General features: G+C 36.0%; 1 non-coding gene across 1 annotated transcript; it reads right to left on the reverse strand.

Moving 5' to 3' along the window:
• Positions 1-31,884: 31,884 nt before the first annotated feature.
• On the reverse strand, positions 31,885-43,939 carry LOC111018136 (uncharacterized). The gene is made up of 9 exons (XR_015789960.1): positions 43,717-43,939; positions 43,456-43,613; positions 39,497-39,587; positions 38,135-38,236; positions 37,995-38,045; positions 37,753-37,804; positions 36,042-36,100; positions 32,501-32,546; positions 31,885-32,224 (listed from the first exon to the last, which is right to left on the reverse strand). It is a non-coding gene; the product is annotated as an uncharacterized LOC111018136 (transcript).
• Between the last annotated feature and the right edge of the window lie 12,207 nt (positions 43,940-56,146).

Raw genomic sequence — 56,146 nt, forward strand, 5'->3', positions numbered from 1 at the left:
GTTTGTATTGTGTGGTGTGGCCAACGCCCCCAGTTCCGAGTTCGTTTTTTACTCGATTGAAGATCTCTTCTGTAACCCGATCTAGATCTTCTCGGATGAGCCCGGTTCGAGACCTGCGGGGCCTACTTGACGTTTCAGTACTTGTCTCCTAATCCAAGTGAGGGATCGTTGGACCACGTCGGGAGCAGCCTCTGGTGAGCTTATCCTGGAGGTCTTTCGATCCTTCAGGAATCCCTAAGGTGAAGGGATGTGAATCCCGGAGCGGAAACAGATTTTCGTTGCTGATTTTCGGGATACAAAACCGAATTTTAAAGAAGAAAAATACAGAGAAAACTTTACCTTTGAAGAACGTTTCTTCAACTAGTTTTCCTCGAACACCACCACTTTCTTCCTCGCTATCCTCTTGGGTCTCAGGATCGTGTTGGTGGGAGCAATCCTTTGGAACGAGAGGGAGAGATTAAGCTTCTTGAGAGAGATCTGGGGATTCTCCTTTTTTTTTCACTGTTGTGTTCTGTTTTCTTCAACCATTGAAGAAGAATAACAATGACGTGGGGTAACTCCCCACGTCACAGCAACCCCCCCACTCCCCTGCAATTTTGCAGGGGAGTTAATATTAATAATAATAATAATAATAATAATAAAAATATAATATTATATATTATAATATATAATAATAATTAAAATATATATAAATAATTAATATAATATATAATTAATTAATATAATTAATTATTAATCCAATTAATAATTAATAAATATATATATACATAAATAATTAACACTTAATTATTTATTATAAAATTAGAATCATATTCTAAAACATTACTCTAGTATAAGCTATAGTTTTAATGTACATCTTATGCACATTATTTTTAACTTATAGTTTTAATATGAATCTTATTCATATTAATTTTATTTGAATCTCATTCAAATAATATCTCTCATAATATATAGTTTTAATTCACAATTAACTATATATTATAATGTATCAATATACATATAGTCCCTTAAGTAATTTGAACAATTCAAATTCTCCCAAAAACTTGATCCTCGTTTTACCCGTTATGAGCTAGCAAGGGGACCTAATGGACCTACAGATCCGAAGCTCCAGCGATGCAAGATTAATCGGTCAAACTCATTGACCGAGTTAATCTAGATTCGTTTACTACGGGTCATTCCACTAAAGACCCGCAGTTGCACTCTTCTCACTGCAGAATGTTTTCTTGTCCATGGATATATGACCATTAATGACGAGTCAATCCTTCACGAGTGTTTGTAACTCAAGTTGGGCCAAATTACCGTTTTACCCCTGAGTTACATCTTACTCCTTAAACACCACTGCTCCTCTAATGAACAACCCGGTTATGGTCCAACCAATAACCGGAAGTCCCTCTCAGCCAATGAGAGGGTGGAGCCCCTTGTTCAAGTCTCGGAGTCAGCATTTAAGGGAACACTCATCTACTCCCCTAAAGTCGGGGAGAAGTGAATTCCATCTTGTGAAGTTATGTTCCCAGCTCCCCACTCGGTCTCATCCCCAAAATGATAGGAATGTTGAGTCGGCGACTTGGGCCATTCTCACCCATACAGATCAAAGGACGAGCCCTCACGAGCAGGAGTCCATAACTCACTCAGGATTGAGAATGAGTTGTCTGGTCATCCTAAGAAATAGCAATCTATTAGTGAACGATGTTACACCTAAAGATTGCTTATTTCGCGGTCCGGTCTTATACAAACTCATTGTACGGGATACCCCCACTCGCATGTCTCCACACGAACGACCTGGATCGAGTCGTCTGTAACCTTTACAGAGTGGGTCGTATCCATAGTGTTGCCAGGATAAGGTACCTAGCCTTATCCATATACTATAGACCCTTTAGGTTATTCACGGGATATTATCCAGTCATATATCAGGGGTATATCAAATATATATCCCGTATATCAACTATATACCCAGTATATATATTTGTCCCGATTACATCATAAATAACCTTGGATGTTTAGTTTATTGGATTTTTGACAATGCAAAGCTATGATTCAACAACAAATTTATTGAATAAAACTTTATTAAATAGACATTTGTTTTTACAAAATACAAACTACGAGTTTAGGGCAACACACCCAACATAAGGATGCTAGGGGGTTGCCGTCTCTAACCTTCCCCTTCGGTCGCGCTCCCATTCAGGAGGGCAAAGGTATCTCCAGTTCTGTCGCTCAGGATGATCTCGATCAGCTGCCCCACGTCGGCGGTCATCTGTGCATGGGTCGCTCTCATTTCACTGCGGAAGCCAAAGCTTTTCCGGTGGGCATGCCTCACCTTCTTTTGTCCCAAGTGTCCCATCGGGCGGAGTGAGCTGACTATGTCCCATATCATTTTCGCCTTCTGAGGAGTTGGGGGAGTTGGGATGGGCCTATCGGTGGCTTTTGTTATTTCGACGTTCTCCGACGATGGGGTCCTCGTAGGACGACTCTTTGTCGGAAGTCATCTCGATAGTGTCTTAGTGCGGATAACTAGTTTTCGTTCGAGGCTTGAAAACGTCGTCCCCACAGACGGCACCAACTGTTGACGGTAAATTTTGCCTAAGGGCCACGTGGTCTCCTAACAAGCAGTTCAGAGATGAATCCACCAGACTTGAAACCAAAGAACTCAACGTTGGTGTGGTGTTCCACTTAATATACTCTAACGCTCAAGTTAGTAATCTAAGTAAAGATAGGAATAAGACACCAGAGAGTTCAGTGACAGGTTTTTCACTTACTCAGTGTGGAGGATCGTCCTTCTTTTTATAGCCTAGGAGGGCCGACCGAGAAGAACGACGGTAAGAAGTGGCAGAGACGTCGCGCGCTATACGGTAGGATAGAGAGGGGCACATCCCCGATAGTGCAAAGTAACCCCGCTGCCAGCGTCCTCTAAGCATGTCGCCCTGGGCCGTTGGATGCGCCCATCGTTTGGGTATGTATGGGGCATAACCGTTTGTGGTGTTCGTCCCGTCGTGAACGGACACGCCCTCTACTCGGCGCATCTCCACTAGGAATCGATTCTCAGTCGGCCCGCGCCCGCGCAAGGGCTATCACGTGTCCTATTCGGAAACTACCCATAACAAGATACATCATTTTCATAAACATACAAAATATCAAAATCAATAGACAACAAGAATGTTTTCATACGATGTCTCCAAATATCATACTTTCTACCATCAAACAATGGAGGTTTATCAATACAATAATATTCAAGAAAATCTAAAGTTGTCATAACTCTAGCAATTAGGCTTTTCAAATAATTTTTCAAAAATTAACAAGATACTTAGTAGCAAGGTAAATTTTGAAAAATAATTTAAGTAAAAGAGCGAAACCGAACTTTGATACCACTTGTTAGATTGGTATGACAACCCTAGAGGGGGTGAATAGGGTTTAATGAAACCTTTTAAACTTTTTACTACTGTGTACCCAATTTAAATGAATAAGAAAGCTTTTTATGAACAAATGATTTTAACACAAAATTAAACAACAAATTAGAAATACAAACAACCTAATTAGTTTCACCACCCAAATAATTCAAATATAAATATTGACCATAAGCATGAATAACAAATTCGAACAATTAATTTCATGCAATTTGTAATAGAGAAAAATTAATTTCAAAAATTAAATAGAGAAGGGTTAGAGAAAATGACACCGAAAATAGTGGCTCGGCAACAATCGGCTTACTGCACTTCCCAAGCTCCTCTTAGGTGTTAAATTGAAGAACTTCACTCTTTCCATGGCTTAAAGTCCAACCGGTACAAAGTTATTTTTACGGGAGCAAGAACGAACCTGATCCTTTCCACGGTTGAAGATCAAACCGTTACAATGCTCTTTTTCGGTCTCAAGAACAACTCGTACAAGGATTTGGAATTTGAATGCACAAGCTTACAAACTCTCTCAAATAGTGAGATACAAATTTTTTGCTCATAAATTTGTAAGAAAAATTCTTACAAATAAGACCCTCAAATGGCTAAGAGAAACTAAAATTTCAAGCTCAAAACCTCTCAAAATGAAGAAACATTGAAGCTTTTGGAGATATGAACAATTGATGAATTAGAGAAAAAATTAGGAGAAAATGTTATTAATTTTGGAAGAGAATAGTTGTTTAAAAATGAGGGAAAATAGGTTTGAAATCCAATTTTATTTAGACGATTGAATTTTGGTAAAAATAAATCAAAGGTTGGGATTTGATTTGAAAATAAATAATTATAAAATTATTCATATATTGATGTCAACCGCTAGTGTCGTATATGTAGGTATATATATAATTTTTTTTCTTCAAAAAATCAAATCAGCATTTAATGTGATGTGACATATATATATTTTACTTTTTTTTTCTTCCCTTAAGTTACACTTTGCTTTCCTTTCTTTTTGTTTTTTTCCTTTTGTTTCTTCTTCTTCATCTCTTTTCTATTTTCTTCCTCTTTCTCTTTTCTTTTCATTTATTTTCTTTCTTTCTCATTTCTTTTATAAACTAAAAATCATGCCCTCTTCTATTCGTCCACCTAGGATTTAGCCGCCACGTGTATTTTTCATTTCAACTTTTTTCGATGATAATTTCTCTGTTTAAGCTCTGATTTGAGTAATTCAAAATTCGTTGGAATCGTCGTAACAAGTTATACTTGTGGACATAAGTTTGTTATCATCAAAACATTAATAATTTGAGATCAAGGGCAAAAAAGCCAACAACAAGAAGGGAAAGCAAACGTTGTCACCTCAAAACGGTTTCATCAAGGTTCGACCTCAAGAACCAAGTGTGTACCTTCTCCTTTTGGAAATACGTTTTAATATGATTCAAATATTTGTTATTAATTAATTATTAGTTTATTAAATGGTTAATTATATTAATTATTTTATTAAATTAATTATTAATTATATTATTTAATTAAATTAATTATCCCATTCTCATGTATTTTTGCAAGAGAGGGGGAGAGTGATGAGGTGGGTAACTGCCTCCCACCTCATGTATAGGTTGCAGAACAGAATTTTCCTTCTCAAGGTTTGCTGAAGCTCTCTCTCTCAATTTCTCCTAAAAATAAAATTCCTATCTTCAAATACGGTACCCACAAATTGAGTTTAACCATGAGAAAATAGCAGGATAATCTTGTGGTGGTGTCTATTGATTTAAAGAATAGGTTCTTCAAAGGTAACATACGTTTTTCTTTGTTTTCTTTCTTCTCTATGTAATTTAATTCAAATGGTAAATTCGAGTAATGCGTTCACGCACCTCCGCTGAAGATTCAATCCCTTCACAAAAATGATATGCAATTCTGTGTTGAAGTATCTGAAACATATGACAAACTGACATGAGTTATGTGATGCGATATAAAGGTGAATCGAGCGGGAATCATTCGAATGCTCTCACTCACGTTTAGCTATGCTCTAGCAAACTTAAAATGTCGAATGCCCAAACAGACATGGCTCTTTCCCGAGATAGCCAAACATGCTTCTTCCCCACTCTCGCCGTAAAAATAAGCAAGCGAAACGTGCAATTTATAGGCACGAAAGGGTGAGCCTCATCCCTGAGTACTCACCATCCTACTATAAAGAGAGAAGTCTAACCCAAATAGCTAGAGACAAAGATGCATCAAAAGAACTTTTCCAAGTCTCAAATGAGCTAGCTAACCGACAATGTAGGCCACACAAAATCAGTAAGATGAAAGAATTAAAACACCTCTATTAAAATTCACAAAAACTTACTAACTCAAAAAAAATCAAGTTTCTGAAATTAAATTTTATTAATGTATAAAACCCACGGTTAAATAACCCTGCAAAAACATGCAAATTTAGAACAACTCTAGTATCATTTTTTAAAAATCCTATCAATTATTTTCATACAAAAAAATATGTATTTTCTATTTATTTGATACGTGAAATTATTTTTTACAAAAACTTTCCAAATGAAAATATATCGAATGGTAAATTTTGTGACACATTTTAAAGTTTAAGGTGAAAATTACAACATTATCCAATTGTAAGCTACAAATTAAATTGATACATATTGCCCGATTCTAGTTTTAAAAATAATATCTTTCCATTATATTTATATGGATTTGTCCTCCTCCTGATATAGAATCTTGGATCTGCCACTTATTGTAATTATAATTTTACCTAAGAAACTTAAAAGAGTGATGGGTGACATATGATTTAGTCCATTATTTGAATAATTTACTTTTTATTAGGGTTTAGGTGGTATGCTCCCAGAAGTGCAACTAATCCCGCAGCGAAATACTTTGATTTCTAAATAATTTAGAAATCAATTATTTCATCAGGATTACTTTTTATATATAATGAAACAAAAATTATAATAATATACTTGGTGTAGAAATCTTCGTTGATGCTAATTATAATAACAAAAATTATAATAAATAATAATTTTTTTTTCTATGATTCTAACCATGGATCTAGGTTGGTGAGAACCTTCGAGGAATCTCGTCTTGCAAATATTGTAGAGAGAATTTCTTGGGAGATTGTGAGTGTTTTTTACTTACCTTAACGGGTCGTTTCGTTTAAGGTTTCAAAAAAGTAGTCTGGAATTAAGATGCATGGGATTAAGATTCCTGAGAAAGAAAAATAACTGTGTTTGATTGTGTATATGTCTGGGATTAAAATGTCTAAGATTAAATTGTCTAAAAATAAATTATATATATGTTTATTTTGTGTGATTTACTCTAGAAATATGCATTTTATGTCATGGTAAATATTGATTAATAACAAATTAAATTTAATTGAAAAAATAAATAATAGTAAATTATTTTAAGTTATAAATTATTTTATATTAGCATTCTAAATTTTAAATTGACAATTTAGCACAATGATCAATTTAACGATTAATAGTAAATGCTATTTAACTAAAAATCAATATATACATATTTAGAAAAATGATATATTTGTATAAAGCTTTAAAATCAATCAAAATTAACTTCCAATAATTAATTTACATTAAGTTAAAATATTAAAATTATTTTAAGCAATTATGTTTTATTTAAGTTTCACTCATTGATAAATATATTATAAAAAATATATTTAAAATTTATGTCGTTGATTTTATTTAGAAATCAATCTTAATAATTATCATTTCATGTATTTAACAAAATTAATCCTTTTCCGTTTATTAATTGCATCAATTAATTATATTTTTCATAAAAAAAATTTAAGCATACACTTTAATAAATTAATTTATTACAATAGAATAATTAAGTTATTACATTATTGGTAAAATTTTAATGTTGTTTTATTAATTATAAATTTAATTTAATGTTTTAACTAATTAAGATAAAATAAAATAAAGTAAATAATTACATTAACAAAAAATTTATTGAGAAGAAGAGAGATAAGAGTATGCATCTAAAGAGGGGCTTAGCGAAAAATATTTAGCCAAAATAAAATATTTTATCTTTTTATATTTCATATACTAAAAATCATTTAAAATTTTTTAATCTCATTAAACTAAATATTTTATCAGTATATATAGATACAATAAAATATAGTTTTTTTTAATGTATCAACTACATTAATTCATTTTTCCCTTTATTAATTATTTAACGTATCCAATACGTCGAGGGTAATTGTAGTGGGTAGCAAAAAATATATATATATAATTCATGTATTTCAAAAAATGTCACCAACTTTTCAAAATTTCAAATATAGCAAAATATTTGAATTTTTACTTTCAGACTTTTTATTATTCCGATTTTACTTTAATGATATCTGATATACATCCAGTGTATACCTGTATCTGATATAAATCCAATGTATATCTGTATGTGATATATATCTGATGTACCCCTGATATACATTATCAGATGTATCATGATATACATTATCAGATGTATATATTATATCTCAAAAATATATATATATATATATATACCTCTAATTTACGATATATTACATATATTTGCAACGGATATAAAAATATAAGGTATATCAAATGTTTAATTTTTTAGTGGTATATGAGCGGTTTAAATTCTAGTTTACCATTCCAATTTGTTGATTGCTAAAATTATCAATAATATTGATTACTATATCACTACTATTTATTCTATATTAATATTAATTAGATACTAAATATAAGAGATATCAACTGTTTAAAATTTATAAAGTATATCAGATTTCTAATTTTTTTTGTTTGACGTGCATGATCTAGATAAACCTTTTATACAATAGCTTTATATTTCAATTTTTTTTTCCACCATTGTTTTCCTATGAAAAAATAGTAGATATAATAGTATTATATCAACACACATGTATCATAATTATATCAGTAGATATTATGGTTATATCATAGGTATATCGTGGTAAATTAGAAGCATATTAAGTATATATCAAATGTATATTAGTATTATATTAGTGGTTAATGATATAATAAGAAATTATATCAGTAGATATCATAGTTACATCAGTGGTATATCATTTGTATATAAATGGTAAATTAGAGACATATCAAGTATATATCATAGATATATAAATGTTGTATTGGCATAGTAAATCAATGGTTATCATACGTATATCAGTGGTAAGTCATGTTAAGAGTTCAGTAGATATCATAATTATATCAAAAATAAATCAATTGTCTACCATTATTTTATCAGTGGTATATCTAAGGTATATATCAGCAGTCAAATGTATTGGAGATATATTACACGTATATCAGATTTTATCAGTATATATTACATATGTATATCAGTAGATAAAATTGAACCTTCGTTTTTTTGTTGATAAAAATGTTATATTTGAAAAAACTAAATGTGGTTGCTATTTTACTTATTTTACTAAATATTTTTGTCATATTTACTCCCTACCTTAAATATAAATTTGAACATTTCAAAATCAATTTAAAATTAATTCAGTGACTGCATGAGCATTGATTTTTATATATAATGAAACAAACATTATAATAATATAGTTCTCTCCAATTCTGTCATGTGAGTACTTTTATATTTTGTCAAATATATAGAATTTTCGATTTTGGCGACATTATCTTTGGTGACGAAACAAAAATCGTTGCTAGAAGTCCTCTATGGCGACGAAAATCAAGGTTCGTCGCCAAAAGTAATCAATGGCGACGAAATAATGTTTAGATTTTCATCGTCATAGATCTTTCGCAAAGGGGCTATAGCGACGACATTTTTTGGTACCCAAAGTCTTGTGATGACGAAATTCGAACCTTTAGCGACAATTTCTTTCGTCGTTAAAAATCTAAATTCTTGTACTGTTTGTCAAAGCTAGGCGGAGAAGAGATCAATGTACTATTTCTATTAAGTTTTATCTCTGGAGAATATTTATGAAAAAGAAAATATTGTTGTGTCGTGGACGAAGTTACTGTCTTGAAATCAATTTCGGTACGACTACAGTGCTATATCGGATGCTCGTCGGCTGCTCTCCAAGGTTAACATAACTTCGAACTCAGATGTGCATTTGTCGGAGCCAAATGGAATCAAAGAACACGTTAAAAAATTCTGTCAAAAGTTTTGGATCTTCTATATTCAGAAGAAAACTATATTTAGTTTAAAAATGGAAAAAAGAAATGTTTTAACTTAATTCGTTTTACGAAATAAAATTAATTAATTAATTGAAACGTTTAATAATTAATTAAAATAGAAATAAAACGTTTTTTTTTATTAAAAGTTGTAAAAATAAGCAATAATAAAAATATTACTTATTTTTTGTTTTGTAAACACACATTTTTATTTTGACATTCCCAACACAACTGTGAGAATGAAAAGTTATGGAGTAAGATGCCGAAATGTGTGTCACTGAGAAATTAGTAAGCACCACATGGCAATAATAGTCAAGTCTGTTAAGAATTCCACATTGATAAAAGAAGAGACCTTACATAAGTTTATAATAAACAAGGTTCATAAGTTTATTAATAGACATAGGAACCAAACCGATCCACCGATCTTTTTCACTGGTGAGTGGTCTACTTGTCCATGTCACCCACCACACGTATGATTTCTCTCCTGACTTGTTTTGTTTTGTAGACACTTTGAATCACTCGTAAAGCTAACAATCTCCCCATTTTTTATGATCACAAACCACTTAAGAAAAAATATTCATAAACTGACATGAGCGTAATAATATTGAAAGAATTAAATCACTAATGAACACTTCAACAAATTATCAATCATTAATACTAAGCACTTTTACTCTATATTTTTCTTTGCAATTTTTCCCTATTTTGTTATCATCAAAAGATAACAATCCTAAGCAGAAGCTCCTCCTCAAAATAGTATTCAAGCAATAGATAATTGTAAATCAATGTAAGCTCCGCTAATAAATAAAGTAAATAAGTTTTGAGCAAACATAAGATCATGAGATACAAATACTTTTGAGAACTCATCAAGACACAGAATCAATAAATATAGTAAATGCATCAAAGCATATAACCTTCATTTCAAATCAAAATAAAAATTACAATAAATCAATGAAATCAATCTTACAAAGAAGATGCAATATAAAAAGAAAAAATAATAATATCGCTCCCCCTAAACATATGGATTATATAGAGTTTTGGACACGATAAATAAAAATTTCCCCTAAATGCATGAGACATATTAATGTCATATATAGAAGATAAAAACAATAAAATCATTTAGAACCAATCAATTTTATCAGAAAATAATATCATTAACAAATAATTCATAATCATTATCATAAATAACTCTCATACCTATGCAGACAATACTTCGTAATTTTAAGAGGCACTACCCCCCTAAAACTAAGCATACTCCAAACGAGATTTTATCAAAGAATTTCAAAGAGTTTGATAACTCTAGACTTAACCCTACAATTAATTCATAATCGTTATCATAAATAGCTCTCATATTTATACAGACAATACTTCGTAATTTTAAGAGGCACTGCTCCCCTCAAACTAAGCATACTCCAAACCAGATTTTATCAAAGAATTTCAATAAGTTTCATAACTCTAGACTTAAACAATTTATTAGTTTCTTAATAGCTTAGTAAACCTTAATAAATAGGGCATAAGACAAGATATTCCAATATAGTAAATACAAATATATCAATAATGGAATTTACAAGTTCCATTTTTTTCACATGCAATCTCAAATATAAATTCGAACTTTCAAGCATTAAAAGATATCAATTAAAAAATATAGGATTTATAGAACTTTTAAACGCTTTAACAAAAAAAGAATTTCACAACATATAATCATATATAAATTGATAAAATTAATTTAAAAATAGACTTAATATTGAATTGAATATAAAAATATATCAATCCCAAGAATAAATTTAAGGACTTTAGATATGATATCAAAATTCTTGCGAAAGTACATATTGATCACAAGACGTTCAAATTTAAATAATTTAGGTACAATATCAAAATTTATTTCAAGCAAATATATGACAATTTCATGCAAGATATATTACCCTAAAAGTTAAAAAAAAATATATCAATAAAAATTACAATCAAAACATATTTCATTTAATGATATAAGTAAAACAATTGAATAAGGGAAGTAATAAAGATGCATAAAAGTCCCTAACAAACAATTCAAGAAAAAAAAATTCAAACTTATAATATTCGTATAAGAAACGTATTCAACAATCTATACAACCATTAATAAAGAACCATAGTAAACAATATTTTAAACTTTACACAATATCATATATAATGACAAAAAATTTTCCATTCAAACAATCCAAAAATCTCAAATTCAAATTCAAATTTAATATCACAAAATATCTCAAAATAAATTCAATATTGAAATAAAAAGTTACCAAAAAAGGATTTTTCCTTTTGGAGATTTTGTGGTTCAAGCAATCATAGAATTCAAGTGCACCTACAAAACAATTTAGCAAATAGTTTTTGGTACCATATTTGTTTGGGTCCACATAGGTTAGTCTCAATCTTTGGACCCCCATTTATTTTTAGTTCTAACATTCATAACATTCATATAATTCAATTTAGACATGTAACATGAATATGCTAGCTTGATGATGAACAAATTTTCCGCAAGAGAAGCAAGAAATATTACGCATGAATTTTTCTTTCACAAAATGTCTATGCATATTACTGTTCACATAAATGTTCCTTTTAAGAGTATTTTGATATTTTGTTTTTATAATAAACATTTCTCTTAAGGGAATCTATTAGGATCATTTCTCAATTTAAAGCAATTTGGGTCTAATATAACCATTAACACCACAATAACGACATTTTGGCTCGAATCTAGCATTATGCATAAACTTTGACTTAGCATGAAAATGATTAGACACAAATTTTAGGTACATTATGCTTATGGACATCACATTTCGAGCAACATTAGGCAAAACATCAATATGCACAATAGAAGAAGCTTCAACATTAGTTTAGAACTAGATAGAATAACACTCTCATCAACATAACCAATACCTCTTTGTCATTTAACGGTCTGCCGATATTAATAATTTTATCTAACTTTTGTGCACCTATTGTAAATTTCTTACTAGACTCTTTAGCATAATTTAGATCATTTAAAGATTTGACTCTTTTTCTCTAAGAGCTTTAACAAGTTTATCTCTATAAAAAATATCACGTTCAAGAAATTTAATTTTATCTGATAAAGTAAGCTTTTCTTCGTTACATCAACATTCAACTCCATCATGCTGAACAACATCATTAACATTTAATTTGCATGCATTTGCTTAAACTAATATTTTGTTTTCAACAATTAAAGCATTCAAGTCATTTTTCAATTCCAAACATGAAGAATTATAAAGTTCATTAGTTAATTCATTATTCTCATGAACTAGTTTAGCGTTCTTTTGAAGAGCCATGTATTTAGAGCCTAACTTTTCAAATTCATATTTAATTTCATTATCGGCATCCATAAGCTCATAAAAACAAGGATTTTCATTACTTACCTCTTCATCGTCACTTTCATCATCCGTGTGAGTCATCGAGGACCAAAGAGGTTCAACAATATTTTCTTTCATCAATCTACATGAACTTTCTTGATTTATAGTTTTAGAAATTTCCTTAATATCAATAAAATAATTAGAAGTACAAGAAGGATATTCAATAGAATCATTAACTATAATATTTGCCACAAGCTCAAACAATTAAGTTTTTTTTAATAAAGGTAATGTTTAGAAATTGAGAATTTAAGAAAAACAAATTTTCAAAGAAGCCAAGATTCAAGGAATATAATTTTTGAAAAATTTATTCAAAACAAAACAATTTTTAAAAACTTAAATTTTAATGACAAGCTAATTTTCAATATTTCGATTTTAAAGAACATATATTTTTCCAATAAAGTGACCCTCAAGGAAAACAAATTTACAAACTTTTTCTTAAAAAATAAATAATTTTCAAAACGAAGAAAAAGTAGCTTTCAAAAGCCAACCTCCAAAGAAAATTATTTTCTAGCAAGATTGATGCAAAAACTCAATTTTCCAACACTTTCTTTTAAAATAAAGTAACTTCAAGATTTAAAAAAGTTTAAAAAACACAATTTTAGTAAATATTGAATTTTCAATAATGAATTTAAAAATAAAATAAAAAATAATGAGCTAGTTGCTCTACCAATTGTATGATCAATATGACAACACTAGGAGTGAATAGGGTTGCTTACGAATTTGTAGAGTGTAGAAAAAAAATTAATAATAACAAAAATCAAATAAAATTTAAATGCATATATTAAAGAGTAGAGAGAGAGAGATGACACTAGAAATTTTTTATAGTGGTTCAGAAATCGTTACTCCACCCCCCAAAACTCATTCTTGGGTATTTTACTACAACGTCTCTCTTTCAGGTGAAAAATAAACCGATCGACCGTCTTTCTGTCCTAGGCTAAAGAGAAATCCACGATATTTTTTATTGGTTCAGGATCCAACCAACACGATCTTTTTCGCAAGTTCAAGATCAAACCGCTACGATCCCTTTTACTAGTTCAGGATCAAACCACTCTCACAATCCCAAAGTGCACCCACACCTTAATACAAAATCCCAAATGAAGTAAAATAAACAATACAAATAAAATACCTCAAAAAAGTGAATTATACAATATTTCTCAAATACATAGACTAAGCTCTCAGTCTAATGTATCTCCCACAATAACAAACATATGGACAAATTTTTGTGAGGAGAGAATGAAAATTTGAGAGCAAAATACTTGAAGAGATAAATGTAGTTTTTGCTTCGATAATTGGTGTGTAGAGGATGATGAATTTGGTGGTTTAAATAGAATTTCTTTGATGAAATTTGACCTTTGGATTTAGGACAACAAAGGATGAATGCTACAGATTAAGGTGAATTATAAGGTAAAAGGATAAAAGAAATTTATGGAGATTTAGAAATTATAGAGATTGAGAGTGATTTAGGAGATTGGGAGTGATTGACACGATTAGAGAAATTTGTGGAAATGGATTTGTAGAGATTGAAAGCACCACATGTTGTCTTCTCATTTGTTCGATTGTTGGATGTCACGTCAGCATAAGTATATCATTTTGATACCACATGTCAACTTCTTCATTTGAACTCCGATTTGAGTGATTCGAAAGGCGTTGGTTTTATCTTTTCAATCTCTATGCTATAAACACTTTGAAACACTACAAACCATCGATAAATAAAGTTTGTTATCATCAAAACATTTGGTGTGATTGAAACTCGTAAATCTAACGGGAGAGAGTAAGGGAAGATAGTCAAGATGAAAATTATCCTTTGCCCAATTCATGGACTTAGTACTAAACTCAATATGCAGTATGTAGTTTTCATGGTCATAAATTTAGCTTGTGAAAGTTGCAACATATTCATAGCTTTTTTTTTTTTTCAATGATTTTAGCCAGAAGTGAGTTGTGTAATAATGGTGGTTTTTGTGTGTGTTCCGAATCGAGCGAGGGAGACTTGTGCTGATGGTAGCTACTAGTTAATAGTATCTCCATCGTCTAACTTTGGTGAATGAAAAAACTGAATTTAGATGGGCTTATTGTTTGAGTTGTCCACAAATTATTTGTTATATGTTTGTTCTGCAAGCAAACAAATTTGGAGTGCAATTGCAAGCCTTATATATGGTCCACAACTTTCTAGTGTAGTTCATATTGTTTTTCAAACTTATTTGGCTGCCTTGGTTTAATTTATTTATACTGAAACTCGAGGATCGATAACTTTACTTCTTGATGCACAGCGGATTGAATATACATACCGATCTCAAAATAAAATTTACCAATAAGAAGTTTCTCTATCCACAGCTTAAGTTCTACCTTCGTTTAAGGAATTCTGTGGAAAAATAAATTATGTAGAATAATGGGCAAAATGACACCTAACACTAATGAAATGGATCCATTCTAATATTCTCTTAAGAAAATAAAGAGTTCACCTTAACGTTGAAAGAAGAAATTACAAGCCTATTTAAAGGCCTAAAATAAATAACCGAAAGGAAGTTACAGCTAGATACAACTGAAAATAACAATATTACAAACTAATTACAGATTAGTTATTATCCCCCCTCAAACAAATGTACTCTCATACATGAGTTTGGAACGAAAAAAAATAATCAATCAGTTGTATGAGCCTTAGTAAAAAGGTCAGCTAGCTGTTGAGAAGTGGAGATATAACGAAGTTCCATATCTTTGCGAACCACCCGTTCACGTACAAAATGAAAATCAATTTCTACATGCTTTGTTCGCCCATGGAAGACCGGATTATGTGCAAGTTGAATGGCTGCAATGTTATCACACCATAACAGAGGAGGAGAAGAGCTGAACACATGAAGGTCTTTAAGAATTTGACGAATCAAAGAAAGTTCAGCAGCAGTAGAAGCAAGTGCCCTGTATTCTGCTGCAGTAGAACTTCGAGATACAGTTGTTTGCTTCTTGGCTCCCCAAGAGATAGGACTAGAGCCTAGAAAAATCACAAAGCCTGTAGTAGATCTGCGGTCACTGGAATCACCAGCCCAGTCTGAATTGGAATAGGCAGTGAGGTGAAGAGAGTGATCAAGACTGCTGCCTTTTTGAAAAATCAAACCCAAACTAACAGACCCACACAAATAGCGAAGAACTCGTTTGGCTGCTACTAAATGCTCACCAGTGGGCGAATGCAAGTGCTGAGAAAGCTTGCTAACGACAAATGCTATGTCTGGTCTGCTAAAAGTTAAGTAATGCAGTGCCCCAACTAAGGACCGATAATTCTTAGCATCCACATCAGAAAAAAGAGAACTCGTAGAAGCAGTGGTTAAGGCAATGGGTGTAGAGCATGGTTTGGCACTAAGCATGCCAAAACAAGTTAAGATATCTTTGGTGTATTTAGACTGATGCATCGATATACCATGACTTGAGTAAGCAATTTCGAGACCAAGAAAGAAGCGTAAAGGACCCAAGTCAGTCATATCAAACCTCAACTTGAGTTGAGAAATCAAACAAACAATGTAAGAAGCATGAGTCCCGATGAGGATGATATCATCCACATATAACAGCAGATAAGTAAGAGAATCAGAAGTGCGTTTAACAAATAATGAATAATCTGCTAAAGAAGCCTGAAAGTCGAGAGTAAGCAGATGAGAAGCAAAGCAGTCAAATCATGCTCGTGGTGCCTGTTTGAGTCCATAGAGGGACTTAACCAATTTACAAACAGAATGAGGTTGATGGGGATCAACAAAGCCTTGAGGCTGCTGCATATAAACTTCTTCTTGTAATTCACCATGAAGGAAGGCATTCTTAACGTCTAATTGACGTAATTGCCATCCAAACTGAGCGACCAATGATAAAATAAGACGTAGCGTATGCTTTTTGATCACCAGACTGAAAGTTTCATCATAATCAATACCTTCTTCTTGATGGTATCCTTTTGCTACAAGTCTAGCCTTGTAACGCGCAACACTACCGTCAGGATTTCTCTTAATATGATATACCCATTTACAGCCCACAACATTTTTTCTAGAAGGCAAATCAGTGAGTACCCATGTATTCTGTTGAACAAGGGCACTAAACTCTTCCTTCATAGCTTGTTGCCAACAAGGAATATTAGAAGCTTTTGTAAAGGAAGAGGGCTCATGTTCATCAACAAGGGAACTAGGAACAGATGCTAAAAGTAGCTTCTTTTTAGAGATTTCTGATTTACTCCTTGTCTGCATAGGGTGGAGATTCTGAGTTGTCTGTATAGGAGGAGCAACCATGGATTGTGAACCAATTAATGAATCACCAAACTGATTGACCAGATCAGTAGATAATGTAGCAAATGGCTCATCAGAACTAGAAGGAGCCGAAGGTGAGACAAAATCATGACCAATTGCTGAAGAAGATTGTGATGTTGTCTCAGGGAAAGAAAAAGTGATAATGGCAAATTAGAAGAAGTGGGAGATGAAACAGTGGAAGAAGAAGATGAAGGAGAAGAAGAAGAAGAAAAATGAAATATAGTTTCATCAAAGATAACATGTCGGGAGGTATAAAGACGACATTGCTCATGTTGTAACAAAGATAGCCCTTATAATCTAGGGGATAACCAAGAAAAACACATTGAGTAGACTTGGGTTCGAGTTTATGGGAATTATATGGTTTGAGAAGAGGGTAACACGCACATCCAAAAGTTTTGAGTGTTGGGTTTTATGTCCTAAAACTCATAGTTTGAAAATGACAGATATACTTTTATCATTCAATAAAGTTGTTATTGAAGGTTTTAATCAATAAGTAGTTATTGATCCAATAAAATGTTCTTACTATATCTAAATCCAATAAAATAAAGGATCCTAGACTGTTACCTGAGACTCAAACTCTATGTAAGAGACATAAATATGGATCAAGTTTGAGGTTAACAGTCTAAATGGTCTATAGTATAGGAATAAGGTTGGGCGCATTATTCTGGGGACACTATGGATGCGGCCAAATTGTAGCTGGTACAAACGATGTGATCCTAATTCGTTCATGTGAAGACATGCGAGTGGGGTTTGTCTCGTGCAAAGAGTTTGCATAAGACCGGACCATGAGATAGTCACTTTACTTTATAACACCGTTTACTGTTTGAAATTGACTATCTAACTTTGATGGCCTAGGTAACTCGATCTTAATCCTAGCTAACTATGAACTTCTATTTACTCGGGATTATCCTTCATCTGCATGGGTGAGAGCAGCTCAACAGCGCTGGCTCAATAAGCCTCCCATTTCAAGGGTAAGACCCGGTAGATAGCTAGGGACATAGGGTTCAAGAAGGAATTCACTTTCTACCCAATTTTGGGATAGTAGAAGAGGTTGTTCTCTTAAGGGCTGAATCCAAGGTCTTGAACAATTTTGCGCCAACCTCATCAAAAGATTTGAGAGGATTTTTTGATTTGATAGTTGGACTACAAATCATTGTTCATCAGAGGATTAGTGGGACTTAAGGAACAAGAGGTAATTACAGGGGTAATTAAAGCGGTATTTTGACCCCAGCTGTAATTACGAACAACCTGTGAAGGGTCGACTTACCGATCATGGTTGTATCAAATGGACATAATATATCTACAGTGAGGAGAGTGCAGCTACGGGCTTTAGTGGAGTGACCGCGTAGTTAACGATTGTTGGTTAACTAGGTTAAGAGTTTAACCGGTTAATCTCAGATCGTTGGAGCTCATGATCTGTAGGTCATAAGGTCCCCTGGCTAGCTCATATAGGAATAAACTTGGAATATTTGAAGGAATAATTCAAATCGTACGAATTAGGTTAATCATATGAGATATGATTAATAATTGATATATGATATCAATTTGAGAAATTTGGACAAAATATTTAAATATTAAAATTATGAATGCGGATTCATAATCGAAGGCATGAATTTCATCAAACATCGGATTTTGGAAAAAGTCAAATAGTTGACTGTGACCAGAGAGAGAGAAAGTCAAAGGTTGACTAAAGTAGATTAAAATAATGTTTTAACCAAGTTGGTGGAAAATTCCACTAACTTGTTGAGTGGAACATTTAAATAATCTCAAAAATCCACTTTTGACACTTAGCCATGCATGCATAAGTGGATGTGTGTTGTAGTTTTTGTGAACTTAAACATGCATTTTGACACTTAGCCATGCCATGCATGAGTGGAATGTGTGTTGTAAGCTTTGGTGAACTTAGATAGCATTTTGACACTTAGTCATGCCATGCATGAGTGGAATATGTGTTGTAAGCTTTTGGTGAACTTTGACATGCAAGAGTGCATGTAATTTGTCTATTTAAGAAGGCTTTTGTTCAAACATCAAAAAAACTCTTGGAACCTTTGGCCATTTGATGTGTTTCAAAAAGCTTACATAACTCCTTTAGCTCCACTTTTCTCTAATTTTGTTTCTCTCTAAAAAGAGTCCCACCATTCTATTCCAAGCCTTGAGAATAGCTAGGAAGATCTCTTGGTGGTCCTTCATTGGAGCTATTTGAAGATTTTTGAAAAGCTACAAAGGTTTGTATTTTTCTCTACTTATCTCTAAGCATCATAATGTATGACCATACATGTTTAATCCTAGGTTGTATTATGCATCTAGATTGTTATTTCGATTCTTGCTCACTTCCGCTGCGCATGTATGTATTTTTTCCATCATTGAGGACGTTGTAGTCTAGAGGCTTATGAAAAAGAATTTCAAAGGGTGATTTATGAGAAAGATTAGGAGAGGGAATGCGATTTATAAGGTAGACAACAGTGGCAAAGGCAAAAGGCCAGAATTTTATAGGTAACGAGGCATGAGACATGAGAGAAAGAGCCATTTCAACAATGTGGCGATGCTTTCTCTCAGCAACTCTGTTTTGTTGAGGGGTATAAGTACAGGCTTTTCGATGGGAGATGCCATGGGTTTGAAGAAAACTACCAAGGGAGTGATTAATGAACTCACCACCCCCATCAGACCTAAAAGTTTTGATACGAGAGTCTAGCAAGTTTTCAACTAGAGGTTTGAAAGTCTTAAAAATAGCACATACATCAGATTTGAGAGTGATAGGATAAAGCCAAGTATATTTAGAGTAGTCGTCAATGAAGGAAACATAGTAGTTAAAACCATTTATTGAAGTTTGAGGGGAAGGACCCCATACATCAGTATGAATGAGTTCTAAAGGCTTTGCAGAAACAGAATTAGAAAGAGCAAAAGGCAAGTGATGCATTTTAGCATAGATGCAGTGCTTACAAGTACAAGCAAGAGAATTGCAAATAGGTATGTGTAACAAACGAAGAACAATATTAAGAATTGAATCAAATGGATGGCCTAACCGGTTATGCCAAAGATTAGAGGAAACCTTTGTTCCAACATGAGCAGCAACAGGTACAGAAGAAGGATCAGTAAAACGTGCAGAAAAAAACAGTAGATGGAAGCGGATAAAGACCATTCACACTAGGGCCGTGGAAGAGTATCATGCCGGAAGATTTGTCCTGAACAAAGAATTGATTAGAATAAAAAATAACAAGGCAGTTGTTATCAACACAAAGTTGATGGATAGATAGAAGGTTGGAAGAAATAGCAGGGACATGTAAGATTTGAGAAAGATTAAGAGAAGAATAGGGAGTTTGAATAACACCAAAACCTGTGTTAGCAATTGGTAATGATTGGCCGCTTCCAACGCCCGCTTGTTCTTCACCAGAATATGCAGAAACAGAGGACAATTGGCTTAAATCAGCAGTCACATGAGCATTGCAACCCAAATCAGTAAGCCACGGAGTGTGTGGTGCAGCAAGATGAGAGGAATTATGGTTGGCCACCATGGCTGCCAATTGAGCCGGAGGATGACGTCCTTGAAAATTGTAGTTCATTCTGTTGAAGGAGTCAAGAGCTGTGTGTCCTGTTTTGAAGCAGATCTGACAAACAACTCGGCCAAGCATATTATCAGGAGTATTGTGAACTGAAGGCGCAAAATTGAACAGTAGCAGACCTCTACCTTAACCAACAGACAAGGTTGAATTCTTGCTGCGATTAAATTGTTTCGACTTTCCAGAAAACTGTCGGTCGCGCCCTAAATTTGGATTGACATTCTGGTTTTGAGCAGACGATTGAGTAGAAGCCAAAAGTGCAGTGGGTGAAGCAAAAGCTTCATCGCGTTTGATTTGCTGATCTAGGGCAGCTTCTTCGGCAATCAAAAGAACATAAAGTTCTTCAAAGCTGATTGGTTGAGATCGTGTACGCATGGAGGTACGAAAAGTGTTGAAATCAGCAGTTAAACCATTGAGAGTATAAATGATCAAATCCTCATCCTCAATTGCAACAGAAACATTAGCAAGCTTATCTTTCAGTTCTTTAATACGCTGTATATACTAACCAAATGGTTTCAGAAGATTTCTTGACAACCGATTGCAAATCAGACTTGAGACTCACCAGATTCGTATGAGAATTTGATGAGTAATGGGCGACTAGTGTATCCCAGACTTCTTTGGAGGTCTCATAACCAACAACATATGCGAGCGCAGTAGAGGAGAGTGTGGCATTAATGACGGTCATTAAGGCATGATCCTTTGCAATCCAATCCTCAAAAGCGGGATTTGGCTGTGGCGGTATTGAAGTAGACGAAGAACTCAATCCAACTTCAATAGGAGAATCCAAAAATGGACTAGGCTGAACATGAGAGCCATCAATAAACCCGAAGAGCTTGTGCGCTTTCAAGATTGACGTCAATTGGAACTTCCAGAGAATGAAATTGGAAGCATCGAGTCGTATTGATACCAAATTGCAGATGTTGGACAATAAGAAAATCTGCAGCGGAAGATCTTTCGAGGAAGAAGAATTAACCATGAAATTGGTAAAGCTCTTGAAGTGAAGATGTAAGACGCGTGGGAAAAAACAAAAGAAGGACGCGTGGAGGATCGAAAGAGAGACGTGAGTCAAATGACTAAACTGATACCATGTAATATTCTCTTAAGAAAATAAGAGAGTTCACCTTAATGTTGAAAGAAGAAATTACAAGCCTATTTAAAGGCCTAAAATAAATAACCGAAAGGAAGTTACAACTAGATACAACTGAAAATAACAATATTACAAACTAATTACAGATTAGTTATTATCCATGTGATTAATTTGCAACGATTGGTTCACACATGCACACATATATATAAAGCTCAATAGAACTTTACTGAGAAAGTTTTATAATTACTAATTGGCTTCAGCGAATAAATTTGGTAGGATTAAGTCTTTATAATTTAGTTGAATTCTTTAACTTTCTTATTGATGTGTCCCTATGGAGGCCAAAAATTGTGAGTTTCTTTTTATACTACAGGGACATTTGTTTTTTGGGAATGTAGATGACCGATACTTTCAGATGTCTGAAATTGTTTTAGATGCCTTAAATTTTAAATGTCCTAACATCTTCATATAATCATGTTTCCTTTATAGGAAAACTTATAAGAATATTCCAAAATATTTGGATATCCATATTTTGTCGTGGACGATTTATTCTTGGAATGTTTTTAATTACTATTGTTATGCAACGGGAATCGGTAGTCGAGCTACGGGTTATGATCGGAGGGAAGCCCACTGGGCCGCGAGGGGCTTAGTCCCGACCCGGGGCTCAGTCCCGAGCCGTGCTCGGCCCACGGCCCAGCCAACAATCCCCCATCTTCGATCGACGATTTCGCCCAGGCCCTGCAACGGTGAAGTAGGGTTAGCTACGGAAAGTTCTGGAACAACTTCACGGCTATAAGTAGCGATCCAGCCTTAGAGGTAGGGGCATCTAAGAGTTGATTACATTTATGTTACTCTCTTGCTAACTTAAGCATCGGAGCCCGTGTGACTAGAGTCACACCGGGTTTAGCTCGATTTTGTTTTGCAGGTACTAGTCCCGAATCAACAAGTTTGGTGGGTGCGAGGAGGAGAACCGGAGTAACGAAATCCACGCATCAACAATTAGCGCCATCTGTGGGGACGATTTAAAGCATCCAGTTGAGCAACATGACACCAGAAAGGAGTCCACGACGCTCTGATGATAACTGCTCTGCCATGAGGAGGCTGAACTTGGACGACCCCCAGGTTGGGGGACCCGAGGATGGGACCAGCCAGTCAAACGCGGAACGTCAGGAGGGGTTGCCCGAAGCACATGCACTAACTACCCCTCAGCCACTCCAGAAGTAGTTCGCGATCTTGGAAGACAAGGTAGAGGGCATGCTTCAACGCATGACCCAAGTCCTTCGACAATTTGAGCGACAAGAGTCCGACGAGGTACCCCTTGTCAGAGACCCGAGAAAGGGGAAGGGCCCAGCGCAAAGCGAGACCGAGGAGTCAACAAAAAGTGCAGGGAGCAAGTTGCGGATAGGTGGAAATACCAGGCGACGAACCTGGATTTTCGACTCCGAAAAGATAAAAAAGCAACATTAATCCCCGGCACCAAAACGGGGGCAAAAGCAACCAGGATAACAGAAACTCTGAGCCGTTAAGTCTCGATAAAGGCAAACCGACAGATCGGCCAGAGTCTTCGAAGAAGCGACGTAACAAAAAAGAGAAGGGATTCGACCTCGAAGAACTACTGGATCAAGCCGACTCACCATTCACGGAGGAGATCATGAAACCAAAATTCAAGCTACCCACGGTGAAACAATTCGACGGGACGACCGACCCAGTGGACCATCTAGATGCTTATCGGGAATGGATGGATATCTACGGAGTGTCGGAGGCGGTCAGGTGCCGGGTGTTCTCGACTACATTAAACGGGTCGTCCATAATATGGTTCCGACAATTAAAACGAGAATCTCGAGTTTCAAGAGCTTGGCCAGATCATTCGTGACCCAGTTTGTAGGGGGACGGTGTCAGAGCCGACCCGTGGCTTATCTTTTAACTATTAAACAAAGGACGGCAGAGAGTCTACACGACTATGTAGCTCGGTTCAACGAGGAGAAACTGCAGGTAGAAGGCCTTACAGACGCTATATCTCTGTTGGTCTTCATGTCCGGCGTCAAGGATGAGCATTTGTCATTTTCGTTCGGAAAGAGAACACTGAGTACCTTCGCGGAGGCGCTGAGCCGAGCTCAGAGGTACATGAGCACTGATGAGTTCTTTTACTCAAAAAGGGAGCCAGACGGAAAGCGAACGGACCAAAAGAGGGAGAGGTCGGGAGATAAACCGCAGGGGTCGAGATGAGAGAAGAGGGATCGAAGTAGCCAGAAAGATCCACCCCGAAAATTTGAAAAGTATACCCCGACCACCGTTCCACTCGAGCAAGTGCTGATGGAGATCAAAGACCAAAGGTTGCTTAAGTGGCCGGAGAGGATGAAGGCCCCGTCAACTAAGCGAAGTAAATGCTGATATTGCCTTTTCCACCGCGATCACAGCCATGCAACTCAGGATTGTTTTGATCTCAGGGAAGAGGTGGAAGGACTAATCCGAAGGGACTACCTCAAAGAGTATGTAGAGGAACCTAAAGCGACACAAAACGGCGAAAGCGACAAGTCTCCTGCTCGAGAGATTCGAACTATAATGGGAGGCCCCATAGAAAGAGAATCTGGGAGAAAAAGAAAAGCAGATGTGCGAGAAGCTAGGGCGAATCGCGAACAAAATGAGGTCTACCACGCGTATATTACAAACCGGTCGGTGACGATCGAGTTTTCAGATTATGAGGCGACTCACCTCCTCCACCCTTATAACGATGCACTGGTTATCACTTTGAAGATAGCAAATGTGAAAGTACATCGAATTTTGGTGGATGGGGGCAGCTCGACGGATATCATCTCCTAGACAGCCTATAAAGCTATGGATTAAGGAGAAAAGGTGCTTAAGACCAGCCCAGCACCCCTGGTAGGATTTGGAGGGGAACAGGTCATTCCCGAAGGGAGGATAGAGTTGCCTGTAACATTCGGAAGTGGGCCGAAGAGTGTCACCAAGATGGTGGACTTTTTGGTCGTTAACTACACATCCTCCTACGACGCAATATTGGGAAGACCGACAATGCATATGCTCAAAGCAATACCATCCACATACCACCAGTCCATGAAGTTCCCAACACCTGGTGGAGTAGGAGAGATTAAAGGAGAACAACGAGTGTCGCGGGAATGCTACTATACCTCAATGAGGGGCAACGACAGGACTTCTACTAAGGGGGGCTGTTGACCTTTTATTTCTTCCTTCAAATGTGGTTATTTTTGTTTTTCTACTTTTAGCAAGATTTCTAATTATTATTTCTTTTACTCAATAAAGTATCCATTTGTTTGGTTCTCTGTCAACTATGTCTCATAAATTCAAAATGAGATACCAAGCAACTTTGATAAAACACTTTGCCTCGTTTTCAAGCATACTCTCAAAAGATATCGACAATACACTACCTTGTGTTGGGTGTGTTGCCCTAAACTCGTACTTTGTATTTTTGTAAAAACAAATGTCTATTTAATAAAGTTTTATTCAATAAATTTGTTGTTGAATCATAGCTTTGCATTGTCCAAAATCCAATAAACTAAACATCCAAGGTTATTTTTGATGTAATCGGGACACTATATATACTGGGTATATAGTTGATATACGGGGTATATATTTGATATACCCCTGATATATGAATGGATAATGTCTCGTGAATAACCTAAAGGGTCTATAGGATATGGATAAGGCTGGATACGGCCCACTCTGTAAAGGTTACAGACGACTCGATCCAGGTCGTTCGTGTGGAGACATGCGAGTGGGGGAATCCTATACAATGAGTTTGTATAAGACCGGACCACGAAATAGGCAATCTTTAAATGTAACACCGTTAACTAATAGGTTGCTATTTCTTAGGATGACCAGGCAACTCATTCTCAATCCTGAGTGAGTTATGGACTCCTGCCTGTCAGGGCTCGTCCTTTGATCTGTATGGGTGAGAGTGGCCCGAGTCGCCGACTTAACATTTCTACCATTTTGGGGACGAGACCGAGTGGGGAGCTGGGAACATAACTTCACAAGATGGAATTCACTCCTCCCCGACTTTAGGGGAGTAGATGAGTGTTCCCTTAAATGCTGACTCCGGGACTTGAACAATGGGCCCCACCCTCTCATTGGCCGAGAGGGACTTCCGGTTATTGGTTGGACCATAACCGGGTTGTTCATTAGAGGAGCAGTGGTGTTTAAAGAGTAAGATGTAACTCAGGGGTAAAACGGTAATTTTATCCAACTTGAGTTACGAACACTCGTGAAGGATTGACTCGTCATTAATGGTCGTATATCCATGGACACGAAAACATTCTGCAGTGAGAAGAGTGCAACTGTGGGTCTTTAGTGGAATGACCCGTAGTTAACGAATCTAGATTAACTCGGTCAATGAGTTTGACCGATTAATCTTGCATCGTTGGCGCTTCGGATCTGTAGGTCCATTAGGTCCCCTTGCTAGCTCATAACGGGTAAAACGAGGATCAAATTTTTGGAAGAATTTGAACTGTTCAAATTTCTTAATGGATTATATGTATATTGATACATTATAATATATAGTTAATTCTAAATTAAAACTATATATTATGAGAGAAATTATTTGAATGAGATTCAAATAAAATTAATATGAATATGATTCATATGAAAACTCTAGGTTAAAAATTAATGCACAGAAGATGTACATGAAATCTATAGGTTATACAAGAGAGAATATGGTTTAATTAAATATGAGATATTTAATTAAATGTTAAATAATTAATTGTTAATTATTTAACATTATGTTTAATTAATTAATTATTAATATTAATTTGATTAATAAATTATTTTATATTACATTTAATTAATTAATTATTAATTTGATTAATAATTATTTAATATATTAATTAATTAATATTAATTATTAACTCCCTGCATTGAGTTAAGTGACGTGGGGAACTCCCCACGTCACTGGTTTTTCTGGGGAAAAATTTGCAGAAGTGTTCTGCAAAAACAGAACAACACAGATCTCCCAGGGTGATGTTCTCTTGTTCAAGCTCTCAATAAAATTTTCCCTCTCGTTCCAAAGAAACTCTCTTACAAGAACGATCTCGTACCCAGAGGATAGCGAGGAAGAAATAGTGGTGGTGTTCGAGAAAAACTAGTTGAAGAAACGTTCTTCAAAGGTAAAGTTTTCTATGTACTTTTCTTTTGTAAAATTCGGTTTTGTATCTCGAAAATCAGCAACGAAAATCCGTTTCCGCTCCGAGATTCACATCCCTTCACCTCGAGAGTAGGGGCAATAGGTACCGGCTACGGCTACTCGACGACGTAAGCTTGGTAAATCCAACTCTACACGGCGACGGTAAAACCAACTCTAGCCGAGCAGGCCGAGCAGGGCTCGGGACCGACCAGCACTCGATGCCAACCACGTGCGACGAAGCACGAATCTACTTTAATCGACACATTTGGAAAGAACAATTAAACAATCTCAACACAGCCAAACCAGAAGCAGGTCGATTGACCTAGCACGGTTAAAACATGAGATGGAGTAAAAGGTCAAAAACGACAGCGGGTGTAAAACCATTGGATATGACCAACGGGTTAGAAACCTACGGAAATGAAAGCAACAAAACTCCATCAGAGTTAGAGCCGTAAGCCAATAAGTGATTGGTAAGAGGGTTAATTGATAATTCCAAAAGAAAAGAAATACAAGCAACGTAGTGACAAAGCACATGAAAGTGAACTGTAAAACGACTCGCTCAAGCTACCCTATTACTCGTCATCGTCGTCATCCATGTCGTCATGAGCGTCACGCTCGGCCCTAAAATGCTCCGGGAGGAAGAAAAAGTCAATGTCAGGGTGTTGAGTAAAAACCTGACGAAGAGACCAGGAAACATCGCACTCCATGGCAGAGTTTTGCAAGTCGACGTACTCCTGAGTTTTCTTGAATTCTCCGGCCAAGAATTCAGAATTAGAGAGTCGAGCGTTGGCCTTGTCAAGTCTCCTCTGCAGGTTAGCTAGCTCGTCTCGAGATTTTCTCTTCTCCGTTTCCAACTCACGTTGGGTACCCTCTAGAAGTCTGTTGGCCTAGTTGAAGGAAGAAATGACATGTTCCAGCTCCTCTCGTATATACATATTATGCATGTATCCTATGGTGAGATTTAAAAACTATATGGCATAAAATATGCAATATACATTTAATTAAAATATACATTCAAAACGCATAAAATAAATTAAATAACAAAGTTGGACCGAATTTTTGCATCCTAAGAAAGAAAATAAATAAATAATAAAAAAAACCGAAGAAAAAGCTCGAAACAGTACTCGAACCGCGAACCGGGACAATGAAACCACATCGGAAAACACCCGAGACAGTGCTGCAGCTCTACAGTGCAACGTCGCGGCTCTATTTGCTGTTCTTCGGCAGCGCCATGGCGCTGCTGCATAGTGCCATGGCGCTTCCTGTGCAGACTGCTGCGTCTTATTCACTGTTTTCTGCAAAACAAATGTCCAATCCGACACCACGAACAACTTTCGAGTGACCCGAACTTATAGACTCGATACAGAAACATAATGCCCAAAACACCGGGCTCTTACATGATCAAATCAAGAAGAAAAAACGCTATCTACATGCTAAAATTCGCAAACATCCAACCCGCAAAACCCACATTTCAAAAATGGAGAAAAAACCCACCAAAAACAGTGATTTTGATACTAAAAAATCCATAACGTAAACGCCGCTCTGATACCAATTGATGGGACGTAAATCCCGCAGCGGAAACGAAGATCTTTATTCTTGAAATTTTAGGAACAAAAAACCTACAAAAACAAAGAGAAAAATATAAGGGAAAGTTTTTCTTTACCTTTGAAGAACCGTTCTTTAAGGAATCACCAACGAACATCACCACCGATCTTCCCGCTATCCTCTAAGAATGATGATCTCGCTTGTTGGAGCTTTGTTTTTGGAAAATAATAGGGAATTGAGAGAGAGAGCTTGAGAGAATGCCTTTGACTTATTTGGAATCAATATTCTGATTTTGCATAACACTTTTGCAAAAACTAAAAACAACATGACGTGGGGAGTTACCCCACGTCACATAACTCCCCACTCCCTTTGTAGAGGAGTTTTATTTTATTTATTATTAATTACATTAATATTAATAAATAATAATAATAATTAATATGTATATAATTAATTAATCTTATTAATTAATTAATTATTAATCTAATTAACAATTAATTATATATATATATATATATATATTAACTAAATAAATAATTAACATTTAAATATTTAGTATCAAAATAGAATCATATTCTATATTCTAAAAGTCTTTCTCTCGTATAAGTTATAGTTGTAATATACATTTTATGTACATTATTTTTAACGTATAGTTTTAATATGAATCACATTCATAGTAATTTTATTTGAATCTCATTCAAATAATTTCTCTCATAATATATAGTTTTAATTAGAATTAACTCTATATTGATACATTATAATATATAGTTAATTCTAAATTAAAACTATATATTATGAGAGAAATTATTTGGATGAGATTCAAATAAAATTAATATGAATAAGATTCATATTAAAATTATAGGTTAAATATGATTCTATTTTTGTAATAAATAATTAAGTGTTAATTATTTATTTATTTGATTAATATATATGATTAATTAATTGTTAATTAGATTAACGATTAATAAATATTAATTAATTAATAAGATTAATTAATTATTAATTATTAATATAATTAGTATTAATTTGATTAATATTAATTAATTAACACTCCCTTCCTTAATTGTACAGGGTGGTTGGGTCGTTATAACGTGGGGAGTTACCCCACGTCATCCTTATTTTATCTATAGAATAGTTGGGCAAAAATAGGATTGGTCGATTGGGATCTTGTGGGGCCCTAGATCTGGTCAAGCCCTCGATCATGTCATGCGGTGGATCTAGTCATGTCGTGAATCTGGTCATGCCTTAAACCTAGTTATACCTTAGGTTTGGTCATGTCAGGGTCTGGTCATGCGTTGGGCCATGGACCTGTGAGGTAGCTCGTCTGTCACGTCTATTTTTGTTTTCCCATAACAAGTTATATTAGAAATTTTTGGATCGATTGATTCTATACTATAGAAATTTGAAAAAATTCAAGCCATTGCACTATGTTTTTTCATCTTCTACTCATTTATGTATAAACGTTTAGAAAAATATTGGGGAGAAGGAAAAGATTTTTAAAATCTGAATGAGTGAAAAGCATAGTTACAAAGAGCATTAGATAATAATATAAATGATAATTTGGATTCATAGTTTGATATTAAAAGGGAAGACAAAAAGTTAAAAGGCAATGATAAAATGACAATACAATGATAGCAAAACATGAATTAAAGAAGGGTAGATCGATACAATAGCAACCTCGCGTAAAATGTCCACCTGTAACCCAGCAGATAAAGTACATTACATTGTTTGTTTTAGAGAATGGCGACTTACCATTTAGTGACTTTAGGACCTTCCAAAAATGGGTACTATCGAGTCGAGTTAATTCAATAATAGACACACAGGAAAGAATGTTGATATTGGCACTTAAAAATGGAAGAATAAAATCGACCCACAAAGCTTTTTTTTTTTTCATTATGCATTTTATATATACCATTGTTTATCTAAGAATCATGGCAGGTAAGTTCATCACCAGCTATCTTTAATAATCACCAACAAAAATGGTATAATAAAAAACTAAAAATATAAGGGACTAAAAGAAGACTTCTTAAACAATAGGAACTTAATTGAAAAAAACACCTGAACTTTAGAGAGTAAAACATAGCATATATAGAAAAACAAAAGTAACAAATCTATGTTCCTTCTTTCTTTTTTATATTTAAGTGTCAATGCCAGCTTACGCATACCTCGACTAATCTCACGGGACAACCGCCTGATCCTACAACATTTGGTGTTGGGAAACACATAGGAATTACTAATTCCTAAGATAAGTGGGTATCATGGATGTTCCATTTTTCTTAATATTTTAAAATTATCCATTTTTACCTTCAAAGCATATAAAACAAAATTCAATCATGCTTCTCTTCAACAACTCATGAAATTTATGTACTAAAAAAAACAACTCATGAAATTATATAGCTAAATATTCAAATGATGATTTAACCCCGTGAGGGTTGCCAACATGAACTTAGCTTAGCGGTAATTGGCACCAATCTCTATCATGATTTAACAACTATCATGGGTTGGCTCATTGATCCAAATAGGCCAAGGTAAATCAAAATGGTTTAGAGGGAAAATGAGTTCAAACTCCATGATGGTCAGACCTACATGATCTAACTACTAGTTGCACATCGAAGTGTTTTAAATCAAGATCATGAACAAAAAAAAAAGGTTAAAATTATAGTTTGGCCTACTAAGCTGTTTTATTTCGATCCCTATATTTTCAAAATATTTATTTTGGTTTCTATACTTTTAAAAAGTAACCATTTTGGTCTTTTAAATTTTTTCTTAATCTCTTTTTTTTTTTCAATTACAATTTCAACATGACACTAAAATCAATATATTACTTAAAATGTAAACATTATTTTATACTAAAGAGTTTCCATATGTGTAAAATTGGAGTTAGAATTTAATGATCACTTTTTAAAAGTGAATGGAACAAATAAAAATTTTCAAAATACAAGGACTAAAAGTGAACTAAAGTTTAAAATAAATAAACCAAAATGAACATTTTTAAAGTACTAGGACTAAAATGAACCTAGGCTGAAAGTACATGGACTAAAATAGTATTAAAAAACAAAAAAAGTTGGATACGCAAATGTTTTTCTTTTTGCAAAATATATCTCAGGGTCCTAAATCTATTACTTTTTCTAAATTTGGTTCTTAATCATTCAAAATTCCTAAAAATTTCTAAATTTATGTTAACAATTTTTATTTTATTGGTGGAATGACCTAGTTAAAAATTTCTAATACATCACATATAAAATTAGAAAATTTTATAAACTTTAAAACCCTAATTGAAAATTGGCTAAAATAAAATAGACTGCCTTATATTTATAGCCCTTTTTCAATGTAATGAGATAAAATGTCTATAGTAATATCATATTGAATGTCAATGATTAACTCAAGGAAGTTCGAATCCCACCCCACATCTTGAACTCAAAAAACAACCCTATGCCAAATGTATGTACAATAAAATGTCTCTTCCTTCAAGTTCCGTGACGCTGAAATCTCGCTCTACAATAAATATTATTAAACATTCATTATCAACGAAGGTCAAATTTAATCAATAGGGACCAAATAGAAAAAACATTTAAACGTAGAAGATTTCGGGCTACATATATTTGCATTATAACGTAGAAGATGATGTTGAGTCCTGCATCTTGTCATTTCTTGAAGGTAGATGATGTCAAGACAGCCGAATGATAAGATGTAGAAAAAAGTTGGGCCAAGGCTGGAACACCACCACCTGTAAGCATTCATCTACTTAGAACTCATCCGATTATCGGTTTCGGGTTTTTTTTCTTTTTTTTTTTTTAATTAAGCTCATGAACACCACTTTACCTATGAATTTCTTCAAAATCAAGTAGTTTTTATTTTTGAAATTTAACCAAGAATTCAAATGTTAGGAGAAGTGAAAAACATACTGAAAGAAGTAGTGAGAAGCTAACCAAATTTTCAAAACCAGAAAACTAAAAACGAAATGGTAATCAAACGGGGCCTAGATACCACTAAAATAACATACCTGCCATTCCTGCACAAGCTGAAGAAAATACAATCACAGGAGGAGCCTGCAAGTGAGATAAAAATTTCAACAATCATGATTTCTGATGAGGTAAAATGTTTCCACTAAAAAGAGGAATAAAACAATAAAATTAATATCAAGGACAAATTTGTTTCTACAGAGTTTATAGCTCTCCAGTGAGAGCATTTATTCCATATCAACTATCAGAAATAATTATAGTTATAGAATTCTTAGAAACTCTCGTTTCTCTCATGCCAAATATACCACAAAATAGCTAGAATGGCCTAAGACACCTTCCTCATCTCATCCATCATTAACCGACACGAGATTTCTTTCGGGAATGATCTCGGCCATGCATCATTGCATTAAATCACAGCCAAACTGCTACTTGGAAAGCACCAAATAATGTTGAAGATTTTAAAAAGCTCGGACCAATAGATGGCAACAGAAGGGCACAAGAGAAAGAGGTGAAAAGATAAATATTCTTCCAATTGGCTATCTTTCGTTCCAAAATGGCTTTGGAGAGTTTCCAAATATCATGAATCCATAAGGTAAAACATCATAAGACGGGTATGATGCAGAAAAGATTACTTTTAACACAAAGGATTCTCCAGAATGGAAAGTGACAAACATGTTCACTTTTGGATGATAAGTAGATTGAAAATAAGCCTCCTTTGAGATGCTTTTCCCAGGTTGTATAATCTTTAATACAAGCTAGAACGTTTCAGGAGGCAGCTAAATGATAGAAAGGTGGATGAATGTTCAAGACTTGAAGTTCGAAAGTCCAAAAGCTTCTTGATAATGTGTTAAAGAAAACACACCCAATCAACATTAATTATAAAATAAGGTAGAGAAGTAAGAACATTCTCTATTTAAAACGTTGTACAAGTTCCAAAAAACAATGCAAGAAACTTGTTGATCATCGAAAATTTTGTCGTTTATCTAAAGAAACCATGCACACATTCCTTCATAGAACTGACCTTTCAAATCACCAACTAGAGAGTATCTCAAAAGAAACGTAGAAATGTCTTTAAGACATCGACCATGCACACATTCCTTCATAGAACTGACCTTTCAAATCACCAACTAGAGAGTATCTTAAAAAGTAACGTAGAAATGTCTTTAAGACATCGACCGGACCAATCTATTTTTTCTACAAATAAAAGTCTAACATGTAGAGGTGAAATAGCAGTGAACGAGCAAGTGGTTTAGCAATCCAACCATCTGAATATTTCCCCTAAAAAATTGGCAATTTGACTCCATGCCAACCACCTTCCAAACAGTTTCCCAAATCCGGTTTCGCAATCAACATTTTCCACTCCTTTTTGTCTCCAACCTTTGCATTCTTCCCTTGACAACCGCCAATAAAAGCATTCACTCCTAGGAAGCACCAACACGTGAAAATTAGGGTTAAGTGTCAGTGTTGGACACTCACATGCTCAGACACGCATCCTACACGTGTCCAACACATGAAATAAGACACATTGGTGACATGGTTGGGACTTGGTGGCACACGCACACGACACGCATGTGACCTGCTAAATAAGTATTCCATTTAATTTTCAGATTCATTTTTGTCTTCCAGCCCACACTCGATAGGCCCAGCCCAATTCATTAGGTTTTCCTTTGCTCCCCCCATATCTTTTCCTTCTTCTTCATCGGTTCCCATTTGTTTCTTCTTTCAAAGTTTCTGCCAATTTTCATCTTCATGTTCTCCATCATTTCTTTTGTGCTTTATTCTGTCCACCAGTTCCCCATTTTCATTTGCACAGTTCCGCAAACTTCATTTGCGCCTTGATTTTCTTCTCCACAAGAATGAGAAGTAGAAGCAGCAACCAAAAATAAAGAAGAAAGGAAGAAGTGAAGTATGGTTGAAGAAGATGAAGAAAAAGGAGAAGGAGAAGAGACTAAAGAGAAGTATTAGCTGCATGGATTATTTCTCCATCCTCTCCATCTTCTATCTTCTTCCGCTTGTTCTCTTTTTCTATTTTCTTTGTGGTCTTTCGACTCTACTCATACTTCATTTTTCTATTTCCTACTTTCACTTTTCTTAGTTTTCTTCTACTTTCACTTTTCTTATTTTTCTTCTACTTCTCCTCCATCCGAGTGGCAAGTTGGCATCAATGTCAATGGCAAAACTCACAATGGTGGCTGCCGCAAAGGCGGGCAGTGGCAGCTGCAACTGTCTCGAATGGGCAAGGCTTTTTTCGAGACTTGAAATCAATATCCATGTCCTAGTTGTGTATCATTCGTGTCCGAAATTTAAAAAGAAAAAAGATGAACACTTTAATTGACCTGTCAAACACGTCTCCGAGCGTATCTGTGTGTCCGACACGTGTCTGACACAGACACTCCGCCTCAGTTACATGTCGTCATGTCCGTGTCTGTGTCGTATCCGTGTCAGTGCTTCTGTAACTATCCTTAATTGGTGGCCTACCAAAATTCTGCAAGACCATCCCAAATAATAATCTTCAACCATGATTTCCCTTACGAACCTAACAATGTTTTTTCTTTTTATAATTGGGAGTCAGAGCTTTGCTCCCCATACCCGAAGGGACCCACACCCGCCCCAAGGCCCGAATCGTGGAGACATCATGGGTTTTTGATATTAAATTTACCTGAAGGTTCGAACTTGAGACCTCTAAAGCCAATATAACCAAGAGACCCCGAGCTTTGCCAACCAGACTGCCCCTTGAGAGCACAAAACCAAACCTAACAATGTTGAAGTCTCTCGTGGTTTGTATATGCAGTTATAGACATTTCTTTTAGCTGCTCCGAGGCCATTTGTTCTCAGGTATGGGGCTTCTATCTTGTCCGCCCACAAAAAAAGAAAAGAAAAAGTATGTTGATTCCAATAAAAAATTTTGGGAGATTCCCACTAGAAAATCTTAGGTTTTGCCGCCCAAAATGGCTTTGGAAATTCCCACTAGAAAAACGAGACTTCTTTATAGGAAACTAGAGAATTTAATTAAGCTGCCAAACAAAAATCCAGGGGAATGAGACTCAGCCTATGGTTAAAAAAAAGAATCCCAATGGACAGAGATCTCTATACAAGACTATAATTATAAGTAGAATAAAAAATCCTCACTAGATCTCAAAATCATTGGAAATCCTCTGGTTCCTGTTGAATCAAAGTCTCCAAAGATTGGCAATAACTGCATTTGACCATAAAACTAACGTTGGCCCTCTTAAAAGGAGATCCCTCCAAAAGCTGGGAAACTGCATCCTTACATCTTTTGGGAATTGGGAAAACACCAACAAGTACCAAAGGTGTTGAAAAGATTGGACCAAGAAGGCTCAGCAAAAGGGCAGACAGATAAAAGGTGTTGAAAGATTGCACAAGAAAAGAGAAGTTTGTGGCACAAAATTATAGTCACAAATATCTCGAGAGAGGAGGATGGTTCTCTACCACAAGAGATGCCCTTGGAAATTCATAGCTAAGAATTTGACTATGAGGAATCAAATATTCAAATACCTCAAGACAGATTTTGTAACACAGTTCACAACAAATTTCTAGTTAGTAAAGCAATAAGGTACTTACACCAATAAGAAAATGCAACCACATAGGCCCTTTTACTGATCTCCGAACAATTGGCATCACTGCATTGACATTCCAAAATAGAAGAAAAAAAAAAGAAAATTCTCAGAAAATAAACAAGCTGTTTATTGGATCAAAAAAAGAAAGAAAGAAAATATAAAAAAAGTACGTAGGATGCTTTTAGTGCTGATCATGTACTTCAATATAGCATTTGGTTGATAGCTCACTGTATTAGTTGGATTCATTGCTTTCTTCAGTATAAACAAAGTAATTTCTTCTATAAAGTTAACTATCAACAGATCTTATTAAATTTATGGAAGACTCGGTTTTTCTCTTCCTTGACGCAAAAGTGTAGAGTAGTAAAAGGGGGGAAGTGAGCAACATGGAAATATTATCTGCTAAGCAGTAACGGTTAACAGAGTACTGAAATCAAAGTGTTCAACGCATGCACTATGACCAAAGATATGGTACCAACCGAAGAATTTGTATTGAGGGCAGTGTTTTCGTGCAAAGTGCACCTAAAGGCGATAAATATTTCGATCAATCGAAGGCAAGAGGCGACAAAAAGGCATTGCCTATGTGAAGTTAGGTGCAGTTAATAAAATAACAAATAAATATTATTCATAGCAATTTCATGTTAAAAAGAATTAAATACTCAACATGAAAAGACTTGTAAAACTATTTAATGTTCAAATAAAAGTTAACTTAAATAATTAAGAAAAAGTAAAACTATAAGTTAAAAAAAAGTACAGTAAAAATAGTGGTTAAATAGAAAGATTGAAAACATTTATGTGGAAATTAAACCAAAAATAAACCAGATATAACTTAAATAAATTGAGGTGCAAGGTGCTTACTGCCATTGGTCAATTTTGCAACCAGATGGCAATTTTACTACCAAGCATGTGAGTATTGACTCACACTAGCACACTAGCACTTCTTTAGTGTTGCCTGAAAATGTACAGAAAGAAAAAGAGATGAAATATGTCTGAAGCTGACAGAAGCTGAATACACAAGTTACAGGTCTTCCGATTCTCTCTTCTTCACTGCTTCCTCTTCTCCAACTCTATTTCTTCAAACTTCGATTCTTCTTCTCAATTAATGAATTGACGAAGAAGAATTGAATCGAAGAATTCAAGAATTACAGAACTTAAGAATTGAAGAAGCATCAAAGAAAAATTAGACAGGGAGGTGAGCACCTATGTCGCCATGAATATATCCATGGTGACTGAAAGGTGCAAATGGCGAGAACCTTATTTAAGGGGCTTGCCTAGACTACCACTCAGGCGATCAACCTACGCCTTGTGTCGCCCCTCACCATAGGCAATTGCTTGGGTGCATCTTGAAGACACTCATTGACAGGTGTGGATCTTCAGAGGGAGATGAAGAGACTAGGCTTACAAAATTAGGTTCTTGCACTCGTGGACAATAAAGGAGATATTTCTTGTTTCCAAATCCACCGTATCAAAGTGTTGCAAGAATAACCATGTTATTAGTAAGTTTATATAGCCTATAGCCTTCTAATATAACAGACACAGTAAGGTGATTTATATTATAGCACGATACCATATTGTCATATTAAGGTCTTAATACATGTTCACCTAATTTTGTCCATAAAAGCCAAGTCAGTACAACAGGAAAGGCAGCAACTACCCAATTCACTGTCCATAAAAGCCAAACATTTTATTACATTTTTTAAAGGGAAGATGTAGATTACCGTGGTTAAATCCATAAAACGCACTAGCAGTACCACCAACAGCAGAGCCAATCTACGAGATGTATAAAACATCCCAACAATAAAGTGGGGTATCACAAACATGCACAAGTCAGTACAACAGGAAAGGCAGCAAGATTAATACAATTTATAAATAGCATGAATGACAATTTTCTGGATATATATTTAGAGAATACGGATAGAAAATCATGAGTTCAATCTGGTGTAAGAAGCAAAAATAATACCATAGAGAAACTATCCCTAATAAGAGGAGGAATTGTCCAAGCACTGGTTTCCTGCAATATACGTACAGAAGTTTAGATTTAAATTAAACTCTGGGGGAGTTCAAGACAATAGAAGAAAGTTGAGAGTGAAGGCAAAAGACCATATCCTTCGAAAGAGGACCCGCACAGTGTTGACATCTCATGTTACTCATTCTAATAAGGTTTTTATCACCCTTCCTTTGTAGCTTGCTCTCACTATCTCCCTGCTGACACAATCCCTAATATTATAAATCACGAGAAAGAAAGAAAAAGGAAGGGGAGAGAGAGAGAGGGAGAAGGAAAAAGAAAGGAAACAGCTCACATCAGCATCAAAGATGGTTAACATGAAGGGTTGGGAGTTGGATGGTAACTTTAAATTAATACCTTACCATTTGAAATATTGACTATTCAGAAAAAAAAAATAAATAAATAAAACAAAACAAAGTATGCTCAAAATCCCATTTTTACTTCTCATCTACTATGTATTACTTTCTTTTCAATTTTATATTTAGTAATAATTAATACCCCAATGTGTTATTTTTCCATTCCTATAGGTTTTTTCCCCACTACTATTTTGCCTTTTTTTAGCAATGATTGTAATAGAACGTCTTCACAGAATTATGCTTAACGTGGAAAGAAAAAGTACAAATTCTAAAGACTTTTGAGAGGTTAAAATCTCTCTACAAAAGACTCCCAGTAATTTATTACCCTTTTCTTCCCTTCCCACTAACCTTATGGCTAAATCTATTAAAAAAATCCATGCAACGACACACTCACACGCCTACGTCAATCTGCAATTGTACAGCCTTTCTTGGAGGAAATAGAGAAAAAACCGGGGAAAAGGGAGAGCGGGGAAGAATCAGCCCATGCATCTTCCCAAAACCTCATCCTACGCTCATTATAAACTTTAAAACTCACCAAATTTAAAATAAGGGCTCTGTTTTTGTCTATGCCTTAATACTCCATCCATAAGGCTGAAGGCCATAAATCCCAACAATAACTTTGCGCCATAAGCTAGTTCTTCATGAACAAACCTCCATAACCATTTGAGAAGAAGGGCATGATTCCTCTGCTCCAAAGACCCAACACCTACTCCTCCATAAGGTTGAGTAAGTGAAGTCCATTTCCATTTAAAAAGGTGGCTACCCTGTTCATAAAACCCCACAGTACAAATGAAGTCCCTCATCAGCTTTTCCACTGCTAAAATGACCTGTTTTGGAGCTTTCAGAATTGAAAAATAGTATACCGAGTCATATCCAACTGGAGAAGTTTTTTGTAACTTCATTGGATAGGGCTCTTTTTTGTAATTTAATGATATCAATGAAATTTGTTTCCTATAAAAAAAAAATAGTATACCGAGACCTCGGGAGGCTATTAAGAACCACTTGGGCCAACGTGAGTTTGCCACCCTTGGATAAAACAATGTTTCTCCATTGATCAAGTCTAGATCTCATTTTGTCAACTAGAGGATCCCAAAAACTCACCAACTTTTGGTTACCCTCGAGAGTAAACCCAGGTAGGTGAAAGCCAAACTCTCCACCTTGCAGCCGAACTTCAAAGCCCATCTATTAACATCTGCTTGATCACATTTGATACCAATCAGCAACATCTTGAACAAATTGGAAAAATGTTAAGTATGCTCGACCAATTTTGTAACATAACATATCCGAAGAATGAGGACAAAAAAGAATCACATGGTTAGCATACTGAAGGTAAGTTAATTCCACATAATTTTTCCCAAAAACCTCTTAGGATATTCTTTCCCGCACAGAAGTGCATCAAACGGCTTAAGGCATCCCTATTATAGTAAAAAAGAAAGATGATAGAGGATTGCCCAACCTTAATCCCTTTTGGGAATGAATTTTACCTCTTGGTTTGTCGATGATCAAAATTGAGAAAGTGGGCCGACGACACACAACCCAGGATTGACTTTCTCCATCTACATCCAAAGCTTTGAGCTTCAAAGCTTCATCAAGGAAGGACCAACCCACCTTGTCATAAGACTTTTCGAAATCTAACTTGAGCAAATAACCTTTTTTCTTTCTTAAAAAACCCATTAATTGAGAAGCTACCAATATAGCAACGAGGATTTGACAACCTTCAACAAAAGCAACTTGATAATCATTGATGATAAAGGGAAGGACGTTTTAGTCTGATGGCCAACACTTTTGCTATAATTTCATACAAAGAAGTCACCAAACTAATAGGTCTAACGTCTTTAACCGAAGAAGCTTTGTTTTTCTGGGGGCTAAGGCAAATGTAGGTCTTGTTAGTCCGTTTATTAATAATACTTTTCTCAAATAAGTCTTGGAACACCTCTACTATATCGAATTTAATAGTGTTCCAAGCCCTTTCCAAGAATTCGTTTGTCATCCCATCTGGACCGAGGGATTTCAAGTTCCCAAGTTAGAAACTACCTTATAAATCTCTTCCTCCATAAAATGAGTTTCCATCAGCATCTTTCGCTCACTGGACAAAGGTTCCCATGCTCAATTTTCAATGATAAAGCCTTGTTTTTCCCAGCAGCCATAGAGATTAGAGAAGTAACCTAAGATTTCTTCTTCAATATCCCTTTCTTCATTAAGAAGGCGCCCACTAGCATCTTCTATCATTGCTATAAATGCTTCGTTCTTCCGAAAAGAAGTCCACCGATGAAAAAAAGTAGAATTTTCACCTCCCTCACTCAACCAGCATAATTTACATTTCTTGCCCACATGCTCTGTTCCTTCATCACGATAGACAGCAGCTGCACTTTCAAGCTTTTCCTTTTGTTAATCAGCTCCTAGAAAAGGACTCCTTGTTCCTCTCTCTTACCTATGGATTCTAACAACACCTTCTTGATTTGTGAGACTCCTTATTCCATTTTGAAAGGACAACTTTTAAACCCTTAAACTTTTCCATAAATGAATAACCAGGCAAACCTCTAAGCAGATTACTCGACCATCATTGCTCAACTATAGGGAGAATAAGTGGAGAGTCCAACAAAGCATTTTCAAATTTGAAAGGAGTCCACCCCTGAAACAAGCTACCTGACTTTAAGAGAATAGGAGAGTGTTGGAGGTAGATCTACAAGGTCTCTCAAATCTCAAGTCTTCAAATGAATCCCGGCAAGATCTAGACACTTAGAATCTGTTAATCTTAGTGAGGGTGGGTTGATCTCTGTGACTGGACCACTTAAAGGAGTCGTTGAAGAAGATGAACGTCTTCTAACTCAAGCGACATAATCAGAAAATTAAAGTCTTTCATACTTCTAGTAATTTTGTTGGTCCTTGTACTGAATTTCTCAGAAAGCCATCTAACCACGTTAAAGTCTCCCCCCATACACCATGCCCCTTGACACAAGCCAGAAAGATCTACAATTTTCTACAAAATATCGAATCTACGATGAGGCGTTGGGGGCCATACACCCTATGAACCCGCCACTTTTGCCATTGAAATAGGAAAAGTTAACCGTAGCTGAATAAATCCCCAAAACAGAGTCGGTAACTTAAACCCTCCTTCCGAATATAGGGATAACCAGCCATTGTGTGGGGAACACCAAATTGATCTAATGAACCTTCTGTCCACCAAACTAGTTTCGACTCTTGTAAACAAACTACATGGATCTATAATTTAATATCCTACGGAAAAAAAAAAAAGGATCTATTTTTTAAGATCTTTAACTAGAGCTCTTTCAGATGGAGCTACCAACCCTCCCACATACCAAGAGAGAACTTTTATTAAGTAACCCGAGGACCCGTATCCGAAACTTCATCATCTTATTTAGCCTTCTACTCTAAGTCTCCCACAAGGATAGAGACCCTTCAATTCTATTTCCTTTGCCAATCGATTTCCCTTTAAAAGAAAATGGTCTAATGCATAAAGGGTACTTCCACAGCGCTACAATCAAATCCTTAGAAAAGGGGAAGCTTTCTACAGAATTATGATCATCCTCACATTCAAGCAGACCATCATTTCCATCTGCAACATCAATCAAACTCCCGAAACAATTATCTATGTCCTTAAAAAAAACCCAAACTCCATAAATGAAAAGGGATGTTCCTGAACTTTAACCACAGTCCATATTAGGGAATTGCCATCATCCTAGTGTGTCGATTTAAGTCTCATAGTTCCAACTTCATCGTGAAGGCCCCAAAAGTGACCCACCCCTCATTTCTACTAAGCATTCTCGTCGTATCTTCAAAACAAAACTTAAGAATGGCCTTATTCGGGTGGAATGAATGAATGATGAAGTTCATCTGAAGTTGTAGCTCTAGAGTTTCCAGAATCTTTCCCCCGTCTCAGGAAAATCTCTTCTTGTAATCACAATAGTTCTTTCCCAATCAACTCTCATGATTTCCTTGGCAGAAGCAGGTTGTTCTGGGAAGGTGATCTGCATAGGATTTGCCTTCCTACTTCTTGAGGATTCCGCTAGAGTACCCTTTTGTTCTTGACCATTTCGAAAGTCTAAAAGAAAACATTTGAAATCTGTCCATCCCTTGTAGTTTAAACCCTCATAATCACTATATTTGCCATACCTCTTGAGTTGAAAATCTTGATCAGCTCTATAAAACTTCCTCTCTCATTTGTGGTCTTCTATACTCAAACAAACCCATTTTCACATGGAGTTTTCCATAAGAACTTCTGAGTTTGAGGCAAGAATAAGATCATCTATGGTGTCAGCTAACCAAACTATGACATCTTCTTCCACTGACAGAGAAAAACCTATGAAGATGGGTTTCAGTTATCTGAATAACCCTCCATTTGTATTGATTGGCAAAAGCTTGCACGAGAAAGACTTAGTTTCTATTCTTATTGTACTCCCACGAGAGGCCATCACAGAGCACTGAAGATCGTCCAAAGATTAGGCAGTGGCATGGCGAGGCTTTACAGTGAGAGCAACATAATTCCGGCAAAGTTTTTGGGATAGAGATAGAAGAGAGCATTTTTTCCCTAGTATTCAAAACAGTTGTTATATATACTTTCACTATAACATTTACAAAACTCACATTCGTCCTATAACATGAACTCATGCAACATTCGACTCACAACATTCCACCATGCTACATAACCACAAAACATACACGCTTTCATAATTACGACCAAACTAAAATATCTACTATCCAGCATGTTTCCATAATAACAGCCCAATCAAAACTTAAACCACAACAACAATTAACAAATCTAGTATGCCAAAACCATATCAGCAACCCACAACTTACACATAACATTCGATAAATAATCAGAATAGTAAAATTTGATAATAAATACACATGCAAGAACAAACAAGCAGCCAAACAACCCACAATTCAGGCAAGATAAACACAACAAATATCCCTCAAGTTGAACTACTTAGCTAAAGCGCTCCTAACGTTATACCAATTGGTTCCTAGAAAAAAGATAAGGATTTGAGGATTAGGATCCAATTCGAAACACTTTAATTGTATTTAGGCAAGCCAATTACCAGCTCGGTCGGGATCAGTGAGTCTTGGATCGTCTGAATCGCGCCCGTCAGGGTGCTGCTGCTGCCGTTGAGAACGCGCCGTGGAGGAAAGTCACTGCGCCGCCGTGTCGTGCTCGTGGGTCGCCGGAGATCGTTGCGGTCAGACGAGGGCCACCGCCCTAAAACCACCAAAAATCAAACAGAAACCACCGATGTCAAAACTCCAACCCTTCAAATCGCCGGAAAATGATATCGATACACCGGAAAATAACGAATCCTAACCTTGAAAACGACGCAATCAGTAAGAACTTAAGTAAAATGATATCTTGAAGATTCAAACTCCAGAAAGTAGTCCAAGAACTCCTGAAAAAACGATCACAGATTTTTTTGAGTTTGGATTTGAAAAGCCAAGAAAAGCATAGGAGACAACGGAAGAGATGATTGAAACTCGGAATTTGACTCAAATAACCCTCCAAGATTTTTAGAATGGTCAAATGATCCACTCTCTTTAATTGTACCAAAATGACCTACTTTAAGCATTGACGATGTGTCAGAGCAGATCAAATGATCATAATATCATTAAATGCAATAATAGAGCACCGTTGGAATAATTCCCGCCCGAGGTTCATTTAATTCACACCAACTTTGTACAGTCTTATTAAGTTTTTTTATCTAACCAATCAGTACATGTCATTACTAATTTGAGAGAACAAAAGTCCTTATCCCGTACATTATCTCTGCACAATCCTAAAAAATCTGAAAAGTATTGTTAATATTCTTTTTGAAAATTTCAACATTTTGAAAGAGGTAGTTCTTTAATTTTGATGCTTTCTCATTTTTCTCAAGAACCTTGCTTGATGTCTACATCTGAAAAGCTATTTTTTTTATTTCGGAACGTTTGTTTTTTATTTTGAAACTCATTTTTGCATTCCTGCATTATGTAGTCTAGGTTTTTTAATCATTCTCGCGCAGGGTTATTTGATTCCCGGACAAGAATCATGTATTTTATGAAACTCGGGCGGAGTACTGAATTTTCTCCCGAGGTCACAGGTTAGTATTATGAAATTTTTATTTAACTCACCCCGGGCGTGGCTGTGGATGTAACTCACCTCATGCGAGAAAATATAGTTCCCGCTCAAGGTATATGTTCATATATTACTTTATTGTTCATCTCTAATGGTCTTCCAATGCTCTGTAATGCAGAACAGAATGGTTCGTCTTTTTGTAACTTATGGGGGTCAGTGGAATGAGGTAGACACTGTATATGAAGGTGGAGTTATGGGTGGTCTAAATGTTGATGAAGGAATAACATATAGAGACCTCGTAAATGCGATATTTAGGATGACTAGAATAAATCCTGACATTTTTAATATTGTTCTACATGTACTACAAATTTTAGTTCCAGTACCAAGTGCCGAACTTTTATATATTTGATGATCCTAGCTTTGGTTTTTACCTTACGGGCCTTCCACATCCCTTTCAAGTACTTTTGTATGTAACTGTTGTAACAAAGGAAAGACAAGGTAGTGGTAGTAACTCACATGATCTATCATTATATCCTCAAACCGAAACATTTGCTCATTTCCATGGCAAGTAGAACAAAATGTTCCTTCTCCTGCTCCACTGAATCATATGCACTCACCTGTACATACTGTCCACCCGCCATCTTCCGTAAAATTTATGACTCCATTGACGGATAATGTTGTCCCATGCAATTTAGGTGATGATGAACACAAACACTTCGGTCAATGGGATGATGTTGGAGATGATGAGGACCATGAGTACAGTATGGTTGGGGATGACCTCGAGGATGATCTCGATGACGATGATTACCAAGAGATTGAGAGCGAGGATGATAATGAAGCGGAGGAACCTGTAACAACCGAAAAAAAATATAAATATATATATTTAAATTATTATTTTTATTCAGTTGTTTTCTTTATTTTCTCAACAAATATAAATTTTTGTTTTAAATATTATTTTTTTTAAAGATAATTTGTTCTTAGAATTTGATAAAAAATAAAATAAAAAGAAAGAGTTTTATTAAATCTTTATCTTTTTACTATCCTTTTTAAATAAGATTCATTAGGGTTTGTTATAAAAGCCCTGTTTTATTTTCTTAAACTGTTAGACCTAGTTTTCTCAAAGAGAAAAAGAAAAGAAAAGAAGAAAAGTTTTGGTATTTTCTCTCAAAGAGTTGTACCAAGTGTTTTAGAATGAACTTTGAAAGTTTTAATTGAAAGAAAGTTTGTTTTGAAGGATTTGAAGTTTGATCGAATTAAAGTTTGTTTTGAAAAAATGAAAGTTTGTTTTGATTGACTGGAAATTTTATTTTATTTGAAGACTTTGTTTTTCGAAAATCTAGTTTATTTTTGAAAGTTTTGAAAATTGTATTAAATATTTTTAAAAGACTTTAAAAGTTTTGATTTGTTCGTATTTTTGTTTACGAATGTTTTGAAAGTAAAATGAATTTTGAAATTCGATATGGAAATTGCTTAACGAGTATTTTTGTAGTCATTTTTTTTCCTGTTTTTTTAAATGTTTTCAGATGAAGGTTCAAGTGACTGCTCAGATAGTGATTGAGGAATAGCGTTCTGGCATGAGAAGTTGAAATCTTTAGTATTTTCCATTGTTTTTAGCTTATGAGAACTTAGTTAGTTCTAGTTATTCTTTGGCTTTATTATAGTGTAGGTTTTTTTTGTGTTAAAGTTGGACTTGTCCTTATCTTTTGTCATAGTATCGTATTAAATAAGGAAGTCTTTCTGTTAATTTAGTGTTTAGTTGTTCACGCTTCCGCATTTTGTCAGAATGACCGTATTGGAAAATACGGGTTGTTACAGAACCAATGTGTGATGGTGATCCATCCTTAAGAACACCTATTATTGAAGTACAGTCTGTTAGTAGGAATGCTCATTGTGCAACAGTCGAGGGTGTGCATGCATCCTTAGAACAGATGGATACGGTTGTTTGTGACGATGACTTGGTTGATGACATTGCACTTGACAGTCTTTTCGGTATAAGGATGAATTGCACTTTACATTGGCTGTTTTTGTTATCCAAAAAAACTTTGAGTTTTAGGTTAAGAAATCTACCAGGAGTTTGTTAGGTGTTGCATGCAAAGAAGAGGGATGTAGATGGGCCTTGCGTGCACGGAAAATTAAAGGTTCAGATACCTTCCTCATCTCTACATTTTCCAATGACCACATTCATGAACGAGAGACACTGAGGCACGACCATAAGCAAGCCGGTAGTTGGGTGGTCGGCCAGCTGATAAAGACCAATCTCGAGGATATTAGTCGTCGTTACCATCCTAAGGATATTATTACCAACATGCGAAAGAACTACGATGTCAATATCCGATACGAAAAGGCATGGCAGGCGAGAGAAGTCGCATTGAGCCTATTGATGGGATCACCTAAAGAGTCATATACTACTATACATAAGTATAAAGCAGCTTTGAAGGCTGTGAATGCAGGAAGTGTATTTCAGATAAAGTTGGAGGACGACACATGCTTCAAGTATGCATTCATGGCCTTAGGATGCTCGATTAGGGGTTTTGGAAGTTGCATTCGGCAGGTATTAGTGGTTGACGGAGCACATCTGAAGAGGAAGTACAAGGGTGTCTTACTTACTGCTTCCTCAGTAGATGGTAACAACCAAATTTACCCTCTAGCTTTCGGGGTTGTTGATATGGAGTCCGATGAATCGTGGATATAGTTTTTGGAGAGAGTTAAAATTTTGTATAGGTAACGTAGATGGTTTAGTTTTTGTATCTGACCGGCATCAAATGATAACAAACTCCGTGGTAACGGTGTTTCCTAATGCAGCGCACGTTACCTGTATGCATCATGTAGCAATGAAGTTGATCGAGAAGTTTAGAAATGAGGGGATGAAGAGGATTTTCTGTAAAGCAGCCAAGGCGTTCAAGGTATCAAAGTTTCGATAATATTGGGGCCAACTCGCCGAATTCCCCGGAGTACACAAATATTTGGAAGACATCGGCTTCGACAAGTGGGCTCGCGCATATCAACCTGGAATGAGGTATAACCAAATGACCTCGAATCTCGCAGAGTCCATGAATGTGGTACTCGTTCATGCTCGTGCTTTGCCAATAACAGTCCTATTTGAAAATTGTCGAGCTCTCCTACAACAATGGTTTTACAATAGGCAGACCGCCGGGTCTAGTTGAGGAACATTTCTCACCGAATATGCAGAGAATATTCTTAAAGAAGCGGCTGAACAAGCTCGATATCATCATGTTAAGTCGATTGATCGTTTCAAATTCGAAATGCATGATGGTGCAACCAAGGTACGTGTAAACATTAATAGCAAGACCTGCACATGCAAACAATTTGACTATTACGAAATTCCATGCTCTTACGCCATTTCCGGGGCGGTGCTTCATAACATTAGTGTGCATACATTATGTTCTGATAGGTACCGAATAGATACCCTCATACATGCTTATGTCGAACCCGTGTACCTGCTTGGAGATGAAGAAGATTGGATTTTACCAGATGACTATGTGCCTACGATGATTAAGCCACCCAGATTCGTTCCTCGTATTGGACGTCGCCAAACTGTCAGGATACCATAAGCTGGTGAAGTCTGCCAGGTACACAAATGTGGGCGATGTGGAAACGTTGGACACAATCGCAAGACGTGTAGACAGCCGCTTCGAACAACTTAAACCGAATAGATTGATATACTTGTGTACTGCATTTTGTTTCGTTTGAATATGTGCTACGTTTTTATGACATTATGGTTTTGCTAGAATCTAAAACATGTATTTTGTAGGTTCATTTTGGAATGCATTGATAATAGGTCTATACTGTCAAAGTTCTCGGGCTCGACCTCGATCGAGGTGGAGCCAAGGTATGCTATTTTTACGATACTATTATAATTCTCGGGCTCGACCTCGATCGAGGTGGAGCCCGAGGTTGGTTCTTTTTAGTGCTGCCAAAATCTTCGGGCACGACCTTGGTCGAGGTGGAGCCTAAGGTTCGTATTTTTTATTCAGTTATTACAAAAACCTCGCTCGTAAACCAGCCTACCTCGGCCGTAAAGTACAATGTTCTTCCGAAATAAAGATTAAGATGATCCTAATATTGAAAATGCAGTCCTAAACTCCATTAATAACTTCACTTTACTAAATTCACCCTTAACCAACTCAATCCACTAGCACCGATCGACAAATACATCAAAAAAATAATTTAAGTCAATAGATTGCACCAAAAAATAGCATTGTATTTCTCAATCACCATACAACCTTATTACCCCATAGTTGAAAGGCAAATTGCCTCCTAAAGTATGACATCATATTTTGCCTCAATGTATCTAAACGAGTCCCTGTTACATCATATTCGAAATACTTAACACAAAGAATGTCGCAGTCTCCACTGCCAAACTGCTGCGATGGTGTGATTGGTAGGGCTGGACGTACCATGATCACCTAGGATTTATACAGTAAGGGCGGGATGATTGTGCACATAACGTTTAGCTACTCCTCCAATGATTCATCCGTGGTAATTGCCCTCAAGGAGTCCCAAACAACGATCTCACCCTCAATGAGATCTATGCAAATCATGACCCAATGGTTGTCTTAGACATTGTACGGTAAATAGATAGGCTCCACCCTCACGCCACCGCAGTGGGTAGTCCGAATGACTTCCGTCGAAGTATGACATGATAGTACTCTCCCGCCCATCCCAGTCGTACTCTTGCTTCACTCTCGACGGTGGAGAATTTTTTGATTTCACCAACTCATATAGGCCGTCAGTTCGCCGAAAAAAATTATGTACATTCAATACGAATGTCATTAGTCAAGAGAAACGAATAAAAAACGTACTGTAACAAAAAAATGAGGCATTTAGTGGTATGTACAGCCAAGACGGTGTTTCCCGTGGTGAACCTGGGATGACATAAGTCAGGACGTTGTTCCAGCTTCTTTTGCACGAACATGACCAGTGAATCAACGACCTACGTGTATTACCGTTATATTAAAATCAATAGACACCAAACAAAAAAATGGAATTAATATCAAACATCATTCTAAGCATATGTACCTCATTCATGTACCAGTTGTTCAGCTGAAGTAGGTCACGAAACCATTGCTTTCCTCTGTACGCATAAGGTGTCTTTCGGGTCGAACGATTTTCTGCTTAGTCTTCAATCCATTTTTTGTGGCTGGGAGATCTGGAACTGAATTGTGCTCGATTACCCTCTTTCGCTTCCCTCCAACTTTAACTTCGTACGATCCTCGAAGATTCCATGACACTTTCTTTTCTCGTTCTCCATGACGAGGGTTTGGAAGCGTGACTGGCTGCGATAACACACGTACCTCGTCGTTGTCCACACGTATTTGGCCTTGTGATTTCTCTTGCAATTGTATTATCTCGGGTGCCTACGGTTGGGATTCCTTGGTCGCTTGTGACTGGGATACGATATCCGAGTCAGTGTCGGTGTCTGATCAATCATAAAAAATTTGTACCTGAAAGTATGTTATCGTTAGAACGACGTCAAAGTTACCCCAAATAAAATAATGTAGTGAGCAGCAGTTCAGATACCTGTATCGGTGACTGGTACTAAATGACATCGGACTCAACAGCTTCCACATACTCCGATGTACCAATGCCCGTACTCTGGACGTCCATTGGATGAACAAGAGGCGTTCCTTGATGCACATCTCCTACCTCAGGGTCCACGGCTTGTTCAGTGCAAACCGCACCAGTGTCGACGTATGCTACCTCATGGTCCACAGCTTTTTTCATTGCCAACTGCACTAGTGTCGACATCTGCTACATCGGGGTCCACTGGTTCCTTTTGGACATTTTGCACAATTGCGTCGTCATGGACATTAGACGAACCATCCCCACGTCCATTACCCGTTGCATCCCCACGTCTATCACCTTCAAGATAACTGTCTGTTGCATCCCCATGAGTATGCCCTCCATTACCCGCACTTCCCGCTCCACCAGCATCGTCACCTCCCTTAGCTCTTCGCATGTCGGTTGGGTCGACTAGTTGACCCTGTACGTAAAATGACATATTGCATGAGGGCGATGGTGAAAACGAAATATCATATGAACTTAATTAATAAAAACTTACCTTGACAATCCGTCTCAAATACTTGCGTATGGATTTCAGCTCACCCTCCACACCTTCTAGTCTCTTCTCCATAGCGCCCATATGCATGTCCAAACTTCTCAGTCGTCTGAACACTTTCTTGTTACTTTTCTTTTATTTTTTATCTTTCTTCTTTGTGCCCTCTCCATCTTGTGTATCATCGACAGCGGCATCAGTGGGAGCACCAACATTGGTAGGTGGAGGTTCAATGATTCTGTCCTGACCCCCGCATGCAGTCTCTGAAGGTTCAGGGACTTCTTCATCCATTTCCACCTCATCTGATGTTGGTAGCTCGCATACCCTGTTCAAAAACGTCCTCCCGCTTCAGTCGGTTCTAAGCTCCTGATTGTGGCCTGCAAAAAAAATGATATTAATACGATACAGTTCAAAATCAAGTAAAATTAAAGGGTGTCACTTACTGTTGTAGATTGTAAGATGTCTCTCTCCAGCACGACCCATCCTGTCGAATGACCGCACCTCCACCGGAGCATACGGGGGATGACATCGTCACTAATCTTCCTAGCAACTCGTCCAGTCATAGAAGATATAATCTCGTACCCCCACACCTATACAAATTTCAAAGAATGTTAATAACAATTACTAGGTTCAAATTACTGTGCAGATTAACGTATATTTATTTACCTAGAATACCCACGAGAAACCCTATAGACTATATGATTTCCTCAACCTCCCCTCCTCTGTCTTCTTCTCCAATGCTGGCTGCAGACTTCTTATTGTCTCCTCGAACGATAGCTGTCCCCAATCATGGTTGTAGCACATTTCCCAATGGTCTGCTGTTCCAAGCAGACTACTGTCGTACTTCATGCTTCGCTCCCAACCGTAAAGTACAAATTCAGCTAAGTATACGATTGAGACCTTCACCGCATCCCAATCATCCTCAAAACGCATAACTTCGTACTTCTTCTCAAATTCACCCAAGCTCAGGTCAACATTATTATCAAAGTACAAAGCCCTAAGCCTAAGAGGAAAGGTGTTCTTCCTAACGGGAGATCTCTAATATTTTAGTCCGCTAATTATGTCGAATTCTCTCCGACCAAAGGACACCTTACTCCCAAATAAGTTTAAGATAATGGTGTCTGGGCGACTCTCATTCACCTCCCAAAGCAGCAAACTATGGATTAGTGGTCTGTTAAAGACGAGGTCCACATCAAATAGATGGCCAACTACAGTCTTCCTAAATAGACGCATCGGACGGGGGGTAAGTTTCTTTTTAATGGCCTCGACTGTCTTCATTAAATGCGATAGACAGGTCAATTGGGACAAGGCATACAGTGTGGGAGGGACCTTAAATACCATTTCCATTTCCTATAAGTAAATACAAACAAACATGTACACTCAGATTAAATCAAACAAAGTACACACTAAAATATAGGAAGAGAAATGTACAATATACAGAAATTTGAAAGCTATTCCAGGATTTATTGGGCTCTCTATTAATTTTCTCGGGCTCGACCTTGGGCGAGGTTCAGCCCGAGGTAATTGAATCATGCTCAGCCTCGAGGTCAAGCCTCAAGGTTAAGCCTCTTTCATATACCTTGATGCTCAACCTCGAGGTTGAGCCCGAGGTAATTGGAATAGGCTCAACCTCGAGGCTCAACTTCGAGGTTCAGCCTCTTTCATATACCTCGATGCTCAACCTCGCCCGATGTTGAGCCCGAGAAAACAGATAGCAAAAAACCCTCCTAAACCCTAAACCATGCTCAAGGTTACTCCCACTTCGTCCAAGGTACAGTCTTTTTCAACCTCCCATCACCTCAACCTCCAAAATTTCAACAGACATTCCACCACACCACAACACAGAAGAACTATAGAGAAAGCAACATATTAATAGCAAACACAGAAAGCAGATTTCGTTTCCAAAAAATGAAATGCAAGTCAAAATCGAGCAACAACTAAACTATGTTAAGAAAAAAAATTAACTTCAGGTTAGTTTCTCAGACGCAATAAATCGACAAAGGTAAGCTTCAATTAACTTCTCAGACGCAATAAAAAACGAAGCCCTAATCTTCGCAATCGACAACAACTAAACTACGTTAATAAATCGAACTAACCTCGAAGTTTAAATCTCCAAATTAACTTTCCTGCAAGACGAATTAGCAATGGGAGAACGGAGAAAGAAAGTTCAGACGGAGAAAGAGAGGGAAGCTCGAACGGAGAAGATGAAGAAAACGGAACACAGACGAACGGAGGAGATGAGAAAGAAAATGAAACAGTTTCTTTTTTTTTTTTTGAATTAAGGGGTACTGATATAATTTTACTTCGTTTTAAATTCAATAAAATATTAAAGTGGGTTATTTGGGCTCAACTAAAGGGGGTGGGTTATTTGTGCGTTTCAGAAGCTTTGGAGGGTTATTTGAGTCAAATTCCATTGAAATTCACCAAGGGTAGTTTTGTAACTTTACATTCACTGACATGCTTTTAGGTCAAACAAGTATATTTTGGAAAAGTGGGTCATTTGAGCAAATTGAAAAACTTTTTAAGTTATATTTGTCAATTTCCCGGGGTCGTTGCTCCCAGATTAAGGGCCACTCGAATTAATTATTTTTAATTAATTAATTAATATTTTGTGATAACAAACTTAATTTTGTTATTTGACAATTTTGATATTTTGAAGTGTCCATAGCGTAGAGCTTGATACAACAATTCGAACGACTCTTGAATCACTCCAATCAGAACTCAAATGGAGAAATTACGATCAGAACAAGTTTAAAAAAAACCCTAGAAGATCATGACGTGGATGGTTTGTATGTTGATAAGTGGTGAGTTGTTTTATTCAAAAATAAATAAATAAAAAATAAAAACAATACGGAAGAAAGAAATAAAATAAAAGAAAAGAAAACGAAAGAAAAAGAAATGAGGAAAAAACAACACAATATTGATTTTTACCTACCTTTTTCAAAACTCACGTTTTCTAATCCTTTTGCTGACATCGCATGCATACCAAATGACTCTCACTGCCCCTCTACTAATATTTTATATTTCTCTCCCTTATTTTGTCTCTCTACCTCCCCTTCTCTCTTTTTTTTAGAATTTCTTGTTTTCTTTTCCTTCTTCTCTTTTCTTTTTTCATTCTTCTCTCTTTCTCTATCTCGCAACTCTGGTCATTCTCCCTAATTTTTTTTTTGAGGTTTCTCTTTTCCTTGTTTCCTCTTTCTCTATTTTCTCCAATTACTATTCTTATATTTCTTAGAAATTAACCGAGAGCGACAGATGAAGCGAGAGGGAGAGTGAGAGCGAGATAGGGAGAGGGAGACCACCGAAAAAGGAGGGAGAGCAAGAGAGAAGACCGAGAGAGGAGGGTAATCGAGAAAGACACTTAATTGACAATTAATTAATTTATTTGTTCAAATAATTTAACTTCTTAAAATCTATTTATGAAATGAATAAATTTCCTAAATCATTGAATTAATTTTAAATGAATTTTTATCAATTCAATATTATTAAACAAATATATAAGGTTGATTTTTCAAACGTTTTGAAATAAAATGTAGTTTATCTAAAAATAATAATAATAGTAATAATAATAAATTTTAGTTAATTTAAATGAAATCATAAACAAGATTAAATTGATCAAAACTAAATAAATAAATTTCAAAATAAATCAGTCAAATTAAAATTTAAAATGATTAACAAGTAATCTTGAGATTAAATATTTTTTTAATTAAAAATTTGAAAATTGAAATTGAGGTATCCATAATCTCAATCTCTCCTTAATCTCCTTAATTTTCGTCATTTGGTATTTAAATTTAAAATTTAATCCAAATTTGTTTCCTTAAATCTCTCATTCAATCTCTGGTAATTTTAATTATGATTGGATTTCAAATTTAAAACTTAATTCACTTTGTTAACCAAAAAAAAAAAAACATCTTGAGTGTATAATCTCCCCCTCAAATTTCGCTTTTCCCTTGTTCCATTCATAATTTAGAACTTAATCAAATTATGTGAAAGTATCAAATTTAAAATTTAATTACAAAAAAAAATCTTGGAGAGAGAGAACGAGAAAGAGAGCGACGTGAGCGTGATAGACTGAGTGAGAATGAGAAAGATCTGAATGAACCAGCAGACAAATATGAGCAAGAAAGAGAGATATGAACGAGAATTGGGAGATGGGAAGCTAGATGTAGAAATTTTGCAACGATATTTGGAATATCTTAAAGGGGTGTTTTGTAGAATCCAAAGCGAAAAAAGAAAAGAAAAGAGAAGAAGGCAGAAGATTATGTGTAACCCAAACAAAAAAAAAAGAAGAAGGGAGATAGAGGGGCGATTGTGAAATAGGTGTTGGAGAGGTAGAAAAAAGAGATATAATAGTAGAAACTAATAAATCGTACGGGAAAGGAAGAACATGAAGAGAGAAAAAATTGGAGGAGAATGGGGGAAGAGATGGGAGAGAAACAAAAAAGAGGAGAGAAACAAAAAAGATAAGAGAAAGAGAAGGGGGAGAGAAAAAAGAGAGAGATAATGCAGTATTTTCAAATAAAGGAGAAAAATCTAAATAATTAGTGGAGGTGCAGTGAAAGTCATTTAGTATCCAATGTGATATTACCTGTAACGCCCCGCGTTCCTCAGGTTAGCTTGCCCCGAGTTCCGGGAAATTTTATAACAAAATGGATTTTATTTATTGATTTATTTCATTGTTATTTTATTTGATTCATCAGTGATCTTATTTAATTTAAGTGTGACATCTCGACTAGTGTGTATTGTTACAGTTTTAGTGGTGAGTTAGTAGCGTGTAGTTATTTATTAAGTTACATTTAGTACGGATTTCCATTATGCGACACTTGTTCTGGATCATTGGGCAAATTACGAAACTCTATTATTGGCTTGTTTTAACAAGGAAGGGTTGGGTAAGTGGGCCTTAAACAAAAGGAAAAGAACCCAAGCCCAAAGGAGTTAAAAGTTTGAAACAAAAAAAAAGGAACCCTAGCCACTTGTTCTCATTCCTCTTCTCCTTTTCCCCTTTCCCTCTCTTGTTGAAGCCGTCGGCCACCCCCTCCACTCGGACTCTCCCTTTCCGACACAGCAGCACCGACGACAGCCATCTCTGGCGGACACAGCAGCAGCAGCGGCGGGCGGCAGCAGGTGCAGCGTCGAACAGCAGCAGCGCGTGACGGGCGGTGGCGGCGTGCGACGGGCAGCGACGGTGTGCGACGATCAGTGGCGGCGCGTGACGTTCGGGCAGCTGCAGGCGGCATTGATACACGCGGGGCTGTGTTCGCAGCGTCCTTTCTCCGATTCAACAAGCCTAACGACCTCGAATAACTTAGATCCGTGAAACCCGGTAACCTTTCTTTGACCCACCTTTGTTTGAAGTTAGATTTAGAGTACCCACACCCAAACGAAATCGATTTGGAATACCCACACCTAAGCGAGGTTGTTTTGTAGCAACGGACATTGAAACGAAGTCGATGGAGGTCGTATTGGATGTTTTTCGCTGCTGCAAAAACGTGGACAGCAGCGTATTGGTGGTGTTCGGCGATTATCTACATCCGTTTGAAACCCGAGTTACGCTACCCACATCTTGGCAAGCTAGATCTAAGTTACCCACACCTATACGAAGTCGTTTTGG

Source organism: Momordica charantia (genome assembly GCF_013281855.1).
Source record: "Momordica charantia cultivar OHB3-1 chromosome 1 unlocalized genomic scaffold, Mcharantia_2.0 BLBB01000001.1, whole genome shotgun sequence".
Lineage (NCBI taxonomy): Eukaryota > Viridiplantae > Streptophyta > Magnoliopsida > Cucurbitales > Cucurbitaceae > Momordica > Momordica charantia.